At 44.6% G+C, this 54552-nt stretch overlaps 1 protein-coding gene across 1 annotated transcript; it reads right to left on the bottom strand.

Moving 5' to 3' along the window:
* Positions 1–24344: 24344 nt before the first annotated feature.
* Il1rl2 (interleukin 1 receptor like 2) lies at positions 24345–52799 on the bottom strand. The gene is made up of 12 exons (XM_048353518.1): positions 52735–52799; positions 51900–52002; positions 51731–51797; positions 50890–51118; positions 48732–48927; positions 41153–41318; positions 38595–38669; positions 36424–36553; positions 34999–35135; positions 31349–31492; positions 26413–26574; positions 24345–24724 (listed from the first exon to the last, which is right to left on the bottom strand). The coding sequence occupies exons 1-12, from the start codon at positions 52797–52799 to the stop codon at positions 24345–24347; spliced, it is 1854 nt and encodes a 617-aa protein (XP_048209475.1).
* Between the last annotated feature and the right edge of the window lie 1753 nt (positions 52800–54552).

Raw genomic sequence — 54552 nt, 5'->3', positions numbered from 1 at the left:
TCCCTCTGACCCCACACACTGGGTGATTCACGAGTATTTCTCCATGGTTGACACCGTCACCTGTGGATTATATAATTGATGTGCCTTTTACTTATTCTACTTTTCCCGAAAAAAAAATTAGAAAAAAAAATGTTCCTTTGTTTTATCCCAAAGGATGAATTGTAAAATGCAATCTCCAGGCTAGTCCAGGAAGGAAGAACCCAGAAAATAAATATGGAGAGGGCTGAAGAATGGAGGTGTTACCTTAGAAACGGCTGGAAAAGACAGTCTGGCCTTATCTATTATGAGAGAATCATGCACTTCCGTTTAGAGGGCCCTCCCAAGATACAGAACTAAGAAAACTACTGCCCCCCCCCAAAAAAGGGGGTCTTGAAAATGTACACCCGAGCTTAGGGAAACAGTACCAGTGCCACACCCTGAGTGGGCATGAGATCCCTGAGTTTCCATGTCACACAGGCTCAGCAGAACATCAGCACATTGGTGTGCAGCACGGATGTCCCAAGCAGGGACCAGCGGCAACATGGCCGATTCCAGCAAGAAGATAGTGGTGGATGCTCATCCTTCAAAGCCCTAGAGACAAATGGGAACGGGGTGCGAAAAGAGGTGATGAGGACAAAGAGAACACAACATCGTATGCAATCACAAAAAGGTGACCAAAGTGCTAAAAGATAAAAACAATTCCTTTCAATGAAGAGAGTCAAGAGGAAAGAACGGCAGCCCCCAATGAAGACTGAGCCCCAAATGGGCTGTGGATGCCTTCGCATTTTTGATGACCTAATAATAGTAGGTCACCACTCATGTTCTACCTAGCTCAAGTAACCTTTACTGACCATGCGATGCCTGTCCCCAAAGAGAAATCATCTATGTATATGTTTTGTTGTTCAGAGCTTGATGAGTAGCTGTAAGAAAAAAAAACAACAACAACAAAAGAGGGGGGTGATAGACCAGAAATGGTTTGTGACGTCTTTTGAGCCTTCAAGGGGAAGTTAACCCGTATCTATGGCAGCAATCTCACCTCTGCCAGTGGGCCTGGGTTGGGAGGGCCCTGCTGCCTCTGGTGGCTGCTAAGTGAACGCCAGTGGCCCTTAGAGAACGGTTCTGGTGGATTATAAGCAGAGAATGTACTCATTGTGTCCATCGCTATGGAGCATCTGCACCGAGCCAGACTGAGTTCCATGGTGGAGGCATAATGGAAACAGAACGATGAGCAGGATAGGAGATTGACTCTCCTCACAGACTCAGTTTATCCAATGGCACTGCTGACCAGCCCTTCTCCTTCCCCAGTGTTTACTCTCTTTCCATTCCCATGGCATCCTATCCAAGGATACACTAGGCACAAATCTGATATTTCATGCTCAAGTCCCTCACTATGAGCTTCTGGGTTGCCTTTCCTACCTGCTGAGGAAACGGACACATCACAACCTCTCGTTCCCAACCTGATGCTTTCCAAGTCTTCACCATCTTCTCCCTGTCCTCGACTTCTCCTCTTGGAGGAAGACGTGTCTGCGCTCCTCCCCACGTGTGATTGGCTTAACCTCTGTATCTCGCCGGCCCCGTGCAGCCTTACCCTTTAAAGGAGGACTCTGGGCCTCCTGGTTAGCATCTGTCTCTCTCCACTTTCCACCTCTGGGCTCTCATGGCTTTCTGGACTCCTCACTATAACTAAACCAGCCTTTGTCTTCACTACCAGCAGAGAGGAAACGACTCCCCTGTCTTCCATGCTCAGGTTCACCACAGAACTATGCTCTGGCTTTCAACAACTCTACCACGTACCTACCTACCATTCACAGCCTGAGGGGCTAACTTCTGGGGTTGCACTCAACAGCCACCGAAGATAATGGAACATCTCCCCACTAACTTGTAATGGAACCTACTCTGCTCTCATCAGTTTTCCAGTGGTGCCAACTGACCCTGTGACTACTTCCTCCTTGACCCTCTGCTCCTGGCCACTCTAACACCCCATGCCTGGTTTTCAGTGCCCCTGACTTCAACGGTCCTTCTCATTACTCCGACTGCCTTACTCAGAACACATTACTAATTCCTCTGAAGTGCTGGCATTCTTCCAAAACCAGGGCATGGCTGGTGCTGGCAGTTCACGCCTATAATCCTAACTACTCAGAAGGCTGAGGCCTGGGGGTCGTAGTTTGAAGCCAGCCCAAGCAGAACAGTCTGTAAGTCTCTTATACCCAGTTAACTACCAAAAAGCTGGAAGTGGAGCTGTGCTTCAAGTGACAGACACTAGCCTTGAGCAAAAACATCTCAGAGACAGTACACAGGCCCTGAGTTTTAGGTCTCTCTCTCTCTCTCTCTCTCTCTCTCTCACACACACACACACACACACACACACACACACACACACATACACACACACACGGCTTGCTTCACTTTGCATGGATTCTCATTTCTCATAGATTCCCTTGAGTCAAACCACGAGGGAGTGAATTCCAGTGACATTATGTTCTTCCTCTCACTCCTCCTCATCTCGCTCCACTTGCAAATTCAGCCCTGCTATCTGCACATTACCCATCAAACCTGTCCACTGCTCTTCTTACTCATATTCATCCTAACCATAGCCTCTCACCAGGATCCTAACCATAATCTCCTAGTCAGGCTCCATGTTTGCCCACATCCTAGTGTTCTCAGTTTAGTTTCCTTTAAAATGCCAGCAATGGCTCAGAGAGCCCACGGAATTAGACTCAAACTCATTGCTCCAGATTCTTCCCTTTGGATGCAGAACTCTGCTCCCAATGAGCAATGGGACTTTGAAAACATTATTGACCTTTTTAACCTTTGGATCCAGATAGAAACACTTGTCCAGGTTGTGCTCTGCATCAACTAGAAGTGAAAATCCAACCCATCCTCCAGTCTCGGTCAAGTCGAGGCTCTGGGCTAAGTCTGAGTCTGAGCTAAGTCTGGGCTAAGTCAGAGGAGGAAGCCTATTTCTGTTTCATCCAGAGGTAGAATGAGGAATGGAAGGGACCAAGATTTCTTCCTAAATGTCAGTGCATCCTTCCCCATACTTACCACTCAGGCCCAACCCACTTTTCCAAAGATACCATGGATAGCAACAACATGGTGTGTGCGCGCTCGTTGTGTTCACAGAAGGTCATCTTCCAGTTCTTGCCTGGGACAACCTTCTCAGCCTCCAGAATCCCTTGATTGGAGAAAGCTCTATGCTTCCCTCCTGCTTGGAACTCCCTCTGGCTTCTACATCCAGATTCTACATTTATAACACATGGGTCCTATTGGTTTGGATTGTACTTTTATTAGGACCATTCTCTTTCATTTGCATTGGGTACCCTTGAGGCAGGATACAAAGTGGAGCCACTCACTTTTTCTGATTTAAACAATGCTCTGCCAAGCCTAGATTTGAATCTAAGTTCTGTCAGGTAGACAAAGACAGACAGAACTCACAGAAGAATTTAAATAGCAAAAATTGTGCAAGACAAGGAACGATTTCCTTGTCAAGAAAAAAAAAAAGCAGTCATCTTGCAAATTAGAAGACCTTCCAATAGCAGCAACCTTTAACCTTCTGGATCTAAGACTTTTCAGTAAACAAAGAGTTTTTAATTTATGTTGGATTGCACTCAGTTCAATTTGGAGGTGTATCTGGAAGGAGCCAAATTAGAAAATATACTTAAATAATCCTAATTAAAGCAATAATATACAGTGACCTTAGATGAACACAGATAAACAAAAAGAACAGAAGTCAAATCACTCTTAATCCTACTACTCAGAGATGATGGCTATTTTATCATCATTTTGTTTTATAACTTTACACCTGTTAGTTCATGAATATAGATTATAACAAAAAAGAGATTCTTATGCACCTTCCATTCAGTCTATCAAGAGCATTTTTTCATGATATATTTTACATAAAATTATTATTTTGATGCTATATCATATGGTGTTGGATGATTGTACAACAATAATTTAGATGTTACCTGATTTACTTTTTCTTTTACTATTTTCCTATAGTTCTGAACTCAATAATTATTACCATTACAATTGTCTCTCCACATCCATGCAGGACTGGTCCCAGAATCCCCGGCAGGTACCAAAACCCACAAATGCTAAAGTTTTACATAAATAACAATAGTTGTGTATAATCAATCTGTACCCTTCCATATACTTTAAACCATTTCCATATTACTAAAAAAAAAAAAACCTGATGAGATTCATGGGATATACAAACAATTGTACTGTGCTAATTAGGGAAAAGGCAGGAAAATGTCTATACATATTTGGTACTGATACCACTTTTTTCTGTTTATTTTTACCCATGATTGGTTAAATCACAGGTACAGAAATATCTGGAATAAAATGTCAGCATCAGGCTTTAGGAAGATTTCTGATACCTGTAAGAAAGCTGGCCCTCAAAAATCATCATACCAACCTCACAATTCCATCTCAGATCAGCGATTCGCCGATGTCCCCGCCTTTACCGAGAAAGTTATTGTCCTGTCACAGAGCTTTAGCCTTGGAAATGATCTGGAAGATGGTGTGCATTCCACACTGAGAGAAGGTTTTCCAAAAGTTGAAGGAAATTGAAATGATGTGTTTAGAGATGAATGAAGCAGTAATTGTTCATGGTTTTCAAGAGAACCCAGTATTCATGTTTAACATCCCATCCTTCCTTTGCAGACTACTTAAGAATGTAAGTGGAAAGAATGGTAATCTTTCTTCCATTCCTTGGGGAAACTACGTTTAGAAAATTAATTCATAACCATGTGTTTCATTTTTAAATTGCATACTTTTAAGTCTATTCTCACCAGGAAGTAAGGAGAAAAAAATGAAAACTTTCCATCTAGAACCATGCAGAGTCACAGTTGAAAGATATAAAATGAGTAATTTTTTCCTTTCCTCTTTTTTAAAATTTATTTTTATTTTAAAGGTGATGTACAGAGGGGTCACAGTTACCTAAGTCAGATAAGGAGTACATTTCTTTTTGAACAATGTTATGCCTTCCTTCATTCGCTCCCAGTAAAACAAGTACATAAACAAAAATAAACTTCTACTGTCTAAGTCAGGTAACTATTTCTTTTGAAAGGTAAAAGAAGTCCAGTTTCAAATTAAAATACTTTCCAGTAGTAATCTTCTGACTCTAATAATGCTCTTGAATCAAAAGTTTTATAGTTTTGTTTTGTGTTTTTTTCTTGCACCAGTGCTGGGGCTTGAACTCAGGACATGGGGCTTGAACTCAGCTTTTTCCCTCAAGCCTGATGCTCTACCACATGAAGCACAACTCCAATTCCAGCTTTTTGCTGTTTAATTGGAGACAATCATCTCACAGATTTTCCTGCCCAGTCTGGCTTCAGTGATCCTCAGATCTCAGCACCCTAAGTAGCTAAGATTATAGGCGTGAGCTACCAGCACCCAGCTTAAGAATTTTACATTTATTCAACCTGACACTTCTTTCAGGTTGAAGTGAAAATACAGACTTGTGTGATATGTCATTGCCACAGATATGCGCTCACCGAAAAATGTGTGTGTGTGTGTGTGTGTGTGTGTGTGTGTGTGTTTAAAAAGGGGAGGATGGAGAGGGACTGACAGAGCCTGATTCTGTGTCTGTTGGAGAGCAGCGGAATCAACATTTGTGACCACTTGCTGCATTTCATTACCACTTTACAAGAAAAAGTGACTTTCACACTTTTTTTTTCTGAGAAAGGAAATGTTCTCAGAAAGGAAAGAAACATTTTTCGCTCAGCTATTTGCTGCATGTGGTTTTGTGAGCCTTGCCGCCTGCCACTAAGTCTGCCCTGTACTCCCGGTTGAGAAGTCGACAGATGCTGCCCGTACTATTTATTGGATTCTGTGGCTGAGCCCAGCGCCCCTCCAATCCTCAAGTGCTCAGAGTACAGGAAGGGAAAGAACTTGCAGAAGGGAGCACCTCACACCCCAGTTATCCAGGCGTAGAGCCTTTGTCCACTTCTCATGTGGCTTTCTCTTCCAGAAGGAGTCTGCCATAAAAAAAAATAAGGGGGTGAAAAGGGAACTGTTGAAAAACACTGCCATTCCTGGAAGCTTTTCTCCTTGGGGCCCTGTCATCAGACCCAAGCGTGAAGTGGCCTTTAAAAGCATTTGTGAAACCAGCGCTACTCAAGCAGATGATCTTGCCCTGCTCTGAGACACGCTAGACCAGAGAGAGCTCATCAGAAACACGGGGTGGAAAGGCCCCAGGTGGTTCAAGGGCCCTCGGGTCCCCGTCTCCTGCTGCAGCCCTGATCACCACAGTACAATGAAGGAGGGGTCTGGGCTTTCTTGGTCAATTGCAGCTGTCCCATGCATTGGAAAGAGTTCAGCAGTGCTGGGATTCATACTCGCTAAGGGCCAGTGCATCCCTTCCCGGGTGACTCAGTGGTCGAGGTGTCTAGACATTGCCAAATACGCCCTCATCCCTGGAGTATGGCCACCACGGTAGAAAACCATGGTTCTAGGGGCGCTTTGCTCTGGAGTGGGCGTGGAGGGGCACACAGGTGTGTGCAAAGGCAGAAGAGGAGAGCGTTCCCAATGAGACATTACCCCAAGCAAAGACTGGAGAAGGAAGAAATGGTCACCAGCTTTGTGAGAAGTTCAGTCCTGCTAGAAAGAAGATCAGTAGCTGTTGTGGAGTTTGTAGTGCCCAGGCCCCTTTGTGTATATCCTGAAACACTTCTATGGTAGGCTTATTATATTTTACTGATCAGAAAACAAAAGGTTAAAGTGGAACCTTTAAGGCACCAGCTATTATGTCACTCACTGGGATTGCGGTATCCAGGTCATCTCTCGTTTTCTGATTGGTGTGGCCAGTGGTAGAGCGAATGTCAGGCAGTGGGGTTTAGAGCAATGTAAGTCATAGTAGTCCACAGCAGGGAGAGCCTGGAGGGTCAACATGGAGAGCAAACTTTCCAAATTCAAGTGGCACTCCTCTCACTAGTATTAGACATAGGCAAGAGGATGGTGGCTCATTTTAGGGATATACGTTTTAGGAAACAACTGTGCCGAGACAGTTTAAAAGGCACACTCAATATTAAAGAAGAAAGTATGAATAGAAAAACATCAAGTTACCCTCCAGTTCTCAGGCTTAAAGACATAGATGTGATGTGGTTTTTTGTTGTTGTTGTTGTTGATAAACTCAACATTGCAAGAGAAAAAGTAGATATTCAGGAAGTACATATTTATTCCTTTGTAATAAGAGATCCTATCAGAGAGCCAGGCCCCAGTGGCTCACACCTGTCATCCTAGCTACTCAGAAGGCTAAGATACAAGGATTTCAGTTCAAAGCCAGCCTTTGAAAGTTCAAGTAACCAGCAAACAGCTAGAAACAGAGCTGTGGCTCAAATGGTAGAGTGCTAGCCTTGAGAACAAGAAAGTTTAGGCACAGGGCACCAGGACTAGCACTGAAGGGGGAGGGGGGGTAGGGAGAGACACAGAGAAACAAAGAGAGAGAGAAACCACTCATTCCAAAACTGAACTTGAATGTGTGTCTAGGAGATACTCATCTTAAATGACAGAAGATTCCACCACAATGTAAGTGAGGAAACTCATTTTGAAAGTCCTATCACCTTTAAATTACTGACAGCATCTGCCTTAGAAAGGAAGATTTAAGAAAAGGAGGAAAGGGTAGAAATTGCCCTGGGATACAAAGTGAATCCCTTCATATAGGGGCTCAGGGGCTGACGGCTGAGCAGATGGAGACGCATTAGAGGAGGCCACCATGCAAGCCTCAGCTTCCAGACAATGCCTCCTCTTCTCTGTGACCTTCTGGGCTTCTCCTCCCGGGGCAGCTCTATTTTGTTGGGGTTCACCATCCCTTTAACAATTATACCCCACTGCCGTGTTCTTCTTGACTCTTTAACCAAAGAATATGACTCTCCCAGCTGTTCCAAACACCTGTCCTATGACAGATCCCCATGTGCTGGTTGATAGCTCAAATCCAAAGCCTCCAAATAACCACCCTCCCCCTTCCCCGGGGAGATAACTCCTTTGCTCTCTTGAGTACTGAGGAGAGTGGAGAGGCCAAAAGGGAAGGTTCTGATTGCACATGACTTCTGGCAAAGGCAATATGTCTCCATTTATGATGTGTGTTACTGTCATGCTCAACCAATCTCTGTAAACTTAACAACTGATGAGAAAAGTGATTGGGGAATGTGCGAATTAGATACTAAAGTAGTGATAGGAAAATTATCGTCTTGATTCTGAAGCCAAATGAATTATACTCACAGTAATTCACAAGAGATTATTTAACAGTATATTATGATCGGTAAACAATCTGTTCTCAGACCATGATGTAATAAAGCTGGAAATAATTAACAAGATTATTCAATTTCAAGGAAATAGAGCCAGCAAGAAAAAAAATTGGTTAAAATAGAAATCAAAACTTAAAAGTTAAATTTTAAATGTCTCAGTATCAATCAAATCAGAACGAAGAAGACCACATAATAAACTTTTGGAATGAAGCCAAAGCTGCACTGTGGGGACAATTCTTTAACTATTAAAAATTATTTTTTAAAAAATTAATAACAACAATAATAATATGTAAATAATAGTAAATAATGTTATATTAAAAATAAACTAAGTACTTACCTTGAGACTATGGTGGGGAGAACCAGTCACAAATAAATATGAAAAAAAATAGGTAAAAGGACTTAAATTTTTAAAGAAAATAATTGGTCAGTTAGAAAATATATTGATAAATACTAAGAGAATAGAAGGTAAAGGCAAAAACGGAGCTCTTTAGCTGGTTAAAAAAGAGGAAAAAGTAAAAGCAAAGGTAAATAGCATTAGAAACCTAATAAGAACAATAATGTTCACATTTAGGGCATTAAATGCTTTTAAAATAGTTTTTTTTTATATCTCGCAATAACAACTAATTTGAAAATTGTAACATGTGCACGATTTCTAGAGAATTATTAATTTCTAAAGAAACAAAACATCCAAAACAATTAATAAATGTAATATTAAAAAATGTAATTTGACAGTCTCCACCAAAATGATGCCTGACTCAAACTAATCTGTTTTGTGGCCAAGTATTCACACCTCTAAAGAAGAAAGAAAAAGGAGCTTATATCAGTGTTTTCAGAGCCTATTATAAGAAACAGAACTTCGCACCTCACTTCCAATGTTATTTCTAAAAGGCAGAGTGTAAAGGTCAATTTCACTTTTGCACGCATAACTCTTTTTTTCATATGAAAACTAGGTAAATGAAATGCATACTTAAATATGAGTACACTGGGTACTCAGACATGCAAAGATGGTTCAACCCTTCAGGAGGTCAGTGGAAAAAAAGACAAGGGCCCGAGTTGATATCAAAGATTCCTGACAAAACTCAGTGCACATTCTGATTTAAAAGCAACTTTTAGTAAACCAGGCCTAGTTGACTAAATTTAAAACAATTTAATTTATAATAACTCAAAAAAAATTAAAACACCAATCATAGCCACCTATAACACGTTAAAAGACATAGATAGGCCTCTCATTCCTCTCATTCATATTAGGCAAAATGTAGACATTCTAGCAATTAGGCCACAAAAATAATGTCATAAAGGATGGAAATAAAACATAAGGATTTTTTTTCAGTTATGATTGTCTATGTGGAAAAATGGTTGAACCTGGTAAAATATTAAAGCTAATAATTTGAGAGTCACAAAATAAAAATAGAAAAATGACTACTATTCTATTAAATGGGAATTAACTATTAAGGAAGATTAATAACAATGACAGGCACATAATTCTTGAGAAGAAACTCTTGAAGAATCTTAAACCAAATCTATATGAAGGAAAAAATGAATTAAGAAATAGTAAGGAAATATTAGGTGAGAAAAATACTGCATGTTTCATACAGTCATTATGCTGCAAATTAATACGTAATTCCAAAACAATTCAGATCATAATTCCAAAAGAAGTTTATTGGAACTCAAGTAGTGAATAAACAAGAAGTGAGAAAAATGTTGAGACAAGTAGAATAACATGAACAGATGTTAACACATGATAACGCATAAAAATATCAAGTGTTCATGGCAATGTTCTAGAATTGTGGATTTAAAATTTGTGTTCTTTTCTATATTTTTCAAAGGTTTTCCATGTATTTATTATCCAGAAAGTATTTGAAACGTAAATACATAAAGGATCCTAAGTTTTCCTAAATCTAGGCCCTGTTCATTCTCTCTCATCTTCTCTGATCCCTTCATCCCCCTCACCTTTCACCTCTTATCCTACTCCAATGATTCCTTTTTTTTTTTTTGGCCAGTCCCAGGTCTTGAACTCTAGGCCTAAGCACTGTCCCTGGCTTCTTTTTTGTTAAGGCTAGCACTCTACCACTTGAGCCACAGCGCCACTTCTAGCTTTCTCTGTGTATGTGGTGCTGAGGAATCAAACCCAGGGCTTCATGCATGCAAGGCAAGCACTCTACCTCTAAGCCACATTCCCAGCCCCTGCAATGACTCCTCTTAAAATTGAGAGTTTAAGGGTGGAAATATGGTTCAAAAATATAGCATCATCTCAGCTAGGTCTTGAGTTCACACCCTAGTACCACTGAAAAGAATAAAGAAGAGGAGTTTACAAACCCCTTAAAATTCCATTTTCTACCGGGTAGCAATGGCTCACATCTGTAATTCTACCTACTTAGGAGACTCTGATCTGAGATTGGTTAAAAGCCAGCCAGTGCACCAAAGTCCATGAGATTATCTCCAATTAACCACTTAAAAAAAAACAAACTGCTGCATCCGGAGCTGTGATTCAAGTGGTAGAGCACTATCTTTAAGCAGAAAAGCTCAGAAACAGCACCTAGGCCCTGAGTTCAAACTCCAGTAGCAGCACTGTGTGTGTGTGTATGTGTATATATATATGCATTCCATTTATATGTATGTATATAGTATATATATATAGTCCATTTATATATGTATGTGTATATCTATATATCTATATCTATAGATATAGATATATATATATAGAGAGAGAGAGAGAGATCCATTTTCATGCTAACCTGTTTCTATGCTGAGGAGTGGGCTGAAATAACCCCCAGAAATCCTGGCCCTTGCACTGAGAGAAGTTCAACAGAAGTCACAAAGACAGAACTTCAACCTGTCAGGTAATTCTGGCCAACAGCTGGACGGAATCTACATTCATTTATTCCTTGGAGTTTTGTTCTGCATGAATGATCCTTGCATAAATTGCAGTGTCTTCCAAAGGGCAGAATCACTGCCCTCCTAGCCTGGACCAACTGGAATAATCATTTTATTTGATGTGAGGGAACAAGGGCACCAACACTCAGTTGTGACCCCAAGAGGGAGCGTGTTCTTGTTATGCCACCGTCAGTCTAGACTCCGTACGCCTTAGGAAAACTGTCCTACAGACCTTCACTGCCTAGACATGCATGCCATGCTTTATGTATGACGGTGGCAATACTATAAAGTGAGACTGTACCATTTGGGCTCCTAGAATGTTCGGTGACATTCACAGCGGCCTGAAATTAGCCAACCATGCATTTCTCCAGACATATTCCTCTTGTAAAAGGATTCGTGGCCATGCCTGTGGAACTCCGGCGTCATGTGGTTTACGCTTCTTTCCTCACTTGGTTCCTCCCTACCTCATTCCCCACCATCTGACACCTGCGTCATATCCTCATTGTTCTTCTACATCTTATGTAATTTATGTGAGAGGAAGAAATTTTATGGAAAAAAAAAGCCATTTGGATTGAAAATGACATTTGACTGTGTATCTTATTGGCGCATATCTTATTTCTGGCTCAGAATATATTCAAATTTGAAACCTTAGACCTAGATCCAGTTTGTTGATCTTCTGACTGTGGGCATTCCAGCATGTCTGTCATTTACCCTTAAAGAAGCAAATAATGATGAAAAGGCAGGAGAGGTTTTATTGAGAGCGACCACTTGGAAAAGGTGAAAATTAAGCATTTTTAATGCACCTAAGTAGAAAAAGAATTGAGGAAGGAAGGGTGAGAGGTAGGATCAAACTGACCTAGTTGATCATATCTGATCCTCCCTGGTCCCTAAGGCAGCCTGAAGAAGTCTTTATCTCTGGAGAGAGCCTAATGATAGGATGGTTCCTGCCATCCTGTGTCTGCAAAGCTTGGAACCCAACATGGCAGAAGGTTTAGAACAACGACTTCAATCTATCAGGAATCCTCTTGGGGAAATAGGTAAAGACATTGTAAAAACAGAGAGCGACATATCTGTTACTCTCACCTCTATGCCTTCATCCTAGAAGAGAGTTTTAAGAGAGAGAAGCTTTGAATGACACATTTGTGTGACGAGTTAAACACACACATCTATGAGCCGTCTAATTCACATTAAGGGAGACAAGCAACATGAAGTCTTGCTTTTATCCTGCTTTTAGTTGTCCTGGGGATCCAACTGCAGAGTCAGTATATTTTAGCAAAAGCAGTTTCCAAGTACCTGTGAGCTCAAAATACTCGTTAAACACAAAAGTTGGTCATGGTACTAGGAATATTTGCAGTCCTGTTCCTTATTCGTATTTCAGTGATCTGTCAGAAGATTAAAGACGCTGAAAACATACAACCATTTTGAAGAGTACTTTGCAGGCACTGGTGGCTCACGCCTATAATCCTAGCTACTCAGGAGGCTGAGATCTGTGGATCATGGTTCGAAGCTAGACTGGACAGGAAAGTCCATGAGGTACTTATCTCCAATTAACCACCAAAAAGCCAGAAGTGGAGATGTGGCTCACGTGGTAGAGCGTTACTCTTGAGCAAAAACAGCTCAGGGACAATGGCCCAGGTTCAAGACCCATACGATGTGTAGGTAACATGAGGAGACAGGTGGGGGAAGAATGATGGAAAGTGAGACGGAGCAGGGCGCACTGCACTCCCGAAACTTTCATGTTGAATTGAAACCCTTTGTACAACTTTTTAAAAACAATAAAATTTAAAAAGTGCTTATAACTAGGGCAGCCACTGAGATCTCCAACACAGAATTAGCCCTTGCCCAATGCTCTTGTTTTGTTGTTCTACGTAACCTTCAAAACAGTTCCCCCATGTAACTACTGATTGTGTTCAGCATCCATAATTCCATCCTTGCCCGACAGTTTCCTTCAGAACTAACTCCCTGCAGTGGGTACCTTGGGATTCTTCCTTCTCTTCCAAAGCATTTTCATGTTGGTTTTTGGACTTTTGTCCTGCAAAGGAGATGCATATTCTTGTAAAGCCGGCAAGTGCAAGCTAAAGGAGTGAAAAAATTCAACCCTCTGTTCAGGAACAACTATGAGGAACAGCTATGAGTAAATGACCTTGCTTTCATCATATGTGAATTCACATGTGGGAATTGTGATGCAATCAGGGCTTCCTAGCCAGAAGAAAGGATTCATGCTGCCTAAAGATTTCTTTGTTAGGTTTCTCTACCCTATCCTGCAAGTCTTCAGTGACAACGTGAAAGAAGGAAAAGGAAAGAAAGAGAAGAGGAGAGAAGGAGGAAGGGAGGAAGGATAGGGGAAGGAGAAGAAAGGGAAAGAAGGAGGGAAGAGAAGGGCAGGGAAGGAAGGGAGGGCGAGTGGATGGGAGGGAAGTAGGGCGGGTGGAAGAAAGAAAGAAAGAAAGAAAGAAAGAAGAGAAAGAAAGAAAGAAAGAAAGAAAGAAAGAAAGAAAGAAAGAAAGAAAGAAGAAGGAAGGAAGGAAGGAAGGAAGGAAGGAAGGAAGGAAGGAAGGAAGGAAGGAAGGAAGGAAGGAAGGAAGGAAGGAAGGAAGAAGAAAGGAAGGAAGGAAGGAAAGAAGGAAACTGGGGGGTGGGAGAAAAGGAGGTATTAAGGGAAAAAAGAGAGAGAGAAGGGAGAGAAAAGGGAGGGCAAAAGGGAGGGAGGGAGGATAAAAAGCAGGAAGGAAAGAAGGAAGTAGAGAAGGAAGGAGAACAGAAGGAAGAAAGGAAAATAAGAGAGTTAAGAGAAAGAGAGAGGGAAAAGGAGGAAGAAAAAGGTGGACTTTACCATGCTCTGATAATTCCAGTACATAACTCCATGTAAAAGAAAACATACTATCCGTATGGCTGTTCCAGAAAGCCACTCTCTTCGCTCTCCTTCCAACTATCACAACAAAATCCTACAGTCTAGTCACCATCGTTTTCAGAACTGATTACTTACAGGGGAAAGAATTACTGTATTTTGGCGTTCTAAATTCACTATCTCTTTAAAGACGTTCAGTAGCCTTTGAATCAGACATTGTGCATTCGTCTGGTTTTTTTTCATTACTGTAATAAAAAAGTAAGGTAATAAAATGTAATGTGACTTTAAAAAAAACGTCAGCATCAGCTCTGCTCTGGCGATGTCGTGGTGGCGGGGGGCTTCGGAGCAGTGGGTGCGCACGTGGGAGGAAGGGCCCCATGGGTGGAAGGTTCTGGGATGGGAGGGTCTAGGGGAGGCCCATAGAGGGACGCCCAGGGCCTTAGGATCTGATCAAGGGGTACTGGAGGGTGAGAAGGTTGTTCCAGCTCAGAACAGGAGGCTGGCCTGCTGCAGACACCGTGAGAATGTGCACACTGTGCTGCTGCTATCCATGGCGGATCTGGAAAAGTATGGGGAAGGACGCACTGATGTTTAGGGAGAAATCTTGGTACCTTGCCTCCCTCGCTCTACCTCTGGATGAAACAGAAATATGCTTCCCTGCTCTGACCAGACTCAGACTTAGCCCAGAGCGCGGAATGGACCGTGACTGGAGGGTGGGCTGCATTTTCGCTTCTATTTGATGCTGATTCCAGCCAGAACAAGCACTGCTATGAGCTCAGTGAGCCAGAGATTCTAGGAAGGTCAACAATGTTTTCAAAGAGCCACTGCTTAGAGGGAGCAGGGCTCTGTATCTAAAAGGAAGAACCTTGAGCCATGAGTTCGGGCATAATCCTGTGTGCTGTGTGAACCGTCGCTGGTGTTGGAAGAGGAAACCAAATTGTGTGCACTAAGATGTGGCTCAGTTGCCTACCCAGAGTATTTTCCTCAGTGATATGAGAAATTTCCATGGGACCTTGCATGTTTTAAGATGTCCCACGACCTTTGGGCTCCATCACTCTAGGAATCAAATTCCCTATGCAGGGCTGGGGATATGGCCTAGTGGCAAGAGTGCCTGCCTCATATACATGAGGCCCTGGGTTCGATTCCCCAGCACCACATATACAGAAAATGGCCAGAAGGGGTGCGGTGGCTCAAGTGGCAGAGTGCTAGCCTTGAGCAAAAAAGAAGCCAGGGACAGTGCTCAGGCCCTGAGTCCAAGCCCCAGGACTGGCCAAAAAAAACAAAAAACAAAAAACAAATTCCCTATGCATTCACAGCACAGGCCAATCCACAGCACATTGGTAATGCCAGGTAGAAGAAAGAAAAGCTGTAGGTACCACCACCTGGTACACAGATATGCGATGCCCATAGTCTGGGTGTTTCCCTTTGGAACAGGTAACATACAACATACGATGTCAAATATCCACCTTAAGCCAAAATAGGGTCATTCTCCATTGTCTCGTGCCCAAAAGGGCACCTGTGCCTTACACAACCACCTGAACCATGGGAACCAGTGGCCAGTGGGATCTGCAGTCCCTACCCTAACGGCTGTTCCTCCACAGCCCACCCCAGCCCCCAAGAGACCTCTGGTCACACTCCATCTGCTCTGAGCTACATCATTTATTCCTAAGACGTTTGCTTCTACAGGTGCAGTGGGGATGGGCAGGGAAGTAGAGGCAGTGAGATTTGTCAACGCTGGTTCAACTCGAATGTTCCCGATGACAGAAGGAATTTATTTTGCTGGATTGTACCAACAAATGCATTAAAAGTTGCTTTTGAGCCATGTTATAACAAGTCAAGCACACTTCTCATAGTTGCTACAAATCCAGTAGGGTTCTTTTCTCTATTTTTTTCAAGTAAAGAGATTTACATGATTTAAAAAAAAAAAATGTTCATTGGCTGCATCAGGATGATTTACTTAAGCTGGGTGCCAGGGGTTCAGACCTATAACCCTAGCTACTCAGGAGCCTGAGATCTGAGGGTTATATTTTGAAGCCAACCCATGAGGCTCTGTTTTCCACAGCAGCTCTATTGTGCGGGGGGGGGGGGGGGAATTCCACACCCCACCCCACCTCATTGCAGAAGAAGAAAACCAGAGTTTGGCTGTGCAAAGCGGTTTTCCAAAGATCACAGAAGTGGTAGAAGATGACAAGGGCCCAATCGGGGTGTGTGTGTTGGGGGGGGGGGGGGCAGTGGAGATGGTCCCACTTACACATGGTCACAGACCCCTAACAGATCTGGGTTCTAAAGAGAGAAGAGAAAGATGATCACTGTACCTGCAGAGCTGAGGGGAGGCTGGGAACGAAGCTGAGCTCAGAGCCACCAGGTAACAAGGAAGCACTGACGACACCACAGGTGGTGTGAGCTACCAGCCGCATGCCAGACCAAGCAAAGCCACTCCCTCCACGAATCCCCTCCGCCAAGAGCTCCTCGAAAGACATGAAGTTGTCGCCATCCATTCACCTGCAACCCATGCATAGACACTAGGACAGCAATCGTGGTCACCCCTGCACACAGTCACGGGTGCTCCCTGCTCCCGCTGACAGGGGAGAGAGGGAGGGAGAAGACACATTTGCTTGGAATACCTGCACCACTTCCATTGCACCACCAAGGAGGATCACAATTCCTACTTGCCACTTACCACGAGAGGGCAGCCGACAAATGAAAGCCCTGGATCCCATAGGAAAGCTTTGGTGGGAACTGGATGCTGCCTTCTACTGACATCTCAAGCAACTGCAAAGCTGTGAAATGTAGCTGATGTCTCAGGATGGGCCCTTCGACACAGAGGGAAAAGACTTGGTCCTGGGGGTCGGGGGGTAATGGTGCCATATTCCTCGGGCTCATTCACCCTTGTCTTCCTCCTGCCACATCAGTCTTTCTTACAAGTTGATCGTTGTGGGAAGGTTTTCATTCTCCACGTTTCCTGCTTCAATAGTGCATCTCCTAGGAAAATGTCTGCACAACCAACCACAGCAGCCTATGGTTGTTTATGGTTGTTTTATGTGTGTTTCTGAGCCAAAGAAGGACATAGAATGGATTTTCCAGTTCACAGCACAGAGTGTCACTGCTTTCTGTTAAATCGAGGTTAAATACTCCTTTTGAATCCTTTTAGAAATAGAATGGGAAACACCAGGGCGCCTCCTACAGGACAGATGGAGCAATTGCATGCTATCTCCCAATGTAGAGGTTTGGAACAGGTGTGCTACTCCTGGATTTGATGTGGAGATTGGACTAGTAAATTCCAGCTAGATCCGAATAGCTACCTGGTGGGGAGGCCTCTGGGGGCTGAAGGATGGAGTTGACAGGGTCCACAGGCTAGGCCTTTATTTCCCAGATAGTGGAAACACCTGGGGGGCCTTTTGCCATCTTGAACCAGAGAAAAGAGAAAGAATGGGAAATGAATCAATTTTCAAGAAATGACTGGAAATCACGGTCCTGCTCCTGCTCATAAAACTGCTCCAGTGAATTTCCTAGTAATAATTTTGTTGAAATGTGAGTCCATTTTTCTAAGGACTTCTACCATTTGAATTCTCTCCTGCAAACTCTTCGTTTCATTTAATACATTTTTTGTACACTTACATACAACCCAAGAGTGTTTACTAGTACATTTATAAATTAATTCTAACTTCCTCAAATGAGAGAAAACATTTGTTCTTTGTCTCTTGGGGCCTAATTTACTTCATCTAACATGATCTTTCCCAAGTCCTTCCATTTCTTTGCCAATGAATGATATAATATCATTCTTCCTCATGGGTGAATAAAATTCCATTGAGCACATACACATTTTCTTGGTCCATTCATCTATTGGGGGTATCTGGGCTGATTCCACACTTTGGCTATGGTAAATAATGCCACAATGAACATGGTTATACAAGAGACTTTTACTGTGTCTTAACTGGTCATCTTCGGAATAAATGCCCAAGAGTGGTATTTGTTTGCAAGGAGATTTCATTGCGACCCTTCCACGCATTCCTATCCATCTCACTCCCTCTATCATTCTCCCTTTCCCTCTCCACCTTTCCCAAACTATTTCAACAGGTTTCCTCGCTCTGTCTTCAGAGTTACAAGTCATCTGTTTCAACTGCCTTCAGTCTCCTTCTTAGCCCCATCCTCCTATAATCTATTCTTTTGTCTACACGCAAAGCAAAAATGTAATTGCTCACTTCTTAAATCCATAAACCGATGTGTTTTTTTAAAATAAAATCTGGCTTCCCTAAGATGGAATTCTTCTGCACACGATCTGTTACCTAAGACAACCCCGGGCTTCACAAATAACCCATCTCAAGCTAAGGCTTAAAGCACTTGTGTCACAACGTGGTGCAGACTCCACGGTCACCTTCCAAGGCAGTTCCAGCCTTCTGCCAGCAGGTGGCGCGAGGTGAGTCGTGGTGGCACAGCAGTCCCCTGGTGGCCACGAGGGGGCGCCGTGGCGCTGTGGGCAGGTGCCCAGTCCCCATCCATGCCTTGTTAGTGGAAATGCTTCTCCTGCTCCAAGTCCCTCACCCAGGGGGCTACTTTCTTTCGTTGTTGATGTCATCCTTTGCACACGCGGGAAATTATGTGCCCTTAAAACTTCGCTAGTGGGAGGGCTTCTACGACGCTGTGGTCATTTAAAATAACCAAGATGGCTAACCCACAGGACAGACACTGAAAGAGCCTGTTCTTAATAAGGCCCCGTCGACGAAGAAACAGAGATATCATGATTGATTAGGGTGCCCAGCAGGCTTGGGGAGCCGTGCTTTTTCCAACAGCAGTGGAAATGCACAAGTCGGTTATGGAAACAAGTCGGGGCTATGATCATCATTTTAAAAGCCCAGAGCAGACTAACCCAAGACAGACTAGAACAAGCATAAAATAAGAAAAATGGCCCTCCTTTGTGAATACAGGTTGAAAAAAATAAAGGCACCCCTCCCTATACATTTATTATGTCTTAAAAACATGAAAGCCAACGGTGGTTAAAGCTAGCACTAAAATCTAGGGTCTGACTTCTGTGCCCTAAATATGTCTCGCTTACTATGCATTGGTCTGGGACAAGGAGACTATGAAAATGCGGCCTGTGAGCTGAGCAAAATCATCCAGCCCCCCTCCCCTAAGTGTGCTCATTTCCACAAAGGTGGAAGGGGGTTCAACCTAATGGCAACAGTAAAGAGAAGGGAGAGAAACAGGAGCAATGTTGGAGGTGTTTGGAGACCATAAACCCTATCAGAATGTACAACTTTCATCTTCTGGGTTTCCCAGGCTGAAAGGACAAGAGAGCCAGCATAAATCCATCGAAACGCACATCAGCATATCAGAAACAAGGCATTCACCAAATGAGAAATGATGGTTGTGTATTACCCTCCCACTGTTCTAGAGCAGGTGAAATACATTTGAATGTAGACACATGGCTCACGCCTGTCAACCTGGCTGCTAGCGGCACCGAGATGCAGGGGCTCTCCATTGAAGAACAGCCTGGGGAAAACGTTAGGAAGGGAGGGAATGGCGAAAGGGATGATAGTGGACAAGATGCATAAACCGACGTGCTGAATTGTTAATCCTTTTGTACAACTATTTAAAGATGATAAAAATATATAATTTTTGTAAAAGCTTCTATAAAGTATTTTTTATAAAAGTTATCAAGATTCAATCTCCAAAATAATCAGCAAAAATCCAGGCTGGAGGTGCAGCTCGAGTAGAACAGCACCGTCTGAGTAAGCACCAGAGCAACGAGGAGACGAGTTCAAACCCTGGTAACAAAAGAGGCAGGTGTCATTTACTAGGCTGATTTAAAAACAACCACGACAAGCCCACTGTGTATTTCAGATGGGTGCTAAACACATGAAACCGATTTCTGTTTCTCAGATGAGGATGGAATATTATTTCCAGCATTTCTGGTAAGTTCAACACTTACAGTTTAATTTTTCACCACAGAAAAATAGGAGCCAGATCACTAGACACACAGGTGTAGGCTCTGCATTTGGACTCTATCTACCGGGACTGTGTGATGCCACCTGACCCCCAAGACCCAGTTCTCCTGGGTGACTAGAATCCCGCCACACATACACACACCGCCCCCCCCCCGCCCACACACACAAGACATAGACTGCAGCCAGGAAAAAGGAGTCGCTTGTAAAGTCAAATGAGGCTTGCTCCAACCAAGCTACTGCACCCAGCAGCAACAGGACGCACCTCGTTCCTCGCACCCACAGGTGGGAGGAAGCAGCACCACATGGGAAACTGAGGACAAGAGCAGGGAGGCCTCCTCCTTGTCTCCCCACCCTCGCACCGCCCACCCTGTGGGGCCATTCCTCCCACATCACCCCTCCAAGAGCAGGGAGGCCATGGAGTCCAGCGTGGCCCTGAGAACTCGGGAAAGGACAATGAACGGACAAGGGCCTGGGCTCCCGTGCCTTCCGGTGGACCTGCCCTCGCCCGGCACCCACAGGGCACCAGGTGTGCAGAAGGCCCGTGGCAGCATTACCCGGGCACACCCAGGGCGGGACGGGTCATCTTGGAGCGGATGAAGTCTTGATGTCTAGAGTTTCCCACTGCACGGTGTGGAAATGCCGTCGATGGTGGACAACTCCAATGGAGCATTGCAAAATCACAGGTGAGGGGAGATGGCTGTGCAGTGCCACTTCCAGCTCCTCCGGGCAGTCACCACCCGAGCCACTAGCGCTCCAGAGCCGGGGCAGAAACGCTGGATTGCCCCGGGAGCAAAGCCACACGTAGGTGAGACAGGCTCCCGGCTGGGGGGACCACGGCCCAGTGCCGTCCACCCAGCCTCATTCTTGGGAGGCTCGAGCTAGACATGCCATTGTCAATCGCATCTGCCCCAATTCTCCTCCGGCCCCCTGCGGTAATGCTTGGGAGACTGGGCGGAACAGGAGGTTAGTGCTGGCACCCAGCCTTCTCTACACCTCCCTCCCACGGCTGCTCTTCAACACTCCCTAAGCCCCTGCCAAACAGGGAGGCCGAGTGGCACGGTTCACACCTGGAATCAAATCACAGCCACTCAAGCGGCTGCGATTGGGAGAGCAGAGCTCAAGGGCAGCCCAGGCCAAGAAAGTTCACAGGAGCTCCTGTTGCTCCGTAGCTAGCTGGGCGCGGTGGCGCGCACCCGGCACCCCTGTGAAGTGGGAAGTGAGTCGGATTGCAGCTCAGACCCTGGGCAAAAAGCAAGAATCCTGCAATGACCTGGGATGGCAGAAATAAAGGTAGAGAGGAGGAGACCGTATCCCAGACCTGCTGGCCCCTAAGAGAAAGAGCCCGGGGGGGGGGGGGCATCTACCGACCTTCTGAGATGGTAGCCACTGTCTTCCATGTGCATAGGTTGTCTGAGAGACTTCCATGGCTTTTATCAAATTTTTAGAGTGAATACACTGTTAGAAAGACAGAAATGAACGGCATAGGGTAACCTTACCCATCACTAACGTACAGGTCACACGTGTGTGTGTGTGTATTCATGTGTGAGATGCCATGATGAAGCCCATAGAAACAATTGGCATGCACTTTAACATAAATGGATATTAAGACGCTGAAATGTGTGCTTCCTGGAGTGAGATATTTGGCGTTGGTGGATGGAGAGGGTGAGAAGGGTACTTTATGTATTCTGGGAAAATGGAGCAATGACTCTTGTTTGGGCTGGTTTAGCAAGGGGAAGAGGGAGAATGATGGAGGGCTGACTCCGATCAAGAGCCCTCGGATACATTAATGGACGTGTTGAAATAAAACCTCCGTGTCAAACTGTTTGATACTAAGAAAGTAAATTCAAATAAAATGTAAAAGCAGGTCTATATGTCTACAAATCCCAGATGAGAGCAATTGCCTGGAAATAAGAATATACTCAGTCTCCAGAACATCAGCTTGATGTTCAAACATGGAAGGTACCCCATCTTTGTGAGAAAAGGAACCTTTACACAGACACAAAGACTTTTTTAATAAAAATAAAATTGAACTGTGCTGACCGAATCCACTATCATGATTATCTGAACAGTACATCGTCAATACTTTTACACAAAAGTAAAATGAAGGCACATGGTAGAGAGAGGGAAGTTTTTTGAGTAACAAATGAAATTCCAGGTAGAGAACTCGGCAGGGCTGGCATTTCCAGGAGAGAAGACATTTCCAGGAAATCTTGACTGTACTGCCCAGGGCCTCAGCAGGCGGAAGCGGAGCCCTGGGGGGGGGGGGGGGCGGCTCAGGAGTGGTGGACCCCACAGCCAGGCACTGTCAAAGACGGACGGAGTGCTGTCCAGCCGACTCCTGACCACAACATCACCGACCATCTCCAGGGAGGAACCAGGAAAAGAAAAGCCTCGTAGAGTGTGAAGGAGCTGGGAGAAGGAATCCATCGATCACTGCTGATCTTTTCTCTGTTAGGTAGCAGATTGCTGTATTCCAGCAAATCCTCCAAGGGGAAGGGAGTTAGTTGATCTCCATACTGGGAGAGCAGCTGAGGAACATAGACATGGCCAGCTCGGGACTACAAGGCCCCTGGGTGACTTAGCAATGTGGCATGGGCTCTCATCTGGCCACACCCTGCAGGGAGGGCAAACACACAGGAAAGGAGGGAGGAGGGGAAAACAGGGAGATCAGGGGAGAAAATGAGAAGAGGCAAGTATCAGAGCCAACCCTGGAGAAAACGAGGCAGAAATAAGCCAGACAAAGACAAATGGCATCTGATTCCACGTCGAGGAGGCCGTGGAAGGGAGATCACAGACAGGAAGTCGAGGCGGGGCTATGTAGGACGAAGGAAGGAGCTATTCCTGCAGAGGTTCAGTTGGGGATAACAGGAAAACCCTGGCGATGGACAGGGCCAGAGGACAGCATGGTGCCACCATGCCAATGGACACAGGGGAAGCCCAGGAGACCCCGGGGGCACCAAGCCACAGAGGGGACGTTTATGGTCAGCGAGCTGACAGGCTGACCCTCCCGGGCGGGAACAACACTTGTCCTTCAGCAAGGGGGTTTGTTTATAGGGCTGGGGGGCGGGGTGGAGGAGAATGTTCCTAGGCGCAGTGGGAACCCCGCAGTCTGGCTTGTGTGGGAGGTGGAGTTGGTGAGGTGCCTGGGAGGGGAGGGTTTGGTGGTGGCGGGGCTAAGGTTTATGGTTGCAGCTGATAAGATAAGGCGGGAGCCGGAGCATTTCGGGGAAAGGCCCGGGTGTCCGGAGTTCAGGGAAAGGCCTGGGCTGGCGGAGGAGGAGGCTCGGCCCACACGCGGTGCCCATGAGCTGTCACTCACACGTTGCTAAGACACGAGGCGGTCGGATCATGGGTTCTTTGAGCACCATTACAATTTTTTTAAAGAAAACTTTAAACAAAATAAAGGAAGGCTCAGGGTGGAAGCGGAACCCCAGGACCATGATAAACAAACGTCTGACCCTGGGTCACCCCGGAACAGCAGCTCTTAAGAGATTGGGGTGAGCCCCTTAGTATCCACGAGGCCGAGTGCCACCCACTGCCTGCAAGTGAGGGCCCAGGCCCACAGAACCCCGTTTCCTCCTCACCCACCCCCTCCACCCCAACCCCCCTCAGTGTGTTTTCCTAACTTGCCCTCTGACTCCCACTCTTGCCAGTCACCGAGTCTGGTCCCGGTGCTCGCTCCTTTGTTAGAGCCGCCAACGAAGTCTTGGTGTACCAACGGCAGCATGACGGGGTTGGACGGTAGCAAATTTCCCCAAGTTATATTCGGGCAAAGTAGCGATGAGGTTGATGCCCATTTTAGTACTTAAAACACAGTGTTAACTGTTCTATCCTGATCTGACTTGTCGCTCATCAAAAGCTTACAATGCTAAGGAAGGCACGGTCCAGCAGAATTCTGTCATCCTAGTTACGTGGGAGGCTGAGATCAGGAGGCTCGTGCTTTGAGGCCAGACAAGGTTAAAAGGTGGAACCTCCCATCTGGGCAGACAAAGCTGGGGGTGATGGTGGGCAGTTGTCATCCCAGCCGCAAGGGGAAGCATAGTAGCAGGACTGCAATGCAGGCAAGCCCGGACAAAAGGCAAAACGCTGATGGACGTAGTTGCCTAAAAGGTAAAGGAGGAAAATCCTCACAAGTCGGCAGGCCCCAGGCGGAAACTGTGGCCGGCCTCTTGGCATCAGACTTGCTTCTCAGACACCAAGGCCGACCCATCTAATACGAGGACCACCACCTCTGCGGCCCTCCATCGCCTAGTCCAGCAGGATCCTGCGGCTCTCTCTCCCTGCCCCATGCTTAGGGAGGATCCCTGCGCGTTCAGGATCCACTCAGGTGTTTCACAAGGGCCTGCTCGTGGGAGAGCCACCGTCTTCATCCAACGGAACGAACACCAAGGACACACATGGACCTCCTGGCAAGCAGGGCCAGGCAGCCTCGGTGAGCTGTCCTGTGGGTCACTGGGCGGCCAGCCCCGGGCCCCCGCCCCTGTGGCCGGGGGAAGACGGTGGGTATCTTCTGGGCGGCATGTGATACCTCACCTCTTTCCAGAACTTGGTTTTGGCACACGGGGACCTCTCCGCGAAGTCCCCGCGCCACCGGATGGCGCCGTGCTTTTGTCGGATGTACTGAATTGACTCGGGCATGGCGCTGTAGTCCTCGATGGTCCCCAGCTCGATCAGAATGACCTTCATGCCGTCCTGGATGAGGGCATTGTAGACAGCAATTTGCTCTTCCGACCAGCTCTTGGAGAGTCCCAGACTCAGCGATTCTGCAGCCAGAATGACCATCAGCCTCCTGCACAGCTTGATATTCTCATCGATGACGTTGGCCACGGCTGGAGAGGAAGATTCAGGAGCTCACGTGATTAAAGCAGCAGAGACATTGGGGCTGGGAATATGGCCTATATGATGAGGCAAGAGTGCTTGCCTCCTATACATGAAGCCCTGGTTCGATTCCTCAGCACCACATAAACAGAAAAAGCCAGAAGTGGCGCTGTGGCTCAAGTGGTAGAGTGCTAGCCTTGAGCAAAAAGAAGCCAGGGACAGTGCTCAAGCCCTGAGTCCAAGGCATCTGACGTCTGTCGCTACCCTGTGAAGTCAGTCCTCTTGGCTTGGTGGAGAACTGGCCTTCTATGATCACAAAGCGCATTGATAGTCTGTTGCTAGGTCTCTTTCTTCAGCCAACAAGTGTGTCTCACAACAGTCTGGTCTATATTAGATACTGAACATACCCTTTTCCCAAAGTAGAGTTTAAAAGAATGGGAGAGAACTAAGTGTTATGTTAACCTTGTATTTATATTCTCCTCTTATTTATTACAGTGATTAGAACAGTCAGAATGTATATGGCTAATTAATAAGCCAAATAACACAGTTGTAATTGGGGAGAGAAGTGGAAAGCTCTCTACACCCTCGGCTCTCTCTACAAGCACTCACTGGCCAGCAGTCACATTCTATAACACGTGAACAGTCACCACCATTACCTCACTAAGGACAGGTTCTTTGTCTAGATGGCTCATTTTTGTATTTCTAGTGCCCAGAGCAGAACCTAACATACAGATGTACTTGCTAAGTATTTGTTGAATAACTAAATGAATACTATTTCCTGGTAAGTAGAAAGTAGGTTGAGTGTTCAGTCGTGTGTGTGTGTGTGTGTGTGTGTGTGTGTGTGTGTGTGTGTGTATGCTGGTCCTGGGGCTTAACACTCAGGACCTGGGCACTGTCCCTGAGCTTCTTTTTAATCGAGGCTAGTGCTCTACCACTGAGCCACAGCGCCACTTCCAGCTTTTGTGGTGTTTAATTGGAGGTAAGTGCCTCATGAACGTTCCTGCCGGTGCTGGCTTCGATCTTTGATCCTTCGATCTCAGCCTCCTGAGTAGCTGGGATTAAAGGCGTGAACCGCCAGTGTGTTCAGTCATTTTATTGTGCAGTCTTCAAAGAGAAAGAGTCAAGGAGACGGAATGGAACTCAACTTCCTGCTGAGTCTGGTGTGTGGTGAGCGCCAAGCTGGTCTCCTCCCAGTTTAGTCCTCTGAGCTACATCAGGGTTAAGGCTTCCAAAATCACCTTTAAACATGATTGTATTTGCATATTTCAACAGATGCAAAATAGCACTTATGGTCCCAGGCGGGGCACTTGCTTCTTTTCAGGCATCGATACCTATGCATGTTAACCATGTCCCTACTCCAAAGTGAGGTCCAGAGCCTCGCAGCTAGGAATCACCACCACGGAGCCGTAGCCAGGGGCCTAAGGAAAGAAAAAGGCATGGCTCTACCACGGGGCATGGAGGCTGGGGGCTCTGGTCAGACTAACTTCAGGAAGAGGAAGCATCTGCGATGTGAAGGTAGAACAAAGCCCTCCAACACCCTCTATTTCTTGAGATAGGAGTACACGGTATTGCTCCAGCTGAACTTGAACTTTCTGTCCTCCCCCTTCTGCCTCCCTCATGCTAGGATTACAGATGTGAGCCACCACACTTGGCCTTGTACCTTATTCATCGGTTGTCTTATACCTCACTGGAAACACACCTTGTCCAGGGAATTCATCCCTGCCGAATATAAACAACTTGTATCCACACTGCTGCTCCAGCACCTCTGGCAGGAACGTCAACACCAGGGTGTCCACATCATGGCTCTCGCTTTCTCTCTGAGGCTTGGGGTATAAGACGTAAGCATCGTACAGCTTCCTGTCTGGACAGGAAACGAGACAGGTTGGTGGTGATTCCACAACATTTCCTCAGGTGAGCAGGTGAATGAACACTGCGCTTGCTACCATGATGCCCGTTAGGCGTCCCTCTGACTGCCTTGGCACTCCCATGCCACTATATGTCACTCCTGCAGCTGCTCTGTGACAGACCTGGGGAGGGGGCACGGCCTCATTCCCACCCCTGGGGAGTGAAGCTGAGGCAGGACGGGGGGGGAAGCCATTCCCGGGATCCCTAATTCCATTCCAAGTCTTCTAGGTCTCTGTTCCTGCTGCCTGCAATGGATCTCAGCAGGTCCTGGGCAAGAAGTGTGGGCCCAACTGTGCCACAAAAGATGGGCTCAATCTCTCCAAAAATGGAGACCCAGCAGCGAATTCATCGCGGAGAAAATGAGGCACTGGGTCCACTCTGTGGTACTGAGTACCCCGCCCGCCGCCACACACTGAGCACGTACTTGCAGTGCAGCGTTGAGTAAGCCCCACCATTTAATTGTTCACCTACATAGAAATAAAGCAACCGAAGGAGCCACAGGCTGACAACAGCTAAACAAACATAGGAGACAGAAAGAAGGGACAATCCCCTCCCATCTGGAGGCCTCCAAACCAACTCGCAAAGAATACGCGCAAGAGATGCTTGTCCCTTCTCTCAGCCTCTTCTGTTCATGGAGCTGTTGTCGTGTCTGAGGTTGCTCTATGTCTCCTGGCTGGAGCCAGTGCATCTCTTCTCTCACTCTGCTTCTTTTCTTCCACTGGCTCAGATGAAACATAAACCACTTGCTTTTGCTGAAGTGTTTGCTCGTTCGCATGCTCATGTTCCATACTGTTTATCTCAACCAGACACGTTTCTGAGACACCGGTTTTCCTCGTGCCTGTAATCCTAGCTACTCAGGAGGCTGAGATCTGAGGGTTCCAGTTGAAAGCCAGCCCAGGTCAAAGCCAGCGGGGGCAGGAAAGTCTGTGGGCTGGAAGTGGAGCTGTGGCTCAAGTGGTAGAGCAGAAACCTCTAGCACTGGAGCTCAGGGACAGTACCCAGGCCCAGTGTTCAAGCCCCAGAACTGGGGGGGAAAAATTACAAGAATTGGGTGGCAAGAAGTGTTGCGTCTTTCAAAAACTCTAAATAGAAAAATGTCTCAATGGTTTGGTCATTTTTTTCCTGACCAAGCTCTTCCATTTTGTTTTGTGTCTCGCTAGGCTGGGGGCTTAGCACTGTGAAACTCTCCCCGACTACATTCTCCCTTCATGGCCTCCGGGGGCCACACTTCTGGTCCTACATGTCTTTCAGGCTTTGCCACATCCCACGAAGAGACAGCGTGTACTTATCTCTAGTGCTTTGAAATCAGGTAGGCTTCTGCCACTGAATCTAGATGCATAGGGTGGAATGAACACTAGAAATCAGGCTCTACATAATGCAAGAAAACATGGCTTTGGTTGACTCCCTGACGCTCGACCCTTACTCTGAAGAGCCAGGCATGTCTGTGAGCAGTGACTGCTAGGAGAGGTGCCTGGCCAAGGCAACTTCCAGGCCCAGCTGAAGCCTTGGACATGACCGTGGTTCTCTGTGCTTGCCCACACCATCAGCTCAAAGACTGCCTAAGTCTAATGAACGATGGCTTTCGTCTATGAGGTTTGGAGGTCATTTGCTCCCCACCACCGTTACTAGACTAGCAGCGAGGGTGGCAACACAGTAGCAAATGGGGATGGCTTAGACATTTGCCAATGGTCTATTCCATCAAGAACATTCCAGAAATGTAGTCTTCCTACTCAGTGTTCTGAGGAAACCGGGCCATGCTAGCCGCCGCTCATACTGCCCACTCTCTAGAAAGGGGAGATGATGGTTCATCTTCCTCAAGTCTCTGCTCTTCCATTTTCAAGGAGATTCAACTCTGCCTGTGATGTTAAAGCTCCGTATATGCCCCGATTAGAATATGTACATTAGTATATTAGTGTTCTATATTTTATGCAAAATGTGCAAAATACATTTGTGTGAATTGTGTTAATATCTTGACAGTCTTGCAGATTGTCAAAGGATTATTTGATTCTCCGTTTTCTCTCCATGCATTATTGCTAAATTTCAGATTTGATCAACTTAGAGCTGTAGAAAAATCAGAAAGGTTCAATTGCACTTTTGTGAAAGCGCCTTAAACTAAATTTCATGAGAGTCGGTATGTTTAGCCCAACATGCCGTAAGACACTAAGTCACATAAAACATACTACCATATGTATCATGGGAATATGGTTGTGGGCAAGGTTCCTTAAAACAACCCCTTTTAAGTGATGACTCCTTAACATATCCTTTTATCCTTTGGAAATAAACTCCAGAAAATAGCTAGAAGCACTCACAAGCAATTGAAAGTGTTTGAGGACCAGCAAATTTACGTTTAACAACTGAAACATGTCACTAACACTGCTGAACCCTGATTTATTTTACTATTCTCTGTTTCTCTCCCTTTGTGCCTGTTTTGCTTTGCTTTTTCTTTTTTTTTTTTTTTGGCCAGTCCTGGGCTTTGGACTCAGGGCCTGAGCACTGTCCCTGGCTTCTTCCCGCTCAAGGCTAGCACTCTGCCACTTGAGCCACAGCGCCGCTTCTGGCCGTTTTCTGTATATGTGGTGCTGGGGAATCGAACCTAGGGCCTCGTGTATCCGAGGCAGGCACTCTTGCCACTAGGCTATATCCCCAGCCCTTGCTTTGCTTTTTTATGAGATGATATTTAATGTATTAAACCAATAAAAGAATTTGGACACATTTTACAAATTCACCTTTAAAAACGCCATTTCTCATATCACTAAGGACAAAACCACAAAATGTGGATAAAATCTATTCTGAAAAACCTTTCTCTTTTAGAGAAGTCAGAGTCACGGTTATAATGCAGACTGAAATGTTGGTCTGAGCCTGATGTCTGCCGTGCGGGTCCATCAATGCTTGTGTTTCATGGAGATGATATCCAAGATCACAGTGGATGATTCCTAGTGAAGCCTTGCATAATTCCAGACACATTGACCAGGGAAAATTAAGCCGCAACATTGCTGCAGACCTCTTAGTACTCCTCACTTCCTGATCAAGTCTATTGTCATAAAATGTTTGCTTTGTGTTTAATCCCTCCGTCCATCCTGGGCATTCTCCATGAATGCACCTACTTTGGGTAAGAGGAGACACTTCTCTAGATGTTTGTACAGATCTTGTCATTCTGGCTCAGACATGCACACCTGATGGGTGAATTTGGAAAATCCCTATGACCTGAAGAAACTGCCAGAACCCCCTGACTTCCACCAGACTCAAACCATAACAACAAGTTCTATTCACCTATGAAGAGTGTGACAAAGCTTGAGGACCCTCATTGGAGCAAATGACTTGTCCCAAGGACATGCTTTCTCTGTCTTCCTCTTGCTCACTGGCCATCTACTATGCTGTCTTCCCAGAGAAATCAGGAAATCTTCCTCAAAAGATGCAAAGTTGAACCTGGGAACAACCTCAGAGCCTCATCGCTGACTCAAAGTCAAAGCCAATACTCAATGGCCTACTGCAGGGCGGTTCTCATGGACTGAGGGGTAGAAACCTTAATCACAAGCAAGACGCACACTTCAGGGAACTTAAAGGGGAAAGTAACCCCAAACAAACAAAGGAAAGGAAAGGAAACGAGCCTGCCAGCTCTCCTGATGAGATCCTCAGCTGAGCTGTACTTGTCTGGCAGAATCTGGGCTGGGCGGGGCTCCCTGCGTCTTAGCTGCTGGGTGAGTCACCATTCCCCTTTCCACTTGCTGCTAACCTCAGCCTCACTGACAGGCAGCTTCCTCGGGGACTCTGCACAGCACTGCCTTAATCACAATCACGAGAGTACTGGTGAATCAGTGGGACACATGTCAAGGGGCCAGAGCAGCCCGATCTTCCAGAAAGATCATGGACAGCAACACACTCCCGGTTGTCAGGAAACAGCATGCAACCCAACCACTCATGTCTGTGTGAGAAGAAATCAGCAGTGGGGAGCCATTCACTGTGTCGGTTGGAGGCAGACTAGCAATGGAGCTTCCTGTGCCTCAGTCTCCTCTTTCTTAGCTTCAGCTCAGTGACTCCTTCAGCACCATGTGAAGGAAAAGTGGGTCTTTACTCATTCCTTCCTTCTTTCTTTCCTTTCTTCCTTCCTTCTCTCCTTCCCTCCCTCCCATCTTTCCCTTCTCTCTCCTCCCTCCTTCTCTCTCTTTCGTTCCTTTATGCCCTGCCTTCTTTCTCCTCCTTCCATTCCTCCTTCTTATAGTCAGGAAAGAGAAGGAAAGTACGTCTCCCTAATTTCACACAAAGAGTTCATGGAGAACTAAGATTCGAGTTCGTGGAGAACTAAGGTTCAAGCTCAGTGGCTTCTTGCTCCATCTGTGAGATGTGGAGACTTCAGGCCCCCCGGGTACAAGACCAGGTAGTTCTTGCTCTCCGTCCTGTCACTGAGGAGACGCCATGGTGGACAGCACTGTGTGCAAGCACCAGAGGATGCAAGACTCTCTCACACAGCTACAGCGGAGCCAGGCGGAGACTGCACCTGCTGCTTTGCTCCTCTTTCCCAGAACCACCAGCCTGGAAGCTGTTGCTGACAAAGATGCTGATCATGGACAAAACCGTTGCTCTGTGGCATGGGAAGTTCCGGAAAGGCCCGGGCTGCCAAATTTGCCAATACACACGAAAGCTATGCTTAGCGAACACGACAAAGTGCATTGAAAGTGCCATACAGATGAGCAGACACCAATTTTGAGACATGTTCCACGAAACATACTCACCTGCCAAGGCCCCAGGAGAATAGAAGGCACTTCGGTACCAAAGTACGAGGTCAATCTTAAAGCTGTTGTAGATCAGCAGAAGAGAGACAACCAAAATTGCCAAGGTGACGAGCCCTCCTATCAAGTAGGCTTGAAAATCTGGAGCTACCAATGACAGAGGGGGGGAAATAAACTCTCAATAACGCAAAAAGTCTAAGCATACAAAACACATAGAAACACTAGATTAAAATATATTAGTCCTCCATGGGAATACTGTCTCGATGTTTCTTGATAGTTAAGTAATAGATACAGGCATAAAGTAATCTGGTCTGGACCATAACATCAAATGGATTCTTGGGAATCTCGGGAGAGGAAGAGTCAGCAGGGCCCTGGTGACAGATGGGGACATAGCAGGACTCCCACTGCACATTGGCTGATTTCAAAGCTGCGTGTTCAAGGACCACGTGGTGAGCAGGAGGCTCCCCAGGGGAGGATCTGGCTCTCGATGTTAGCCCTGTTAGGACTGCTTCCCAAGTCCCTCAAGTCTGAGCAGGAGAATTCCTCCTCTACACAAGGTACCATCCGCGGTCTCCCTAAGCCGTCTCTCTAGCTCCACCAATCCCTGGCCCACAACGCTTGGGCCATCAGTGTATGGAGAGACATTCCCAGAGGCGGTGCACAGGGCCTGCTTTGCTAGGGAGTGTGCTGTGTGCTGGGGGGGGGGGGGGGGGAGGACACCGCAAAGGCAGGGCCGTCAGGAGATGGCTGTGGAACAAAACCAGTTCCTCTGGTTGTCTGAGTCCCCAGCCGCCTCTCCACACACCCCGAAGAGGAACCAAGTGTGGCTCACCACCCTGGCCACAGCCCGAATCTGTGCTACCAAAGAAGGAGTCTCTAGGAAGGAAGGAATGGAAAGGGGAACGGGGAAAAGGGAAGAGAGCGCCTCTTCTTCTTCAGACTTGACATTAATGAATAAGTCCAAAAGGAGTACCTAAGTTGAACTAGAAGCAAGTGGGGGTGGGGGTAGGGGGGACACTGCTGTTTTGCCAGATACCCCTGTGAAAAATGCTCTTTAGGATTTGAGATCCTGTGACCACCAGCAGCAGCTGTCCACTGAGAGGACAGGGAAAGACAAATGACTAAATGAAATCACAGAAGGGTACAGCCCATATAAACCGCTTGCTAGTGACCCAAACAAACCACGTACGATTCAAACCTGGAGGTGTCTTCAACAAACATGAGGAAGTCACACAGAGAAGTGGCAAGTCAAGTAGGCCAGCCGTAAGCTGGGGTTTAAGAGGGCGAGAGTCCTAGGAGCTCAAGGCCAATATAACAAGGTGCGCGGTGCAAAGAGTGTTGGTAGGAACCGAGATGAATTTAGCAAGAAACAGTTTCTTAGTCAGCTTAAATAAAGGGTAAGCCCTCCCTGTTCATCCCACATGAAAGACAGGTGTCAACAGATAGCAGTGTTAACTTCTCTGAGGCTAAGATTAGCCTGAAAATTCTTCTGGTCCCAGCACTTCTAGCTAGTCAATTCTCAGAGATTGGTAATAGCAAAGAAATCTCCATTAGCCAGCTTTGGGCTAGGTTGCCAGATAAAGCTCTCAAGGTTACAGGTTGAGGCAGATTCAAATGATAACCACTGCAGATCCGACCACAGAATCCACGGCATCTCCAAAGTGACCTACAATTAGTTTCCCCTCTTTCCTCTATGGTGGCCCAGTGTCTAACGTAGTTGGGTTAAGGCAAGCTACATTTCTGCTAGAGGACAGTGAAGTCCCAAAGGGTAGGGGACACCCACAAGTCAAGTTCAACCTGTCCGTGCTGGCTACAGCAAAGTACGGGACCTATAGAAAAACCATTCCTTGTTTCTGAGCTGACTCTGTTCTACATGGAAGACAAGAGAGACAATGAGTGGAAGAGGTAGATGGGGGAGGCCTGAATACAGAGCCAGGTGCATCAATTTCATCCCCAGGAAAAGGAGGTGGCCCAGATGTGTGTGTGTATACGTGTGTGTGTACACACACACAGTTGGCCAGAGACAGGAAATGCAAAGAAATGCAAGTTTCTAAGACTCACTAAATGTGAGCCCTAAAATTATCTTTGCAATATTATGTCACTTGGTTCCCTCATAACTTGGGCACAGAGCATAACTTGGGGAACAATATGGCATTGTATAGAAAAGCTGGTGACAAGCTCTCATTTGGTCATTCTACTCCTAGGCAGATAGTATAAAGAGAAATTTTGGCTACCCGGACACATATGCAAAGGAATTTGTATACATTATTTGTTAATAGTCCCAACGTGGAAGCCACTCAAATGATGACATAGCTATTGTAGAATGGATATAGAGTGGCCCAGCTGTTCAGTGGATTAACACTGAGCAATGAAAAATCAATGGACTACAGTCACATGCTACAACATCTATGCACCAACAGATCCCAGAACACCTAAGAGAAGAAGCAAGTCATATCGTCTAAGTCTCTCAAAATAAATCCCTCCATAAGGGCAATACTATACTGTAATTTTCAGGCTAGAAGCATGAATGGCAAGGCAAAGAAATAACTTTCCTGAAAGTTAGAGGAAGTTACCTAAATAAGGAAGTGGTATTAGATCAGTAAAAACACATGGGATCCCTTCAGGTTTGACAATGCTTGTTTGTTTTTCTTCACCTAGGTGGCGGTTTTATATGCATTTAATATCCAGTAATTTTATGTGCTGTATCTATCTACATATTCTTCCATATATGTATGTTATGTTACACAATTAAAAAGTAAAAAAAAAAAATATCCAGCTCATTCCTAACAACTGTCCTCAGAGGAAGGTATTATTGTAACCCCATTTCACAGAAAGGAAACCTGGGCACGGAGTTGTTAAGAATCAGTGCTGTGACCACACAGCTAACAAGGGTAAGGCAAGAATCTGAACCTCATAACCAGAACCTGAAAGATCTGAGTTGGAAATGTTGCCCAGTTTAGTGGAATGGAGAGGAGAGGACAGGTGAAACCGGCAGGTCCTGGGCAGGAAGACTATAGCATTCAGCAGTTCGTTGGGCATCATCATAAAAGAAGAAGAGGAAGGGATCGAGACGAACACGGATCTTGAGCCTGAGTTAGGCGGCGGTCACAGAGGCACCGTTAGCAAAGGCAAGAAAACCCGAAAGAGAGCCAGGGTGTTTGAGAAGACCAACGAAACGTTTTCTAACCTGAGCTGATGCACCTCCGTCCAACCCCCTACGGGCAAGACAGAGCTGACACGTGCGGAGAGGGATCACAATGAAGGTTTGGACTTTGTTTCTATCGACTTGTCCAGAGGCGAGAAGGTCATCAGGGACGACAATGTAGAAAGGATCCCGACAGGTACCACCACAGGATGGGTGGAGATGAGCAGCCAGGGAAACGTGGTCCGGCGACTCCACAGAAAGCCAGTGGACAGAGGAAATACAGGCAAGGGAAAAGGATGAGCCTGGGCCTCCACCCCACCCCCCAGGTGGCCCACTGCGCCCACAGAGCCTGCGGTCAAGTTCACAGGGGCTCTGAGCTCCTGCTCAGTGGGCACAGCTGGAATAAGGCTTGGCCCCAGCAGTGAAGGAGAAAACGAGTGCACACTAAAGCACACGCCGGTGTGGACAGGTCTCTGAGGGAAGACACGGCCACTCAGGCATTAATTACCTGGCAGCCTTAACACAACGTACGCAACAGATACTCCAGCATGGCACATGAAAGGTACGCCATAGTCCTCCATCTTCACTTCCTGGAAGGTGATGTTTACCGTGTAAAAATAGTGGTCTGGAAAAGAGACATTGGTTCTGTAAAACAATAAAAATTTAAAAAAGAGTCAGTTATTAACACGTAAATCATATTTACCCCAAATACTTCATCATCTTTATTCCAAGTGCTTTGTCCTGCAGAAAATGTTGGACCATCCTTTTACCCTCCCAGTACCTCATGGAGTGGTGCAAATAGGTGTTTACGTGATGTAGATACAAATTTACATTTTCTCCTGGACAGTTGAAAGAAGAGCGACTGTGGTAAATCCCCACCACTAGTCCTGGTCTCCCTTGACTCTCCGCAATGACCCGCACACCCACACAGCCAGACCCAACACAAGCCCTACGTCTGGCTTCCTGAGTCCTGGTTTATATCACACAAATTATAACACCAGAAACTGAGTTTGTACCAACAGTAGAAAATCTCCACCTCTGGATCCAGGCCTTGGGCCCTATGGTTTTAAGGAATGGGTCCTTGGCCACGGAGGGAGAAGTAAAATAGCAACGATTTATTGAAGACAAAGATCAATCCGAGCTCCTCCTAGATGGGAGGGACGCCAAGGGAGGGCACTGTCTGGGGTGTGTGGTATAGGAGTTAGTAAGTGGCAAACTAAGAGACAGCCACCAGGGCTCTGAAGATCATTGGACAGCCCATAGGCTCTGTGAGTCCCCAACCCCAGCCAGAGGCTCCGGGAAGCCTGCACGAGCTCTCTGTGGGTCATTTAGCCCCTCTGACTGGGTGACCATTCGGGCCCACAGCTCTTGGGGCCAACCTGACCACTGTTCATGCGCAAGTAAGTCTTCAAGGAGGAATGGGTCATAAGAAGATGCTCCAGGGCCCAAATGCATGGCCGCCCAAGCCATGGTGACGCCATGTTGTCTAGGGGCCTGTACCCAGAGCTGTTGAAGGCCATGGGGAGGGACGCAGAACCTCTTGGGTGAGGGGTCGGGGGAAGCTTGGCCCAGGTTCCCTTACCAGACTCTTTCTGCGCTCCGTTTACTAGTAACTGTGACCTTTCTCTCTCACCTTGGGCTAGTCGTGCTGTTTAAGCCTTGAAGGGTTATGGTTGCTGATGTGACTTTAGGGGCAGCCTGGATTTGCGTTGCAGGTGGGAGAAGTGGATGCCCTTTAGGTAAGGCACGCTGCACACTTCGCCACATGTGCCGAGCTAAGTTGGAATCCTTACTAACACGCGTATCCCACACGTCCCCAAAGCAGAGGCGCAGGGGGATCTTCAAAAGACAATGCCAAGAGCAGTGACAGGAGGCAGGGAGTGGTACCAGCCACGTCACACAGGACAGGAAGCCAGAAGAGTGAAGCACCTACTCGACTCCTTCTCGAATGCGCTTGGAGTCATTGTAGTAATCATCCACCAGGCTGTTGTTGACTTTCCAGCACCTCAGGTTTGTGTTCTCCTTCACATCGGTTATATTGCAGTCCACAATGAGGCGGGAGCCTACAGCAATCCAACTCAGAGACGTTACATGAAATTCCACCCGTTCGTAATGGTTCAAATTGATTGACAAATGATAAACAAATGCACTTCGCCATTGGGTATTAAATCTCTTTGATTACCAGAAATATCACTGGGTCAATTTTAATCGTGTGTGTGTGCATACACAAGCACATATGTATACCAGTACACCAGTGCTGTGGACTGAATTCAGAGCCACATGCTCTTGCCTGAATTTTTTGCTGGTGGCTGGAGTGCTATCACTTGAACCATTCCTCCATTTCAATTTTTTGCTGATTAACCAGAGAAAATAGTCTTTCGGATCTGTCCTCCTGGGCTGACTTTGATCCTCTGTCTTCAGATTTCAGTCTGCTGAGTAGGTAGAATTATAGGTACCAGGACATGTGTAACCTCCTGGATTTTGGTTTCCTCAGTGCAACTGAAACAATTTTCGTTTGTATCGCCTAGTATGTCTGAAGCTTTCAGCTTTATATTTTAAAATACTATTATCTGATACATGCAAATCTCATGTATGGGAGCCGTTGGAAATCAAGTTTAATGCTGGGACACTTGCCCGGTATATGAAAAGCCCCGGGTCCCCAGCATTGCAAAAACAAATGTATTTGGGGAAGTACTGTAATAATGCAATCACATAAAGTGATCCAAGTGTTATGTAATACATTTTGGCCTTGAAAGATGATTTTCAGACTGAACACTGATCAAGATCCATTGTATTCACATACGCATTTGTTGAATGGCAACTCTTTTGTACGACTGCTTAAAAATGAATGGAAAATAAATAAAAGAAAAAAAGAGATTATTATCAGACTGAAATCACCTAGTCTGATTTTTCTGGCATTTTATGCAAGTGATAAACTGCTTAGGCAAAAACTTTTTCATATGTATCTTTAAAAAACGTGTGCTGGTACTGAGGCTTGAGATCAGGCTTGAGCTGTCACTTAGATTTGGCTCGAGGCTGGCACTCTACCATGTGTGCCAGGCCTCCATTTCTGCCTTTTGGCTGGTTAACTGGAGAAAATAATCTCTCAGATTTGTCTGCTTGCTCAGACTGGCTTTGAAATGTGATTCTCCCATCTCAGCTTTCTGAGTAGCTATTACTACAAACATAAACCATTTAAGAAAAATAAGAAATGAGTTATATAAAATCCTAGTGGTTTCTAGCATATGATTTAATCTTATCAGCTATGTTTTAATAATCTAAGAGTCCAATTTTGTTTCCAGAAGGTCCTCAACGAGTTTGACGGTTTCTTTCCACTCTATTTTTTATTTTAAGTTTTAAAAGAATAACTTGAAGTCAGACACTGGTGGTTCACATTGTACTCTTACTGACTCAGGAGACTGACATCTGTGGAGGACAGTTCACAGACAGCCCAGACAAGAAAGTCCATGACATTCTTATCTCCAACTAACCACCAAAAAAGCTAGAAGTGGAGCTGAGGCTCAAGTGGCAGAGCACTAGGCTTGAGCAACAATATTCAGGGACAGGGCCCAGGCTCTGAATTCAAGCCCTAGGACTGGTACCAAAAGACAAAACGAAACAGAACTGAACCCTCTTTTCCCTACTTAGCTCCCAAAAGGAAGCAAGTTGTTGTTTTTTAATCTTTTCCCAAATAAATGAAGAAATATAACACAATAATTTCCCCTGCTCCTTTAATGTATAACCCATTACTACGTAATAGAATCCAGAATTTTGGACCAACATTGTTGGTGAGTAGTTTTATATTATGTCTTGTCTAGTTCGGGAATTTTTTTTATTTCTATCACCATTGCTTAAATATTCATAATAATTACTGAGACTCACAGTGCTCACAGCCAGAACTCAATACCCTAAGAGGCCCAAGCCTTAGCAGTCCTCATTTTAATCTACTGCCTCTCCGGATGGTCTCAGAGTGTATCTGGTGGCAGAATAGGGGGCAGGGAGCTAGTCTTCATCCCTGAGATTCCACACAATCAATCACTAGAAAACATGTACCTCTCTAAAACTGGCCCTGGCCATATCAAGGACTTCAATGGCTTTACTTACCAAGTTCCACTTCAATGGAGTGGTTTTTTGGATAAATTATTTTAGGGATTCTTCCTCCATTTCCAATTCTTTCTGCTAAGAAACCAAACCCACAGAAATCCCATCAGTTCCAAATACAACATATCCCGAAGTCTTTCAAGGCAGTGTTAGGAAAGCTGGCGTGGGAACAGACCTTCAATAAGAATTGGTCAAGACAAAACTGAGCTACCAAAAGAATTTACTTATGCCATGATCATATTTGATTTTTGGTTTTGTAGTGGTTAATTGGAGATAAGAGTCTCATGGAAACTAGGTACTGGTGGCTCACACTTGTAATCTTACCTTCTCAGGAGACACTTATCTCTAGTGAGACTCTTATCTCCAATTAACCACCAGAAAACTAGAAGTAGCATTGTGTCTAAAAGTGGTAGAACACTAGCCTTGAGTGAAAAAGCTCAGGGACTATACTCAGTCAGGCCTTGAGTTCAAATCCCACAACCAGAAAAAAAACAACAACAACAACCCAGTGTCTCATGATCTTTTCTACCTCGGTTGGCTTTGAACGACAATCCTCAAATCTCAGCCTCCTAAATAGCTAGGATTACAAGTGCCTGGCTGATCATTTCTCAATAGAAGGAGCAAAGCTTTTCATGTTTGAATTACCAGCACTTAAGGTAATTCCTAACATAGATCAATGGTGAAGAAATGATAGTTGAAGAAACATGAAATATGGACTCTTGGACCCAGCAATCCTTCAGGTATTCTCCAGTTTTCTGTTCGAATTTTCACCTTTCGTATAATTAGCACTAAGTCACCATGTAGTCAGTCACTCAGTCCGTAAGGGGATCTATGCCTACAGGAGGGCACTGCGACTCAAATGTGAGCAAGAGGAAGGAGGTGCCTACTTTCAGAGAGGAACGCTTGAGAGCAGGACAAGCATTAAATCTATTGCAATTTATCTTCTTCGTGAAGAGGCTCTTAGTGAAGAAAATGAAAATTAGAGGCTCAAACCAAGAGCTCCTAACACTGTGACCAAAGATAGAAGTTCTCCATAGGATGCGATAGTCACTCAATAGTCATGATAGGTTTCCCAGGGGATAGATACTGTGATAAATAATAAAAAAAAAAAACTAAAATTTAAATTTAAAAAAAGTTAGAGGCTAACAAAAATCACTTCACTCGCATAAGCAACTTGTGAGTGGGAGGAAAAGGGCTGGCATTCGGCAAGTTGCTGGATGGCCATACTCAAGGGGGCATCCTGGATCGGCATCAGCTTCACGAGTAGGGCAGCAGAGAACTCAGGCTGGACAGACACGTCCCCCAGGGGAGCCCCCATCGAGAACTGGCTAAGTGGTTCACTTTCTACATTAGTGAGAAACATGAAGGCATGAGCCAAAGGAATAGTCAACCTTTCTTTCTTTTCCTCTAAATGAAATAACACAAGAAACACCCCTTAGACTGGCATGATGACTCACGCGTCTAATTCTAGCTACTAGAGAGGTGAGGGCACCTACCTAGCTACCGGGGGCGGGGGGGGGGGTGCACAATGGCTGGACACAGTGGCAAGTGCCTGTAACTCCAGCAATGTGGAAACACAAGGAGTGGGATTACAGCCCAGAACAGCCCTGCCATAAAGTAATACCCTCTCTTGAAATTAACAAACACACACAAAAAAAGACTAGAGGCCCGACTCAACTGGTAGAGTGCCTGCCCAGCAATTGCAAAGTCCTGAATTCAATCCCTGGTGCCACTAATTATAGTAGTAGTAGTAATAGCAATAATAATACAAAAAGAAGGGAGAGAGGGCGAGGGAAAGGAAGAAAGAGAGAGAGGAAGGAAGGGAGGGGGAGGGAGGGAGCGAGGGAGGGAGGGAGGGAGGGATGGGGACATAGAAGAATTCCTTGTCCACTGCATTTAAGAAAGAAAGTGCTTTCTTGATCATTCAAGGCCATATGGCCCTGTTTTTGCTATCAATCAGCTTTGTGAACATTGATAATTTGGTCTTCTCCTAGGCCTCTATAATGTTAATGTCTCAAGCTTGATTATTTTTAGTGTTTCTTCAACTTCCAAGATTCTCCTTTTGAATTCCCAGAGCACATATTTGACAGAAACATGCTGGTCATATTTGATACCTCATAATTAGTAAGTTACCCAAGAACCATGTCCCAAAGACCTTGAACTTCACAGAGCTCAAATCAGAGGAAGTCAATACTGGAATGGCTCACCAAAGTATTTACAAGTGAAAGATGAAGGAAACAAGTAATATTAATAATACCTATCATGTACTAAATGCCTACACTTTGTTAGTCATCCTAGGTATCACTCTGTGTTTATGATCTTGCTTAACTTTCACAATTCAACAAAGAATTTTAAGTATTCTGATTTGAGGGGCTTAGGGGGAGGAGAAAAAAATTATGCCTTTACCCTTCTTTTCTAACTGTAGCATATTTGAGATAATCATATTTTAGTGACATGCTTCAGGAAAATCAAGATCCAGATCATCATTGCTCAAAACCTGAAGCCAGCCAGCTTATGCAAAGACAAAAGGAAGACCAAGCAACAGATGTGAACATACTTACCGATGTCCACCGAGATGCTATTTAAAACTGTGTACTGTGTCCCATTATGATTCAGGCTAGCCCTGCAGGCATAGGTACCATTGTCCTCCTCAGACACGGGGTTCACATAGAGTCTCCTTTCTCGAGCTTCAAACCGTTTCCCTCTGGATTCAATCTCGTCACAGCCCTAAATTCAAAAGTAAATAAAGAAGTAAATTCAATAACTTTTTGGGAATACCAGCTTTGTTCTCATCAATAAGAAATCTTTTGTCCCTTAGACGTTTGATTATTCACAGTCTAACCAGAAAACAATAGAAATAGATAAATACAGTATGTAGATAGAGAGATAACAGTGATAAAAGATAGATGATAATACACATGATAGATAGATAGATAGCAGATGATATGCCATTCATCCATCTATACCTACACATATACATCATATAAGAATATGTAGACGTATACACACATGCAAGGATAGATGGTTGGAGATGACAGGTAGATAGAGGCGTGGATGGGTATTTAGTGTGCTAGTCACTTTGTCATCACTGTGACAAAATCGCTGACAATAAAAACTTAAGGGATAAAAGAATCATGTCCACTGTTTCAGATATTTTAGTTCATCATAGTAAGGAAGGCATGGTGGAGAAGAACTGATCACAGCAGCCAAGGAGAGAGAAAAGACTGTCTACAGAAGCTGGCTTTCTTCTTTTCCACCTCTTATTTTCATCTGGGTCCCAGCCTATGTGATGGTACCACCTATATCAAAGCAGGTCTTCCCCTGTTAACGAATTCTGTCTGGAAAGGTTCTCACATGCTTTCTCAGAGATGTCCTTCCCTAGGCTCCTAGGCACTTCCCAGTCCATTCAAGTTGGCAAGTTCCAGCACAGATAGATAGATAGATCAATAGATAAAAGACAGATAGATGACACATAGATGAGTGATGATAGAGAGCTAGATAGATAGGTAGACAGGTGATAGATACAGCATACATCTCCAGAAGATTTGACAACAAATATTTTATAAGTTAAAGAGAGTGATAGAAAGTCTAAGTGTAAAAGAAGTTGGGAGGACAGATGCGTGTGTAGTCAGGAAGGACTTCATGGGGAAATGGTATATTTCATGGAGTTTTTTCCGGGAGGAATGCCCTTCCCCTTGGGCTTGTCCCTCCCCATGAATTCCTCACTTAATGATGCCGAGCCCCTTAGCCACAATTACAAGCCCAGGTAAACAATGATGGTTTCGCTTATCTTGCAGATGAAATTACACTTTCTCCACTTATTGGGTGGGGTTTATTTTTATGGCAGCCAAAATAACTATTCATAAACACCCTGTTTGGAGACCTGAATGTTGGACACACACCTAGGCTGAGCTACGAAGAGCAATGTGATGTAACATTTCCTGTCACTTGGGCCTCACCCAACTGAGTTGTCTCAAGAATGTCTTTGTCCCTTGCTAAATCCACAAACCACTTGGAGGAATAGCCTCACATTCCTCTGTTCTGTCAGCAGCCGACATGCTTATATTAACCATCTTCACCTCATGGGCGTGATCCTGAACTTTCTCGGACTCCTTCTCCTTCCTTTCTTCCTTCTTGGAAGCTCCACTCCAAGTGGACTGTTTGACTAAGTGAGTCCATTTAAGACACCCAAACATTTGAGTTGTTGGTCTCTATCAATACTTCAAGAGGCCCCCACAACACAAGAATAAGATGTAGTTCCTGCTAGCACAAGGCTCACAATCCATTAGAAAAAATAAACATCTAAACCACCCCAATTAAATAAAAATATAATTGCCCAAATACTGTACCTTGTCCTCACTTAGCTAGACGCAGATCATAACCCTACATCATTCTCCACCCCAAAACAGGAAATCTAGTTTCATGGTAAAAAAGCAATCATTAAATAGTGCCAGAAGAAGTGCTTGCTTACTACATATAATATGACTTTCCAGAAACCCTACATTGGTTTCTAATACCCTCTCTTGGATGCTAAGTTATCTTTATACAACTGTTCATCAGTAGAAAGAGAGTTACTATCAAGAATGAGGTGGATAAAAGTATCACACTTGATAATATGATACCTCCTTCAGGATGCAGATAGAGAGAAATTGAAGTCCTTGGACTTCAGAAAACACTTTCTTAGGTAGTCTTTTCTCAAAAGTCTCCAATTAGTTCTGATGCATTGGAACATTGTTTCAGAATGTAAACCCTCTGTTAGACTTACTTTTTCTGTCAGAATTATCAAGATTTGAAATTAAAATATGAATAATAATAATAAAAATCAACATATGGATTCCTTTGTACTGTAGGAACCAAGAAGAGCTGCTAACAGAGCACATGCAATGCCTCAGACACACGAATCAGCCCAGAGCATTCAGGCTAAGAAGCGCTGAGTATAAAAGATTAGTAGAGGTAAAGCCGGTGAAGCCAATCATAAAAAAAAAAAAAAACAGAAAAAGAGAATGGATACTTGAAATTTCAGGAGCAAGAACGTGATATCAGTTGTTTGGGGTGTGTGTGTGTGTGTGTGTGTGTGTGTGTGTGTGTGTGTGTGTGCTTTGTTTTGAGAACAAGCCTTCTGGTTGGTAGACATAAAAGAATGAAGGGGGATATTCTTAAGTAGTACTATGCAATTGCCATAAGCTAATGCTAAGTGGAGTCTAAATGACAGCAGAGGGAACAAGAAGAAAACACAAACAAACTCAATGAACTTCTTCCGTGGAATTCAAATCTGAGAAGGAGCAGGCCTTTGATGTTCCCAGCATGAGCAGAAGAGAAGATGGAACACAGGAGAATCAAGTAATGGAATCATGGACAGGGGACTCCAAAGGAAATGTGTTTAAATTCGTTCAAGATTAAAAGGTAACACTGAAAAATGGAAACATGTAGAACTGAATGATATGATTAACAAACTTAAATTTCAGTATTAGTAATTAATTAATTAATTAGTTGATTACATTTACAATGTACTTCCAAGTACATTTACAAAAGTTTTTGAGGAACATTTACAAAAGTTGAATATATGCCATGCTATAAATCCAGTCTCAGCAAATTTCTAAGTACTGAAATTACGTGTTTTCACTTCCATAATGCAAGCAACAGTTACTCTTAAAAAGAAAAATCATTGCATTGGCAAATTAAGCAATCTTCCAAAATTATCTAGAGTTAGAGAAGAAATTACATTGAAAATTAGAATATTTTGAATTGGATGATGAAAATACTACTTATCAAAATCTGCAGAATGCAATCAAAACTCACTTTAAAAGGATGTTAGAACTTTAAACATATAATAAAAAGTAACAAAAGCTTATAATTAAATCAAGAGACAAAAATGGGAATAGGACAACAAACACAAGTTAAAATCAAAGGACTGTGAAGGAGTACCTCAAAAACCCCTATTCAAATAAACTGAAAAATCTAGTGGATATAGATGCATTTGTAGACAGTCTGAACCTACCAATATTAAGCCAAGAAGATATAAATCATATTAGTTTCATTCCTAATATCCAAAAATTAGAAGCAACTAATAATAATAATAAATATTATACAGCATAAAAATGGATCAGCTACAGACACATGCCAAAATGTGGATGATTCACACGTTTACTATTGATGCAAAGAAATTTAACATGAAATACTATGCACAATATATTCGAATTAAGCTCGAACACTCAAATCTGATCTCTGATAGTGCATATCAGAGGAATGGTTGTCTTTGGTAATAAAGATTGCCTTGTTTCTGCAGAATAGCAGGGGTGAACCTTTGGAATGTTAGTAATGTTTATCACTACATCTTGATGACAATGGTAATTAAAGATGTTTTTCCTTTCTCAAAGCTAATCAAATTTTGTCCACTTAATAGTCATGTACTTTATAGGTATATGTTAAACTTCAATAAAAAATATTTTTAGTGTATACCAACCTGTAATCAACATAGAAACATCTCTAAGTCAGTCATAAAATAATAAGAAAAAGAAAAATGGCTAAAGATATGGGAAGGAGAGTAAGAAATGGTCAGTTAACATAAAAAAACTGTCAACCTCATCAATTATTCAGGGAAATAAACTAGGACAACAGTGTAACATTTTATTTCCACTAAATTGTTTTTGTAAACTTAAGTCTTACACAGTCTTATACAGTCATACACAGTTGTTGAGAACCTCAAGTATTCCTGGTAAGAGCACATACTGATACAAATATTTGTACAGTGATTGGGCAGATGAAGTAAACAAAGTAAAATGCCTTAGCATATCTCTACCATCTTGCATTTCTGGAGCTTGTGGTGGTGACATTCATTTACTGCACGGGCCAACTGTGCATTAAGAGACAACTGTGAGGACATTTGTGGGAAGACATTGCCACTGTGCTTATAAAGGAGCAAAACAACCTAAATGAACATGCACAGATGAACAAAGGCAGAGGGGCCCTTTGAAAGACTAATTGAACCCACAATGTTCTCGAAAAGTAAAGTGTGATTTCCCCTGTGTGCGGGTGTGCGCATGTTTAGGGTTGAGTAGGAGGGGGAGGAAGAAGAGAACTGATCTATACATTGTAATAAGAACCGAAGGTGAGACTCACTACAGAAGCAAACATCAAAGAGAAGAAATGGCAAGTCAGGTACCATCATGGATGAAGACTTTCACGAAATGGTCAATTTCCTAGAAAACAAGGTCTTCCTAGAACTCACTCAATCAAAAGTAAAGCACTTGTATAATCCTAACATCACTTTCCCTGTCTCCTGTAATCATTCCTTTTTTTAAAAAAATGGAAACAAGTCTTTATTAAGTAAATTTAATATCAGAATTCTCTTTACAGAGAATGTATAATATCAGTGCTGTAGCCATCTTAAGTTAAAGGTCCTTTATCATAAACTATATGGTTTTAAACTTTACTCACATTGAATTTATAATCCCTATGACCTCCCTACAGATGCATAACAAAAGAGTGTAGCAAAATTAGCAAATACTAATGTCTATTGATAATTTATCATTCTTAGTTTGTGGTTTTTAGAAACAGTACACACACCTAATATGTGTTGATTCCTTGGCTTACTAGTTGCAGTGTACAATGTAACAAAATACAAATGACATGCTTGCTGCACATTTGTTCATATCTACAAGACGGCAGCTAGAGATTAGGTTTCAATACTGACATATTTACCTACCCTGCAAGCAATTAGCATTTTATCATAATTTACCATCAAGGCAACCTTTTTAAACTGAAAAATAAAAATAACAAATGTAACTCTTCAAGTGGAAATAAAAAAAATAATATTTTGTCTATTTACTATTGAATGCACATTTAGTCTGATCAAGCTATTGAGTATAGCAGATCAAAATGTGAAACATTTTATGTTCGATCCATATTTGTCTTGCACATTATAAATATGTTCTTATTTTTTAGTAACGGGGGTGGAGGAGAGATACCGGGGCTCTTGGCATCATTCACGAAAGCAGCTGTGACAACCTCCAATCAGTGAACTTCATTTCAAAGCTACTTCCAATCACAAGGAGAGATTTCTTTACGATATACTTGTACATTTCACCTGTGGACGCCTGTGACTTCCTCCTCAGTATGTTCCCAGATCTCTGCTGCCATTCAAAGCACAAAACACTATACTGGTGGGGTTTTCTACTGATTATTTTTTGAAGCATTATTTTCCCAACACAAAAGAGCTTTGTGTCTCTGTGTAATGAAAATTGAAATCCTCTAAATCCTTCTTATTCAACAGCTATCAGTGAGTATTTTATGTGATCTTCAAACCTTGTATTACGGAGAGGAGGGAAAGAGAGAGCAATGCATGGAGTTAGTCTGATTAATGACAATGTGTGTCTATATGAATTACCACGATGGTGAAACCGCTTAGTCCAATTAATATAAACAAAAAGTATTAAAAGAATCATAGGAAAGTAAAACACTGTCTTGTGGGGTGGATACCAGCAAGAGAGCCAAAAACCACTGGAGAGGGCAGATATGGTCTTGTCTAAATCTTTTATAGGACAATGGAACCTGTTGAAACCACTCAGGAGGCTGAGATCTTGAGGATGCCTGTTTTAAACCAGTCTGGACAGACAAATTGGAAAGCTCTTATCTCCAAATAACCAGTAAAAATAAGCCAGAAGTGGTGGTGTATCTCAAGTAGTTGAGCACCAGCCTAAGCCAAAACAAAAAAAAACCCAAGTGAGAGTATGCAGCCCTGAGTTCCAGTCCCCAGCTCCCACTACCACCACACACAGAGAAACATATCAAAATTGTTCTAAGAGGGGAAAGAGGATGAGAGAGAGAGAGCTGGAGGAGATGAGTTTGATCAGGATGCATTCATTGTCTGTATGCATGCATAAACGTGTCATTATAAAATCCCCTATATAACGAATACACACTAGTGAAAATAACTGTCAAAAATTGAATCAATTGATGAAAATTCTTCATAAAGAAAACTCACAGCTGGGCACACATCTAGTGGCTCACATCTGTAATCCTAGCTACTCAGGAGACTGAGATCTAAGGATTGTGGTTCAAAGCTAGCCCTGGCAGGAAAGTCCATAAGACTCTTATTTCCAGTTAACCACAAAAAGCCAGAAGTGGAACTGTGGTTCAACTGGTAGGTAGAGTGCTAGCCTTGAGCTGAAGAGCTCAGGGGCAGCATCCAAGCCCAGAGTTCAAGCCCCATGACTGACAAGACAAAATTTTTTTTAAAAGCTAAGGGACAGCACCCAGGCATTGAGTTCAAGTGCCAAGACTGGCACATACACAAAACCCCGCAAGATCCAGATGGCCATGCTGGCCATTGCTACTAAGCAGAGTAAATGCAATCACTGGTCTGAGTTCTTCCGTTCATGGATTAGGTCTTCCGCATCTGTCCAGCGGCATAGTCAGTAAGAGAGCATCCCATGAAAACCCAAGATGCAGAAAGATGAGCACAGAGACTCCGACTGCACTGAAAAGAAGAGGCTAGAGAATATATTTCTATCTGCGTGTACAGCTTTATATAATGGAATCATAGCAGAACCTGACCATGGCAACTGCTTTATTTTAAGGTAAGATGAGCCCAAAGCAGACTTCGAATTGAAGGGAGCGCAATGCTTTCCTGGGAACAATTCTGTGTGATTTTGATTGTTGAGTCACTTGCAAATAGAAGCCATTCACATAAGTGAATGTTAGAGGGAGAAGAAAGAATCAAGGATAGCCTGAAAATAGGAATAGCGGCATTGATCAAGATGCATTGTACTTATAAACTGATTTGTTGAATTGAAACCTCTTTGCACAACTACCTAGAGATAACAAAAAAATGAATGAATGAATAAAAGTAATACATGAAAAATAATTGGAGAGATAAACGGAGGGATATGTAGGGCACCAATAACAAAATATTACAACGTTGTAAGAACTGTGAAGTGTAAAATAAGTAACAGTAACGTGAAGGTAATAATCACCATGGTAATGTCACTAAGAATAGAAAATTTATCAAACTCACATAAATAAATATCTTTACCAACTTTATCTGGAAGATTCAGCCTAAGCTAGACAAACTGAATATTTTAAAAGAAGACCGAAAATACCATAGGATATGTTGTTTTGTTTTGTTTTGTTTTGATTTACCTTATACCACTTTATGGAAGCCAGGCGCAAACTGTTTGGGAAGTTCAGGAAACAGGTGAGACTTCCAGACAGCCCCAGATAGAGAATTTGTTGGTAATCATCTGACAAATTTTCTGGAGTCGTTCTGGAAGGGGCACACCAGCTTTTCATGAAAACGGTGAGGTTCACGGGTGTTCTGTAACAACTGTTGGCATTCCTGTGGGATAGAAGCAGATAGACACTCATCGACCCTCGAGCCGTCACAGAGGCAAGCAACTCAGTTCATCACGGCTCTTCAAATCATTTCCAAAGCACTGTGCAATCCCTTCACTTCAAACAAAACCCTAGGCACCCTGCGAGGATTCAGCAGAACGCAGCGTGGTCTCTACCCTGTCTGCATCGTAGAGAAACTGTCAATACCTTAAGCAAAGGACCCAACTGGACACAGCCTCTGAGGGACAAGTGTTCCCTGGGCCTGGGCTGCCATTGCTCTGTGAAGGACACAAAGTGCATACCCAGCATTTGAGCACAGAGACACACCTGGACTTAATCACGAAGAAATACTAGACAAACACAGGAAGGTTATCATAGAAACCAATTCCTTAGACTCCTTAAAAACATCAATGTAAAAAATTTTTAAAGACTCTCAATGCTGTGGAAAACAAAGACCAAAGAATTGATCCAGATTCAAAGGCATTACTAAGGATTACTGGAGCCAAACTCAATAAATAATACTGGGTTAAGCCATAGTCAGCAAAGTAAAAAGCTATACAGGCCACTAATGTAGTCACTGATAAGATGAAAATATAAATGAAGATGAAACTGTGGTATGATTTCTGGATGTGGTTTAATTTCTGGATGTGGTAACGACACTGTAAATCAAATGAGGCGATGGTCTTGCAACTGGGAAATAGATCCTAAAATCTTAAATGGTAAAAGCAGAAGGATGAGAACAACTGAAAGAGTTTAGAAAATGCAGTGTATAATACACTTTCATACACATAGGATGGTAAAACAGTTTCAGAAAACTGTAGAGAAATTGTCTTAAAAATGGAAATGTCCCTGGGTGCTAGCAGCTCACGCCTGTAATCCTGGCTTCTCAAGAGGCTGAGCTCTGCGAATCACAGTTTGAAGCTTGGGCAGACAAATGGTGAAAAAAAAAAAAGTTTCTCCAATTAACAAGCAAAAAGCCAAAAGTGAAAGTGTGGCTCAAACGGTAAAGTATTAGCCTTGAGTGAAAAAGCCACTGAGAGTGGAAATTCTCACTTGGAGTTCAAACCTCACACACACACACACACACACACACAGCTGAGTGACAGAAACATTTTACATAATTTTGTAGATTTGGCGGGGTGGGGGTGTAGGCTAGTCTGGACTTTGATTATTCCTCATTATGTTTGCTGATGTAACTCCCAGATTTTCCAATTGAGACAGGGGTCTCATAAATTGTTTTGGCCACTGTCCTATCAATCTCAGCCGCCTAAGTAACTAGCAATACAGCTGTGAGCCATGACACTCACACCATTTTGCAAGGTTTTTGTCTATTTGAAAGTATTTCAAAGTAAACATTTAAAAATAACCATACTAAACATATCCTGTTTAAGCAGATTCTATATGAAAAGGGTAAAGGGGGCTTATTCCTACCTGGCTGGGCTTCAACAACTTTTGCAATTCAAAGGTAGCAACAATAAGATTAGTACAGACACTTTGCAAGTGCATTTCACTGGATGCATCTTCTCAAAAGGGAAAGATTCCTGTTCCAAAGTTGGCTTACAAATCTGCTGTATTTTTATCTGGGTGCCAGTGGCTCCCAACTGTATTGCTAGCTAACCAGGAGGCTGAGATCTGAGGACTGACGTTCAAAGCCATCCTAGGGAAAATCAAGAGATTCTTATCCCCAATTTAGAAAGTCAGAAGCAGAGCCGTGACTCAAGTGGTAGAGTGCTAGCCTTGAGCAACAAAGGTAAGGAGTCCCAACACCAGCATACCACACACACACACACACACACACACACACACACGTTGTATTTTTAAATGTGTTCACTGGAAATCATCTTCTAACAATTATAGAACTACATGCTATTATTTATCTCATCACATTATTTATGTTTATTAACAATTTCCTTAAAAGATACATAGGGAGAGATGAATTCATTCTATTTTTAAGTGAGTGACCTACTTTATAATGCATTGGTAGATCCCTGTGTCCTCCAGTTTCAAGGGAAGAAATAAAATCCACGTTTGTTCCTGGTGAATTCTGTGATGTACATCTTTGGAGATTTGACCATTGCTAGGATGAAACCATGTTACACTTGCCCTTTTTATTTTTGGAGGTTTTATGCAATTTAAAGCAAAAGCCTGGTCCGCAGCTTTTATCTCATTTTTCATTCCAGAAACTTCACACACATCTGGAAAAAATAAATGAACAAATAAGAATAACCAAATAACCAATAACTAGGAGTGGGGAGCTGGCGGCTCCTGTCTATAATCCTAGCAACTCAGGAGGCTGAGGATTGCGGATTGAAGCCAGCCTGGGCCTCAGAAGCTTTTCCCCAATGAACTACCCCAACAGGCAGCAGCCATAAGCATAAAAGCTTAGGGAAAGTGCCCGGGTCCTGAGCTCCCTCTTCCAAAAGAAAAAGACTTGAAGTTACTATCTACCAAGTTACTTTGTTTTTCTTGTATCCCTCCTGTTGCTAGCGTCCCTTGATCATACACTGCCACTTTGTCATAAAGACAGGACTGTAGCCCTGCCAGCAACTTGACTGGGGTCTTGACCGGAGCAGCTTCCCAAGCCCCCCTACCCCCCACCCGCAAGTCCCCAGAAGCTCCCCGGACCCGCAGGGCTGAGCACCAGGGGTGGTTTGGAATTCCTCCTGGCCAATGGGGAAGCAGTAGGCTGCTCCAGTCTTGAGGCTCCTGGGATCCCCAAAGGCCCTCATGGGGCTAGGGGGTGGGACGGGGTGGGGGAGGGAGGGGGGCTCCAGACCAGGGCCCCCACAAGGACGCAGGAAACCTACCTGCAATGGTGAGTGGAAGCGCAAGGGACACCCCGCAAAGCAGCAAAGCCAGCACCCCCATTTGGGGCTACAAGGGAGAAAGAAAAAAAATGGGACAGGGGGGAGAAAGGAGACTTGCCCTCCCCTCCAGACACATCTCGGGGACCCCAGCCCAGGCCCCCAGCCTCACCCTCAGAGTGGGGAGCAGTCCAGCTTCCGCCCCACGTTTTCGCAAAGACCGGTGGCTCCCCCTCTTCACGCCCAGCCAGCGCCTCCACTTAGAACCAAAGCAGCTGAGGGGGGAGGGGGGTGGTTAAAGCTGGGGGCTGGCCTTAGAGACCGGGTGGAACCCCTTTCTGTCACCTGGCAGCCAGGCTGAGCGGGGTGCCGCGTGCTGCTGGGGGGGGGGGGCTGGCCACGCACCCCAGCTCAACCCCAGAGCCAGCCAGCCCCTTTTCGCAAGGCCTGGAGATTCAGTGCACCCCAAAGTTCCCCCCAAGGATTGCGTGGGAGGGACAGACGGGGAGAGGAGGGAAGAACCCCCAGGACAGAGACCTGAGCGACTGGGAACCCCAAATGGCCCAGCTGGGCATCCGCCCCGCAGTCAGTCCTGGTCTCCTGCCGCTGGCGCCCAGCCACACCTGACAGCAGCAGCTCCTGGTTAGCTAGCCATCCACCTGCCCGTGGGGTTGGGGGGCAGGATGTCCCCCCCTCCCCCGTGGACAAGGACCGAGCCTGGGCATTCCCTGCCCCGCGGGCTGGCAGTCCTACCTTGACGCCTGAGGAAGTGAGAGGAGACGCTCTCCACCCGATCAGGTTCTTCACCAGCCAGGAGGACTTGAATCGCTTCCAGTCCGACCCTGGGAATAGCAATTCATTCATTCCTCTCTCCGAACCCCAGCCCAGCCTTTGCGATAGGCCCCGCAAGGCCCTCCCTGTAGGAGGCGGGTTATTGACAGCCTGAGTCACACCTGAGCTTCTGGAAGAGCACACCTCTCTCCAGGGTGATTCTGCCTACAGCTCACCGGACTGGTCCTGAGGGTGTCCGCAGAGACTGCGGGCAGCCGGGCAGGAGAAGGCCCAGCCGCATCCGCTGCCCACGGGAAGGTTGGAAAAGACACAAATTGCAATGGCCATTCAGTAGATGCTTCAGCCAGACTCTTCTTGGGATTCGAAATCCAGAAGCAAAAGCAACCGTGGGAGTAAAGGCAGGAATTGTATGAACTGACCCATTGCATCATTCTATTTGGCCAGTGGTTTGCAAATGTCTACATTATTATGAAATATTGAGTATTTCAGCTGGGAGCAATGGCTCACACCTGTAATCCCGGCTGTACAAGAAGGCAGATCTCCAGAGAACTGCAGTTCTAATTGGAGAATGGAATTGTTCTCCGTGTCAGCCGGCCCCTGAGTGTCTGGCCATTTGAAGATGAAGTGTTCTACTCTCATGTCCACCCACGTGGAGAGTGGTGACCACCTGGTGTGGGGGAGGGGGACAAAGAAAGGAAGCTTGGGCTTGATTAGGCATGCTGTATGTGTGCATTGAACGATCACTCTAAACCCCATGGACACACACAAGTGATACATGTTGATCATTTTTTGTTTAAAAATAAACTCTTTAAGATAATAGGGAATTAGAACATTCCCTGCAAGTTCTTAATCAGGGAGAAATCTCAGAAACTGGACTGCATAGTTGGCTAATATGAAAGAGGAAGGAAGAATTCAAAGGAAATTTATTAGAGAAGTTCTTGGTGAGCAACTGTAGGTTAGCTTTGCAATGGCCATTAGCAAGGATACCCTACACTGAAGCAGGGGAAGTGTCCCAGTGAGCAGGGGGCAGAAATATCTTCACATGCACTGACCAAGTGCAACCCAACCTTATCTGGTGCAGGAATGGGAAGAAGAACCACCTTGCGAGGCGAGGCAGGTGCTCTATGACGTACGCCACGTCTCCCACCTGAATTTGCTTTACTTATTTTGGGATTAGAGTCTTGTGTTTTTGCCTGGGCCAATACAAACTGTGATCCTCCAGTTTTCACTTCCTGACTAGCAAGGATGACAATCATGTCCTACTTCACCAAGCCATAGATTGACGTCGGGTTCCCCCTCACGTTTTGCCTGGGCTGGCCTCAAATCATGATTCTGTCAATATCGCCTCCCTTGAGGCTAGGATTACAACCATGAGCCACTGTGCCTAGCCCAGAGTGTTATCCTTTTAAATGTTATCCTTGCCACCAAAGCTCAATATTATCTCAGCCTTTAAAATCTCACCACTAAAGCCTTACCACCAAAGTCCACCAAAATAGCAGAGTCTCATACACTGCTAGTAGGAGGTAAGATGGCACAATGAGTTAGGCAAACCATTTGGTGACATTTACTCAAGCTAACTCAGCAAGTTTATTTTGAAGGCTACCTCAAATACGAATGCACACAAATAGTGCTAGAATATTCATAGAAGAAGTATTTGTAGTAGTCAAGGAATAGCAGTCGCCTGAATGTTTATCAAGAATAGAATGGATAAAATATGTGCGATCAACATGGAATATGGAGACATCTCACAAATATGATGTCTAGCAAAAGAAAATCGACAGGAGAGTATACTACATGAGTACACCAATCCCATATTGCACGATTACACTAATACCAGACTCAAAACAGGCAAACTCAATCTAAGCTTTTAAACAAGAGGATAATGGGTTCCCTTGAAACAGGGGTGATGGGTACTTTGGAGGGATACCGGATGAGGATGCCGCCATGCTTGTTCTCTTAGTATGTGCTTTTAAAATGTACATAATATTTCACTAAAGTTAAAGACAATCCAGGCTCCATGCTGTGTGAAGATC

The sequence above is a fragment of the Perognathus longimembris genome, chromosome 8 (assembly GCF_023159225.1).
Source record: "Perognathus longimembris pacificus isolate PPM17 chromosome 8, ASM2315922v1, whole genome shotgun sequence".
NCBI classification, from domain to species: domain Eukaryota; kingdom Metazoa; phylum Chordata; class Mammalia; order Rodentia; family Heteromyidae; genus Perognathus; species Perognathus longimembris.
The sequence above is the reverse complement of the archived record's forward strand: the minus strand, read 5'-3'. Positions and strand labels throughout refer to the sequence as shown.

Excerpts from the sequence above, each read along its gene's own strand:
- Il1rl2 (XM_048353518.1), bottom strand. The coding sequence starts at position 52,799 with ATGCGGCTGGGCCTTCTCCTGCCCGGCTGCCCGCAGTCTCTGCGGACA. Across the intron at positions 52,003-52,734 it reads ACACCCTCAGGACCAGTCCG|CTGCTTTGGTTCTAAGTGGA; the intron begins GTGAGCTGTAGG and ends CTCCCCCCTCAG. Across the intron at positions 36,554-38,594 it reads CTCCATTGAAGTGGAACTTG|GCTCCCGCCTCATTGTGGAC; the intron begins GTAAGTAAAGCC and ends GGATTGCTGTAG.